At 45.2% G+C, this 72089-nt stretch overlaps 2 protein-coding genes across 6 annotated transcripts; one reads left to right on the top strand and one right to left on the bottom strand.

Annotated features, from left to right (window-relative positions):
* Positions 1-50220: 50220 nt before the first annotated feature.
* On the top strand, positions 50221-60875 carry LOC125530871 (uncharacterized). Of its 3 annotated transcripts, none has more exons than XR_015616663.1 (3): positions 50221-50769; positions 52252-53903; positions 60385-60875. XR_015616663.1 is itself a non-coding variant. In XM_087544036.1 (2 exons), exon 2 carries the CDS (start codon positions 52384-52386, stop codon positions 53566-53568), a length of 1185 nt encoding a protein of 394 aa, XP_087400162.1. In that variant the 5' UTR covers positions 50221-50769; positions 52252-52383; the 3' UTR covers positions 53569-54198. The 3 variants fall into 3 exon arrangements, 1 of the variants encoding a protein (XP_087400162.1); XR_015616662.1 differs by having other exon boundaries at positions 60378-60875; XM_087544036.1 differs by lacking the exon at positions 60385-60875 and having other exon boundaries at positions 52252-54198.
* A 572-nt stretch (positions 60876-61447) lies between these two features.
* LOC125530872 (uncharacterized) lies at positions 61448-63898 on the bottom strand. Of its 3 annotated transcripts, none has more exons than XM_048695291.2 (2): positions 63667-63898; positions 61448-62905 (listed from the first exon to the last, which is right to left on the bottom strand). In XM_048695291.2, exon 2 carries the CDS (start codon positions 62837-62839, stop codon positions 61697-61699), a length of 1143 nt encoding a protein of 380 aa, XP_048551248.2. In that variant the 5' UTR covers positions 62840-62905; positions 63667-63898; the 3' UTR covers positions 61448-61696. The 3 variants fall into 3 exon arrangements, with proteins under 3 accessions (XP_048551248.2, XP_048551247.2, XP_048551250.2); XM_048695290.2 differs by having other exon boundaries at positions 61448-62868; XM_048695293.2 differs by having other exon boundaries at positions 61448-62863.
* Positions 63899-72089: the final 8191 nt, after the last annotated feature.

Genomic DNA, 72089 nt, shown 5'->3' with positions numbered 1-72089 from the left:
CCCTGCGTCGGTAGCATCATCATCACCGTCACCACGCCGTCGTGCTGACGAAACTCTCCTGTGAAGCTTTGCTGGATCAGAGCTTGTGGGACATCATCGAGTTGAATGTGTGCAGAACTCGGAGGTGTCGTGCATTCGGTACTTGGATCGGTCGGATCGTGAAGACGTACGACTACATCAACCGCGTTGTGCTAACGCTTCCGCATTCGGTCTACGATGGTATGTAGACACACTCTCCCCTCTCATTGCTATGCATCACCATGATCATGTGTGTGCGTAGGAATTTTTTTGAAATTACTATGTTCCCCAACAATGGCATCCGGGCCAGGTTTATGCGTAGATGTTATATGCACGAGTAGAACACAAGTGAGTTGTGGGCGATACAAGTCACACTGCTTACCAGCATGTCATACTTTGCTTCGACAGTATTGTTGGATGAAGCAGCCCAGACCGACATTACGCGTACGCTTACGCGAGACTGGTTCTACCGACGTGCTTTGCACACAGGTGGCTGGCGGGTGTCAGTTTCTCCAACTTTAGTTGAATCGAGTGTGGCTACGCCTGGTCCTTGTGAAGGTTAAAACATCACATACTTGACGAAATATCGTTGTGGTTTTGATGTGTAGGTAAGAACGGTTCTTGCTCAGCCCGTAGCAGCCACGTAAATCTTGCAACAACAAAGTAGAGGACGTCTAACTTGTTTTTGCAGAGCTTGTTGTGATGTGATATGGTCAAAACGTGATATAAGTTGTTGTATGAGATGATCATGTTTTGTTGAAGTTATCAGCAACTGGCAGAAGCCTTATGGTTGTCTCTTTATTTCATAAGATGCAAGTGCCATGTAATTGCTTTACTTTATCGCTATGCGATAGCAATAGTTGCAAAAGCAATAGCTGGTGAGACGACCATGTGACGACACGTTGATAAAATATCAAGATGATGGAGATCATGGTGTCATGCCGGTAACAATGGAGATCATGACAGTACTTTGTAGATGGAGATCAGAAGCACGAGATGATGATGGCCATATCATGTCACATATTTGGATTGCATGTGATGTTTATCTTTTATACATCTTATTTTTGCTTAGTTCGGCGGTAGCATTATAAGATGATCTCTCACTAAATTTCAAGGTACAAGTGTTCTCCCTGAGTGTGCACCGTTGCCAAAGTTTGTCGTGCTGAGACACCACGTGATGATCGGGTGTGATAAGCTCAACGTTCATCTACAACGGGTGTAAGACAGTTTTGCACACACAGAATACTCGGGTTAAACTTGATGAGCCTAGCATATGCAAATATGGCCTCGAAACACTGAGACCGAAAGGTCGACCATGAATCATATAGTAGATATGATCAACATAGTGATGTTCACCATTGAAAACTACTCCATCTCACGTGATGATCGGACATGGTTTAGTTGATTTGGATCACGTGATCATTTAGATGACTAGAGGGATGTCTATCTAAGTAGGAGTTCTTAAGTAATATGATTAATTGAACTTTAATTTATCATGAACTCAGTCCTGATAGTATTTGCATAACTATGTTGTAGATCAATAGCTCGCAATGTAGCTCCCCGTTTATTTTGATATGTTCCTAGAGAAAAACTAAGTTGAAATATGTTAGTAGCAATGATGCGGATTGGATCCGTGATCTGAGGATTATCCTCATTGCTGCACAGAAGAATTATGTCCTTGATGCACCGCTAGGTGACAGGCCGATTGTAGGAGCAGATGCAGACGTTATGAACGTTTGGCGAGCTCGATATGATGACTACTTGATAGTTTAGTGCACCATACTTTACGGCTTAGAATCGGGGCTTCAAATACGTTTTGAACGCCACGGAGCATATCAGATGTTCCAAGAGTTGAAATTAGTATTTCAGACTCATGCCCATGTCGAAAGGTATGAGACCTTTGACAAGCACTTTGCCTACAAGATGGAGGAGAATAGCTCAGCTAGTGAGCATGTGCTCAGAATGTCTGAGTACTACAATCACTTGAATCAAGTGGGAGTTAATCTTCCAAATAAGATAGTGATTGACAGAATTCTCTAGTCACTATCACCAAGTTACTGGAACTTTGTTATGAACTATAATATGCAAGGGATAACGGAAACGATTCCCAAGCTCTTTGTGATGCTGAAATCGACGAAGGTAGAAATCAAGAAAAGCGTCAAGTGTTGATGGTTGACAAGACCACTAGTTTCAAGAAAAGGGCAAAGGGAAGAAGGGGAACTTCAAGAAGAACGGCAAGCAAGTTGGTGCTCAAGTGAAGAAGCCCAAGTCTAGACCTAAACCTGAGACTAAGTGCTTGTACTGCAAAGGGACTGGTCACTGGAAGCAGAACTACCCCAAGTATTTGGAGGATAAGAAGGATGGCAAAGTGAACAAAGGTATATTTGATATACATGTTATTGATGTGTACTTTACTAGTGTTTATAGCAACCCCTCAGTATTTGATACTAGTTCGGTTGCTGAGATTAGTAACTCGAAACGGGAGTTGCAAATGAACAGAGAATGGTTAAGGGTGAAGTGACGATGTGTGTTGGAAGTGGTTCCAAGATTGATATGATCATCATCGCACACTCCCTATACTTTCAAGATTAGTGTTGAACCTAAATAAATGTTATTTGGTGTTTGCATTAAGCATTAATATGATTTGATCATGTTTATTGCAATACGGTTATTCATTTAAAGTCAGAGAATAATTGTTGTTCTGTTTACATGAATAAAACCTTCAATGGTCATACACCCAAGGTGAATGGTTTATTGAATCTCGATCGTAGTGATACACATATTCATAATATTGAAGCCAAAAGATGCAATGTTAATAATGATAGTGCAACTTATTTGTGGCACTGCCGTTTAGGTCATATTGGTGTAAAGCGCATGAAGAAAATCCATGCTGATGGGCTTTTGGAATTACTTGATTATGAATCAGTTGATGCTTGCGAACCATGCCTCATGGGCAAGATGACTAAGACTCCGTTCTCCGGAACAATGGAGCGAGCAACAGACTTGTTGGAAATAATACATACTGATGTATGCAGTCCGATGAGTGTTGAGGCTCGCGGCAGGTATCGTTATTTTCTGACCTTCACAGATGATTTGAGTAAGATATGGGTATATCTTCTTGATGAAACATAAATCTGAAACATTTGAAAAGTTCAAAAAAATTCAGAGTGAAGTGGAAAATCATCGTAATAAGAAAATAAAGTTTCTACGATTTGATTGTGGAGGAGAATATTTGAGTTATGAGTTTGGTCTTCATTTGAAACAATGCGGAATAGTTTCGCAACTCACGCCACTTGGAACACCACAGCATAATGGTGTGTCCAAACGTCATAACCGTACTTTATTAGATATGGTGCAATCTATGATGTCTCTTACCGATTTACCACTATCGTTTTGGGGTTATGCATTAGAGACAGCCGCATTCACATTAAATAGGGCACCATCTAAATCCGTTGAGACGACGCCATATGAACTATGGTTTGGCAAGAAACCAAAGTTGTCGTTTCTTAAAGTTTGGGGTTGCGATGCTTATGTGAAAAGGTTTCATCCTGATAAGCTCAAACCCAAATCGGAGAAATGTGTCTTCATAGGATACCCAAAGGAGACAGTTGGGTACACCTTCTATCATAGATCCGAAGGCAAGACATTCGTTGCTAAGAATGGATCCTTTCTAGAGAAGGAGTTTCTATCGAAAGAAGTGAGTGGGAGGAAAGTAGAACTTGATGAGGTAAATGTACCTGCTCCCTTATTGAAAAGTAGTTCATCACAGAAATCTATTCCTGTGACTCCTACACCAATTAGTGAGGAAGCTAATGATGATGATCATGTAACTTCAGATGAAGTTACTACCGAACCTCGTAGGTCAACCAGAGTGAGATCCGCACCAGAGTGGTACAGTAATCCTGTTCTGTATGTCATGTTACTTGACCATGACGAACCTACGAACTATGAGGAAGCGATGATGAGCCCATATTCCGCGAAATGGCTTGAGGCCATGAAATCTGAGATGGGATCCATGTATGAGAACAAAGTATGGACTTTGATTGACTTGCCCGATGATCGGTGAGTCATTAAGAATAAATGGATCTTTAAGAGGAAGACGGATGCTGATAGTAGTGTTACTATCTAGAAAGGTCTAATTGTCGCAAAATATTTTCGACAAGTTCAAGGTGTTGACTATGATGAGATTTTCTCACTCGTATCGATGCTTAAAAGTCTGTCCGAATCATGTTAGCAGATGCCGCATTTTATGAAATCTGGCAAGTGGATGTCAAAACTGTATTCCTTCATGGATTTCTTAAAAGAAGAGTTGTATATGATGCAACCAGAAGGTTTTGTCGATCCTAAAGGTGCTAACAAAGTGAGCAAGCTCCAGCGATCCATCTATGGACTGGTGCAAGCATCTCGAAGTTGGAATATATGCTTTGATAAAGTGATCAAAGCATATGGTTTTATACAGACTTGCCGTGAAGCCTGTATTTACAAGAAAGTGAGTGGGAGCACTATAGCATTTCTGATAAGTATATGTGAATGACATATTGTTGATCAGAAATAATGTAGAATTTTCTGGAAAGCATAAAGAAGTGTTTGAAAAGAGTTTTTCAAAGAAAGACCTCGATGAAGCTGCTTACACATTGAGCATCAAGATCTATAGAGATAGATCAAGACGCTTGATAAGTTTTTTTCAATGAGTACATACCTTGACAAGATTTTGAAGTAGTTCAAAATGGAACAGTTAAAGAAGGAGTTCTTGCCTGTGTTGCAAGGTGTGAAGTTGAGTAAAGACTCAAAACCCGACCACAACAGAAAATAGAAAGAGAATGAAAAGTCATTCCCTATGCCTCAATCATAGGTTCTATAAAGTATGCTATGCTATTTACCAGTCCTATTGTATACCTTAGCATCTCTCTGGAAAGGGAGTACAATAGTGATCTAGGAGTAGATCACTGGACAGCGGTCAAAATTATCCTTAGAGGACTAAGGAAATATTTCTCGGTTATGGAGGTGATAAAAAGAGTTCATCCTAAAGAGTTGCGTCGATGCAAGATTTTTACATCGATCTAGATGACTCTAAGTCTAGATCTAGATACATATTGAAAGTGGGAGCAATTAGCTATATTAGCTCCGTGCAAAGCATTGTAGACATACAAATTTGTGAAATACATACGAATCTAAATGTTGCAGACCCATAGGCTAAACTTCTCTCAAAAGCAAAACATGATCACTCTTTGGGTGTTAATCACATAGCGATGTGAACTAGATTATTGACTCTAGTAAACCCTTTGGGTATTAGTCACATGGAGATGTGAACTAATCACATAAAGATGTGAACTAGATTATTGACTCTAGTTGAAAGTGCAACTATCCCTAGGTGGTTTTGGTAATTCATAACAACATATAGCTCATTGAGCTAATGCTATTCCAAGATGATTATTTCAGGAAAGCTCAATGATTGGCATGGCATGGATGGTGAAAGTGGAACCCTCAAAATGCTAAGGACAAAGGATTGGCTCAAGCTCAAAAGCTCAAGACTCTTCATTTTATATTTTAGTGATCCAAGATCACATTGAGTCTTTAGGAAAAGCCAATACTATCAAGGAGGGATGAGGTGTTGCTTAATGAGCCTCTTGCTTCATGTGCTTAGTGATATGCTCCAAAACCCTCAACTACTTTCCCATATCCACATATGACCTAAACCCTAAGCCAAACTTGGTCCTACCGATTCTTTCTATCCGGCGCCACCGAGTTTCACTTGTCATAAGCCACTGCCAAACCCTAGCAATTCGGTTCTACCGATAGGGATCTCGGTCTCACCGAGATGGGATTGCAAACTCTCTGTTTCCCTTTCGTAACTTTTCGGTCTCACCGAAAGAGCGAATCGGTCCCACCGAGATTGCAATGTAAATTCAGTGTTTCCTTTTTGTAACTTTTCGGTCTCACCGAAAGAGCAAATCGGTCCCACCGAGTTTGCCTGACCAACTCTCTGGTTAGCTAATTACCAAAAATCGGTCTCACCGAGTTTGTGTAATCGGTCTCACCGAGATTACGTTATGCCCAAACCCTAACCATATCAGTCCTACCGAGTTGCATGTCAGTCCCACCGAAAATCTCTAACGGTCACTAGGTTTACCTTTTCGGTCCGACCAAGTTTGTTGATTCGGTCCCACCGAGATTGGAAAACTGTGTGTAACGGTTGGATTTTATGTGGAGGCTATATATACCCCTCCACCTCCTCTTCATTCATGGAGAGAGCCATCAGAACACATAGACAATTCCAACCCATATGTTCTGAGAGAGAACCACCTACTCATGTGTTGAGACCAAGATATTCCATTCCTACCATATGAATCTTGATCTCTAGCCTTCCCCAAGTTGCTTTCCACTCAAATCTTCTTTACACAAAATCCAAATCCTATGAGAGAGAGTTGAGTGTTGGGGAGACTATCATTTGAAGCACAAGAGCAAGGAGTTCATTACCTACACACCATTTGTTACTTCTTGGAGAGTGGTGTCTCCTAGATTGGCTAGGTGTCACTTGGGAGCCTCCGACAAGATTGTGGAGTTAAACCAAGGAGTTTGTAAGGGCAACGAGATCGCCTACTTCGTGAAGATCTACCGCTAGTGAGGCAAGTCCTTCGTGGGCGATGGCCATGGTGGGATAGACAAGGTTGCTACTTCGTGGACCCTTTGTGGGTGATTGCTTCTTCATGGACCCTTCGTGGGTGGAGCCCTTCGTGGACTCGCGCAACCGTTACCCTTTGTGGGTGGAGCCCTCCGTGGACTCGCGCAACCGTTACCCTTCGTGGGTTGAAGTCTCCATCAACATGGATGTAGGATAGCACCACCTATCCGAACCACGGGAAAAACATCCGTATCTCCAATTGCGTTTGAATTCTCCAAACCCTTCCCTTTACATTCTTGCAAGTTGCATGCTTTACTTTCCGCTGCCAATATACTCTTTGCATGCTTGCTTGAATTGTGTGATGATTGCTTGACTTGTCCTACAATAGCTAAAATCTGCCAAGAACTAAAATTGGGAAAAGGTTAAGTTTTTATTTGGTCAAGTAGTCTAATCACCCCCCTCTAGACATACTTTCGATCCTACACTAGTGCAAGTGAGAGACTGAAGGAAATATGCCCTAGCGGCAATAATAAAGTTATTATTTATTTCCTTATATCATGATAAATTTTTCTTATTCATGCTAGAATTGTATTAACCGGAAAGTAAGTACATGTGTGAATACATAGACAAACATAGTGTCACTAGTATGCCTATACTTCACTAGCTCGTTGAATCAAAGATGGTTAAGTTTCCTAGCCATAGACATGAGTTGTCATTTGATTAACGGGATCACATCATTAGAGAATGATGTGATTGACTTGACCCATTCCATTAGCTTAGCACGATGATCGTTTAGTTTGTTGCTATTGCTTTATTCATGACTTATACATGTTCCTATGACTATGAAATTATGCAACTCCCGTTTACCGGAGGAACACTTTGAGTGCTACCAAACGTCACAACGTAACTGGGTGATTATAAAGGTGCTCTACAGGTGTCTCCGAAGGTACTTATTGAGTTGGCGTATTTCGAGATTAGGATTTGTCACTCCGATTGTCGGAGAGGTATCTCTGGGCCCACTCGGTAATGCACATCACTATAAGCCTTGCAAGCATTGTAACTAATGAGTTAGTTGCGGGATGATGTATCACGGAACAAGTAAATAGACTTGCCGGTAACGAGATTGAACTAGGTATTGAGATATCGATGATCGAATCTCGGGCAAGTAACATACCGATGACAAAGGGAACAACGTATGTTGTTATGCGGTTTGACCGATAAAGATCTTCGTAGAATATGTGGGTGCCAATATGAACATCCAGGTTCCGCTATTGGTTATTGACCGGAGACGTGTCTCAGTCATGTCTACATAGTTCTCGAACCCGTAGGGTCCGCGCGCTTAAAGTTCGTGTCACATCCCTAGCTTCTGGCATTGCACTAGGGTAACCTCATGTGTGCATCATGTTTAAACTTTGAAAGTAACTTGAAATGGGGATTGCCTAAACCCTAGCATTAAAGGAATTCACTAGGTTCAATCAAAATATTTCCAGTAAATCCAAATGGCTTTAAAAATGTTCATCATTCTTGGAAAAAGCTGGAAACAGTAACCAGAGGTGATGCACATTTTTGCATGACATATTTGGGCTCTGGATTAAATCATACTCTATTTGCATTTGGGCATTTAAATGCTATTAAATATTTTAAATGCTCAATTAATCATAAACTAAAATGTTTACTGTAGGATATATTCCCAACAGTGATCATGAGTAGTTTCATGATTTTTGGAAGTGTATAAGTATTTTTAATAAAGCCCTAAAGACTACAGAATAATAGAAAACGAAATTAAAAGAGAAAGAGGGAGAACTTACCTGGCGGGCCAACCGGCCCACCACTGTAGCAGTCCAGCCCACCTCCACCTCCACCTCCCTGTCGTCTTCCACCTCCTGCCAGTGGGCAGGAGGGCGTGTGCCCGCGGTGCGCACGCACGCGCCTCGCCACCTCCTGCCTCCCTGCTTGTCCTGGCCTTCTCTACACGCACCACGCCACCCCATGGAACTCTCTCACTCTCTCCCGACCTCTTCCCCCTCCTCTGCTCCCTCTCCCTCTCGAGCCCGAGCACAGCCGCAGCCGCGCCGTCGTAACACCGCAGCCACTGGTCCTACCGCGCCTCGCCGACGTGTCCATGACCTCCGCCTCGACGCCCTCGTCCTCCTCGTAGACTCGCTCGACGCTGGACGCCCCAAAATGCCACCCCTGACCTCGTCTTCATCGTTCGGCCGCTGAGATCGCCGGCGACCTCCCGTCTTCATCAGCTCCTGCCCGACCTCACCGACCCGCTCGTCGTGACTGTGGTGAGCTGCTGGTCGTCCCCCCCCCTCTCCGTTCTCTTCCTCGCATACCATAGCGACCGCACCAAGCTTGATCGCACCCGCCGCCGCTTGCGCCCACCACCGACATGGCCCCGGCAACCAAATGGCCCGGGCGTCGTGTCCAACATGCTCGCCGCCTCGCGTAGCTGCTGTAGGTGCCATGAACGTGCTACCACGGCCACTGCAGCCCCGTAGCCACAAACACCCGAACGCCGGCGCCGCCCCGAGCTCGTTTCCGGTGAGCTCCAGCCATCCCCGCTGTTGTCGTATGCCGCCCTGGATGCGGGCGAGCCCCAGCTCCCCGCGCGTGCCCTCCGCTGCTCGATTGGGCGTCGGAGGAGCAATCCCGAACCCTCCGCCGCATTCGGCCTCGCCGGCGGCTAAACGCCGGCGGGTTGACCGCTTTGACCGCCGGTGGTTTAGCCCCGGTTGACCAGGGGATTTGACCTCCCCTAGGTCTATGACATGTGGGCCCAGCCCAGCTAATTAATCTAGTTTAGGTTTAAACTTAATTAGTTTAACCTAGGTTAGTGCTAATTAAACTAGGTTAGTTTAGTTAGTCACTAACACACGGGACCCACTGGTCAGTTTGACCTGGGATGCCCCTGTTGACTTGCTGAGGTCACGCCGATGTCATGCTGATACAGTAAAGGATTTTCTGTATTAAAACTAATTTAGGAAATTCCATAAAATAGTTAAAACTTCTAAAAATAACAGAAAATAATCTATAGCTCGGATTGAAAAGAGTTATGTATGAAAAATGATCAGAAAAATCCAATCTATCCATCTATACTGGTTTCATGCATGTTAGAGCAACTTAACATTGCTGTTTAGATAAATCTAGATAATTCACTTATATGAGTTCATATTTTGAGTTTGCATTTGAATCTTTGATTCAAATGAACTCGAAACACCCTGTTTATAGCTGCATTAGCCAAAACACACTCATCTTGCCATGTCACATTATGCATCATATTGTTGCATTGCATTGATGGTGTTTCCTCTCTGTTGCCGATGTTGTTCCCCCTTGGTAGACGTTGTTCCGATGTTGTGATCGTTGACACTGATGAAGACTCAATGCTATCTACAGAAGTGCCAAGCAAGCAAAACTCCCTTGTTCATTCCGATACAATCCCACACTCTCGCTCCTACTCTCCTTTACTGCATTAGGACAACAACGATTCAGCTGTTACATGTTACGGTAGCTGAACCCCTTTTCCTCTGCATGACCTGTCATTGCCACGGTAAATAGATGAAACCCACTAGCATGAGTAGGAGTTGTTTGAGCCCTGATGTGCCTACTCATTCATGCTTGTTGTCATGCCTGCTACTGCTTAGAGTTGAGTCAGGTCTGATTCATCGGGAATGAATTGGAATGGTGATGAACATGTCCTACTGTGTGTGAGCTAAGTGTGTGAACACGATTTGGTAAAGGTAGCGGTGAGAGGCCATGTAGGAGTACATGGTGGGTTGTCTCATTGAAGCCATCCTCAGGAACTGAGTTCTGTGTTTGTGATCCATGAAACAGTTACTACCACGCATTGGGCCCGAAACCAATGGACCCTCTCGACATATTAACTGCCCTTGCCCTCTGTCCAAGAGTTGCAACTAGTTTCTGGTGTTTGTAGGATATGTGTTGGCGGCCGTGTGTAGCGCTGACCCTAGGGGTGGGCTATGATGCGGTAGATACACCGTGGCACGGTGTACCGGGCGCCCGTTTGGTGTCTCGGGAACCCTGCACACATCGTTTGGGGCTGTGAGCGGAACTCCGGCCGGATCTCCTCGCGGATGGAACCCGAATAGGCGATAAACCTGGACTAGAGACTTGTGTGGTTATTCAAGTCGTGGCCGACTCCCTCGCCAGGCTTCCGCTTGAAGGTTGCCGAGATACACGACGTGTACATGGTGGTAAGTGGCGAGAACGTGTGTGAAGAAGTACACCCCTGCAGGGTTAACATCATCTATTCGAATAGCCGTGTCCGCGATAAAGGACTTCTGGGTTGCCTATAACAGTTCATAGACAAGTGGAAGTGGATACTTTAAAATGCGCAAGATAAGCGTGAGTGCTATGGATGGCGTTCTCGTAGGAAGACGGGAGCGGATCCATAGTGGTTTATTGATTGGTGAATATGTGGACTCGTGTGCGCCACCTCAAAAGAGTTGCTTCCAGTCGTAGTTCAGGTTAGCCACTGAGTCAAAGCTGGCTTGCTGCAGTTAAACTCCACTACCCCTTTGTTGATACCGATGCATATGTAGTTAGTTCTGATGTAAGTCTTGCTGGGTACATTTGTACTCACGTTTGCTTAATTTATGTTTTGCAGAGAGACTTCAGTCTCGCTAGTAGTTCCACGTGGACTTCGATGTTTAGCTTGTTACCTCAGCTACGATCTTGTGCCCTCAGCAGGATCTGGTAGATAGTCAGGCTTCTCAGCCTTTTTCATTTGTAGATGTCTGTACTCAGACATGTTAAGCTTCCGGATGTGCTTGTTGCTTGTATGCTCTGTATGTTGGGTCATGAGACCCATGTTTGTAATACTTGGCTCCTCGGAGCCTAATGAATAAATACTTGAGTCGTAGAGTTATGTTGTGATGCCATGTTGTATTTACACATATCGAGCATATTGTGTGTATGATTGAAATGCTTGGCATGTGTGGGATCCGACAATCTAGTTGTTTATCCTTGGCAGCCTCTCTTATGAGGAAATGTAGCCTAGTGCTTCCATGAGCCATAGTAGTCCGCTACAGCCCGGTTCACCGGAGTCCTGTTAGCCCAGCACTACTGCTCAGGACACCTGACTGGCCGGCATGTGTTTCACTTCGTTCCTGTGTCTGTCCCTTCGGGGAAATGTCACGCGGTGACATCCGGAGTCCTTCCTAGCCTGCTACAGCCTGGGTTCCCGGAGTCCTGTTAGTCGACTGCTACAGCCCGGATTCACACGTTGCTAACCGACATGCTCGATGTGATTCATGTATGCATGTCCCCATAGGTTAGTGCCGCTTTGGGTTCACGACTAGCCATGTCGGTCCGGGTTCTCTGTCATATGGATGCTAGCGACACTATCATATACGTGAGCCAAAAGGCGCAAACGGTCCCGGGCCATGGTAAGGCGACACCCATGGGAATACCGTGCGTGAGGCCGCAAAGTGATATGAGGTGTTACCGGCTAGATCGATGTGACTTGGAATCGGGGTACCTGACAGCGTTGGTATCAGAGCCCGACTGCCTGTAGGATTACCAAGCCAAACTGGTCGAAGTTGTGTCTAGAAATGCTTTAGTTATGTAAGGGAATTGATTGTGGAAGGGAACGTAAGGCTCTTTTTACTCCTTTACCTTATGCCCTTCTGATCTGAGTCATCCTCTTCTTTTCTACGGGGATTAAGAACTAGGCTTCTCTTCTATCTCTCAGGATGACGTGTTACTAAACCGTAGTTGCCTAGGATTGTTGAGTTCAAGCCTCAGTTCAGTTCCTACTACTTCCATATGTTCATAGCTGGCCTCAGAACCTTGATATTGTGATGTTGAGTGGTTATGCCACCATTTTGCAGGATGTCTCAAATCATTTTGAGCATTTACGGTTGTTATGCTCTCCGAGTCATTCCAGGTCTCTAAATAGTCTGATGCATTTGCAAATCCCTTCTTTCCGTTCCCGATGTCCCTTTGGGCCAGTTCAACCACACTAATCGGTGAGTTGAGGTACTCTGTTGCCTCAACATATATGTTGGAGCTATTATTATGACCTTAGGTGTTTTAGGGAGTCACCTAGTAATCTAGCCATGTTTGGTATTATCAGTGTGATGATTATGGCCATCATTCTCGAAAGCATCCCGTGATGTTATTTCGTATGTAGGTATTCTATTTATGGGTTCTTGAACCCAAGAATCACTCTACTCACTTCCCATTGTTAGTGTTTGCTCGTTCCTTTAGGTTATTAGTAACCTTTGCGATAGTCCTCAAGGTCCGTGGTAAATCCTTCTTTCAATACCATGCACTACTTATGGCAGAAGTTCCTTGTTGAACCAAACATCACAATAAGAGTGCTCTTGATGAGTTCTCCATTCTACCTTGTGAATCTACCAGTTCTACCTTTTTGCATGGGTTCTCCGGAAGAAATGTTGAGCTTTGCTCGACACACTAATCTATGCATCCACAACTCAGAAAATCAGATGTTCTTTTGAGTTGTCCCTCTTTAGTTGTCTTCTGACCTTCGTCTAACAATTGATAGTCAGGAGTAGTTGTGCATTCATGTTCATCGATGCCTTTTACTCTTGTGGTCCGTCAAGCCATTCTATTCCAGAATGACTAGGAGAAACAAACTCCAGTACCTCATCCATATCCAGGATTGGGTCAAAATAGTTGTGTATCGCAGATCAAAATGCCAATCCAGCTTTTGATTCTGTTCTACCCCGAAGTATTACCGTCTTATGTCAAGAATTTCATGGGAATTGCACACCATCTTATGAATTCTTGATACAGTGATACCTCTCGCCATCGTTGTTCATTCCTTGGTTCCCGTGTTGCTGCAACCGGAATACTGACAAGTGAATCATGATGTGTGAAATCAATACTCCTAGCAATTGCGTTGCTTGGTAGTTAAAGGACAATATTCTCATCCTTAGCGTGTTGGTTATTGAATCACCATCCTAGGACTGACCGTGCTACCTAGTCCATTTTTGTTGGTGCACTCTTCGATCGATGAGTTAGGATTTTGTCAAACCCTTACTCTTTTGATCACATCGTCTTGCCTTGAAAAGCAAGAATGTTCTCGAGCTTAGTAACATATCGGTGGTTCGTGATTTTCCAAATATCTTCTCGGAAGTGTTACCAGGTTGTCACCTGACCGCTATGTTGAGTTCGTGATCAAGTTGGTTTTCTTGTAAACCACTCCTTCTCCAAGAATCCGTGTTGGATACCCCGGAACTAGTTGGTTGAGCTAAACAACAACTTGGAGAGTTGGAATATAAAATCTTGTCATCTTAGTTCATTTCAAGGGATATATTTGCGTGTGTTGAAGATAGATGATATCTTCATCGATTGGTCCCTGTGATCAGTTGTTGGATCTATTGTCGTATCAAAACTTTGATCTGAGTATGGGCTATCATCAAATCAAATCAGAACCAACAATGTTCATAATGTTGTCTTACTCGTGGTTGATCCCTCGAGCATACACCATTATATCTTTTGGGTCTGACCAATGCTATCACTTGATCACATAATTATGGAATTCCATCACCATGGAAACCTGGATGAATTGTTGTTGAGCCCATCAGCAACACTGCTACCTTCTCCATGATTCGTGTTGAACATCCAGCTGGTATTGGAAACTTATAAGCATTATCTTCGTGTTCCGTTCATGAAGCATATGTTCGGATGAAAGAAGTGACTTCCTCTAATTCATGTGCATTTGATGCAAGTTGCCGCCGTGAATTCGAGAAAGTCAATGTTGCTTTCTCTGGAATCATCCCAAATCAGTCATGCATATGTGCGAAGTATTGTATGGTTTGGAGACTTGCAACCTTCATTCTATATGTATCCCTAGCACACCAAGCCACTGATTGATTTGTTCAAGGATAATAAGTTCTAAGTGCTAGTCCTGAAGGTACCAAACGGATTTGTATAGGATTCCATTATCCTCAATGATGGTTCCCAATCGAAACTCGGTAGTGCTGCGTTGTAAGACTACTATGTGGTCATGCTTGTCTAGGACAGCGTGTTCACATGCGTGTAGCAGAACCAGCTCATGTTTTGGAGCTTACTATCGTAGTTCATTCCCCGAGAATCTTGCAACACCATCTCGTCGATTTGTGTTGCAAACTTTCATTTTTCTTTCTAGACTTGATGAGTCTGGAATATCCTGTTACCAACCAGATCTGAATCTTAGGCAGATATGATGGTTGGAACTTTTCCAAGATCTATGATGTAGGTCCCGACAAGGTTGATTTTCTGGCCGACACACCTAGCCAAAAGATCTATCACTGTAGTATCTTGATTGAGCTATTTGACCATCTTCTCCATGAGGATTTCGTACAACTTATTCTAGAAGTTGTTCCTTAGGGGTCCTTGTACTCTCGGTTTCCTCGGTTATGCTATAACCATTCAAACAGGGGAATCACTCTCGTCTGTTGAGATTTTCCCCAGTCACTATAATCATTCCCAGTATTTGCATTTTGTTCCCAGCTTGCACCCGTCATTGTGTCAGTCTACCATGGGTCCCATCCATTTTCGATGATAAGCAAAAGCATCCATCGTGTTGTCTTCAACAAGGTAGTCCAGATCATCCATTCGAATCCGGATATGCCATCCTTTCATACCCCGCCAAATGATTGTTGGTGAATTGCCTCAGGTTGGTATAGAAAATTTCAATGTTCTGTAAATCAAAAGTAATTCTTTTTGCCACTTAAGGGATGATTCTACAGGTCACCCTCCTCCAAGATGTCTCGTTTCGGTGTCTTGGAAACTCAACTCCTTGCTACATTGGCAACCGTTCACCACCCTCTTAGATGTGGAATTGTTGCCTACCTAGTGATCCTTTGTCATGTGTTTCACTCCATCCCTCTGGACGTATGCTCTGTGTCTCATCTCGAGAGATGTTTCAGCGTCTCGCTCCATGAGTTGATCCTAAGTTGTTCGATCTTCGATAAGATCGATCCTTCTAGAGATTTCCCTTTCCTCTCATTTGTCTTGTTAGTTGGAGTTCTCGGAGCAGGACATCGAGACAATGATGGTGATCGAATCAACGTTCTTATCAAGTGCAACTTGGATCGTGAAGATTGTGTTAGTTGCCTTCCCCTTTATCTTACCCTACGCTTGAATCTCGGGACGAGATTCTTGTTTAGTGGGGGTGAGTTGTCACATCCCTAGCTTCTGGCATTGCACTAGGGTAACCTCATGTGTGCATCATGTTTAAACTTTGAAAGAAACTTGAAATGGGGATTGCCTAAACCCTAACATTAAAGGAATTCACTAGGTTCAATCAAAATATTTCCAGTAAATCCAAATGGCTTTAAAAAATGTTCATCATTCTTGGAAAAAGCTGGAAACAGTAACCAAAGGTGATGCACATTTTTGCATGACATATTTGGGCTCTGGATTAAATCATACTCTATTTGCATTTGGGCATTTAAATGCTATTAAATATTTTAAATGCTCAAATAATCATAAACTAAAATGTTTACTGTAGGATATATTCCCAACAGTGATCATGAGTAGTTTCATGATTTTTTGGAAGTGTATAAGTATTTTTAATAAAGCCCTAAAGACTACAGAATAATAGAAAACAAAATTAAAAGAGAAAGAGGGAGAACTTACCTGGCGGGCCAACCGGCCCACCACTAGTGTAGCAGCCCAGCCGGGCAAAGCCAGCCCAGCCCACCTCCACCTCCCTGTCATCTTCCACCTCCTGCCAGTGGGCAGGAGGGCGTGAGACCGTGGCACGCACGCACGTGCCTCGCCACCTCCTGCCTCCCTGCTTGTCCTGGCCTTCTCTACACGCGCCACGCCACCCCCTGGAACTCTCTCACTCTCTCCCGACCTCTTCCCCATCCTCTGTTCCCTCTCCCTCTCGAGCCCGAGCATAGCGCAGCCGCGTCGTTGTAACGCCGCAGCCACCGGCCCTACCGCGCCTCGCCGACGTGTCCATGACCTCCGCTTCGACGCCCTCGTCCTCCTCGTAGACTCGCTCAACGCCGGACGCCCCAAAACGCCGCCCCCGACCTCATCTTCATCGTTCGGCCGCCGAGATCGCCGGTGACCTCCCGTCTTCATCAGCTCCTGCCCGACCTCGCCGACCCGCTCGTCGTGACCGTGGTGAGCTGTTGGCCGCTTGCGCCCGCCGCCGATGTGGCCCCGGCAACCAAATGGCCCGGGCGTCGTGTCCAACATGCTCGCCGCCTCGCGTAGCTGCTGTAGGTGCCATGAACGTGCTACCACGGCCACTGCAGCCCCATAGCCACAAACACCCGAACGCCGGCGCCGCCCCGAGCTCGTTTCCGGCGAGCTCCGGCCGTCCCCGCTGCTGTCGCATGCCGCCCTGGATGCGGGCGAGCCCCAGCTCCCCACGCGTGCCCTCCGCTGCTCGATTGGGCGCTGGAGGAGCAATCCCGAACCCTCCGCCACGTTCGGCCTCGCCGGCGGCTAAACGCCGGCGGGTTGACCGCTTTGACCGCCGGTGGTTTAGCCCCGGTTGACCAGGGGATTTGACCTCCCCTGGGTCTATGACATGCGGGCCCAGCCCAGCTAATTAATCTAGTTTAGGTTTAAGCTTAATTAGTTTAACCTAGGTTAGTGCTAATTAAACTAGGTTAGTTTAGTTAGTCACTGACACACGGGACCCACTGGTCAGTTTGACCTGGGCCGCCCCTGTTGACTTGCTGAGGTCACGTCGATGTCATGCTGACGCAGTAAAGGATTTTCTGTATTAAAACTAATTTAGGAAATTCCATAAAATAGTTAAAACTTCTAAAAATCACAGAAAATAATCTATAGCTCGGATTGAAAAGAGTTATATATGAAAAATGATCAGAAAAATCTAATCTATCCATTTGTACTGGTTTCATGCATGTTAGAGCAAACATTGCTGTTTAGGTAAATCTAGATAATTCACTTATATGAGTTCATATTTTGAGTTTGCATTTGAATCTTTGATTCAAATGAACTCAAAACACCCTGTTTATAGCTGCATTAGCCAAAACACACTCATCTTGCCATGTCACATTATGCATCATATTGTTGCATTGCATTGATGGTGTTTCCTCTCTGTTGCCGATGTTGTTCCCCCTCGGTAGACGTTGTTCCGATGTTGTGATCGTTGACACTGATGAAGACTCAATGCTATCTTCAGAAGTGCCAAGCAAGCAAAACTCCCTTGTTCATTCCGATACAATCCAACTCTCTTGCTCCTGCTCTCTTTTACTGCATTAGGACAACAACGATTCAACTATTACATGCTGCGGTAGCTGAACCCCTTTTCCTCTGCATGACCTGTCATTGCGACGGTAAATAGATGAAACCCACTAGCATGAGTAGGAGTTGTTTGAGCCCTGATGTGCCTACTCATTCATGCTTGTTTTCATGCCTGCTACTGCTTAGAGTTGAGTCGGGTCTGATTCATCAGGAATGAATTGGAATAGTGATGAACATGTCCTACTGTGTGTGAGCTAAGTGTGTGAACACGATTTGGTAAAGGTAGCGGTGAGAGGCCATGTAGGAGTACATGGTGGGTTGTATCATTGAAGTCGTCCTCAGGAACTGAGTTCTGTGTTTGTGATCCATGAAACAGTTACTACCATGCATTGGGCCCAAAACCAATGGACCCTCTCGACTTATTAACTGCCCTTGCCCTCTGTCCAGGAGATGCAACTAGTTTCTGGTGTTTGTAGGATATGTGTTGGCAGCCGTGCGTAGCGCTGACCCTAGGGGTGGGCTATGATGCGGTAGATACACCGTGGCACGGTGTACCGGGCGCTCGTTTGGTGTCTCGGGAACCATGCACACATCGTTTGGGGTTGTGAGCGAAACTTCGGCAGGATCTCCTCGTGGATGGAACCCGAATAGGTGACTTGGACTAGTGACTTGTGTGGTTAGTCAGGTCGTGGCCGACTCCCTCGCCAGGCTTCCGCTTGAAGGTTGCCGAGATACACGACGTGTACATGGTGGTAAGTGGCGAGAACGTGTGTGAAGAAGTACACCCCTGCAGGGTTAACATCATCTATTCGAATAGCCGTGTCCGCGGTAAAGGACTTTTGGGTTGCCTATAACAGTTCATAGACAAGTGGAAGTGGATACTTTAAAATGTGCAAGATAAGCGTGAGTGCTATGGATGGCGTTCTCGTAGGAAGACGGGAGCAGATCCATAGTGGTTTATTGATTGGTGAATATGTGGACTCGTGTGCGCCACCTCAAAAGAGTTGCTTCCAGTCGTAGTTCAGGTTAGCCACTGAGTCAAAGCTGGCTTGCTGCAGTTAAACTCCACTACCCCTTTGTTGATACCGATGCATATGTAGTTAGTTCTGATGTAAGTCTTGTTGGGTACATTTGTACTCACGTTTGCTTAATTTATGTTTTGCAGAGAGACTTCAGTCTCGCTAGTAGTTCCACATTGACTTCGACGTTTAGCTTGTTACCTTAGCTACGATCTTGTGCCCTCAGCAGGATCTGGTAGATAGTCAGGCTTCTCAGCCTTTTTCATTTGTAGATGTCTGTACTCGGACATGTTAAGCTTCCGCATGTGCTTGTTGCTTGTATGCTCTGTATGTTGGGTCATGAGACCCATGTTTGTAATACTTGGCTCCTCGGAGCCTAATGAATAAATACTTGAGTCGTAGAGTTATGTTGTGATGCCATGTTGTATTTACACATATCGAGCATATTGTGTGTATGATTGAAATGCTTGGTATGTGTGGGATCCGACAATCTAGTTGTTTATCCTTGGCAGCCTCTCTTATGGGGAAATGTAGCCTAGTGCTTCCATGAGCCATAGTAGTCTGCTACAGCCCGGTTCACCGGAGTCCTGTTAGCCCAGCACTACTGCTCAAGACACCTGACTGGCCGGCATGTGTTTCACTTCGTTCCTGTGTCTGTCCCTTCGGGGAAATGTCACGCGGTGATATCCGGAGTCCTGCCTAGCCTGCTACAGCCCGGGTTCCCAGAGTCCTGTTAGCCGAGTGCTACAGCTCGGATTCACACGTTGCTGACCGACATGCTCGATGTGATTCATGTATGCATGCCCCCATAGGTTAGTGCCGCTTTGGGTTCACGACTAGCCATGTCGGCCCGGGTTCTCTGTCATATGGATGCTAGCGACACTATCATATACGTGAGCCAAAAGGTGCAAACGGTCCCGGGCCATGGTAAGGCGACACCCATGGGAATACCGTGCGTGAGGCCGCAAAGTGATATGAGGTGTTACCGGCTAGATCGATGTGACTTGGAATCGGGGTACCTGACAGTTCGGTGACGATCGGTATTATGAGTTTTTGTGTTTTGATGTACCGAAGGTAGTTTGGAGTCCCGGATATGATCACGGACATGACGAGGAGTCTCGAAATGGTCAAGACGTAAAGATCGATATATTGGACAACTATGTTCGGACACCGGAAAGGTTTCGGACATATACCGGAGTACTGGGGGTTACCGGACCCCCCCTTGAAGGGGGCTTAATGGGCCTACATGGGCCTTAGTGGAAATAGAGGGCAGCAAGGGGAGTGTGGGGCGCTCCCCCCAAGGCCCAAACCGAATTGGTTTAGGGCAAGGGGGGGCGGGCCCCTCTTTCCTTCTCCTCCTCTCCCTTTCCTTCCCTCTCCTACTCCTACTAGGAAAAGGAGGAGTCCTACTCCTAGTGGGAATAGGACTTCCCCCTTGGCGCGCCTCTCCCTAGCCGGCCGCCTCCTCCCCCTTGCTCCTTTATATACGGGGGCAGGGGCACCCCATATACACAACAATTGATCATTGATCTCTTAGCCGTGTGCGGTGCCCCCCTCCACCATAATCCACCTCGATCATATCGTAGCGGTGCTTGGGCGAAGCCCTGCGTTGGTAGCATCATCATCACCGTCACCACACTGTCGTGCTGACGAAACTCTCCTGTGAAGCTTTGCTGGATCGGAGCTCGCGGGACGTCATCAAGTTGAACGTGTGCAGAACTCGGAGGTGTCGTGCGTTCGGTACTTGGATCGATCGGATCATGAAGACGTATGACTACATCAACCGCGTTGTGCTAACGCTTCCGCATTCGGTCTACGAGGGTACGTAGACACACTCTCCCCTCTCATTGCTATGCATCACGATGATCCTGTGTGTGCGTAGGAATTTTTTTGAAATTACTACGTTCCCCAACAACAGGTTATAGAATGGTAATTGATTTTCGTAAATTAAATAAAGCTACTAGAAAAGATCATTACCCTCTACCTTTTATTGGTCAAATGCTAGAAATATTATGCAAACATATTCATTTTTTGCTTTCTAGATGGTTATTCTGGTTTCTCTCAAATACCTGTGTCAAATGATGATCAAGAGAAAACCACTTTTACTTGCCCTTTCAGTACCTTTGCTTATAGACATATGCCTTTTGGTTTATGCAATGCACCTGCTACCTTTCAAAGATGTATGAATGCTATATTCTCTGATTTTTGTGAAAAGATTGTTGAGGATTTCATGGATGATTTCTCCATTTATGGAACTTATTTTGATGATTGCTTAAGCAACCTTGATCGAGTTTTGCAGAGATGTGAAGAAACTAATCTTGTCTTGAATTAGGAAAAGTGTCACTTTATGGTTAATGAAGGTATTGTCTTGGGGCATAAAGTTTCCTAAAGAGGTATTGAAGTTGATAAAGCTAAAGTAGATGCTATTGAAAAGATGTCGTGTCCTAAAGATATCAAAGGTATAAGAAGTTTACTTGGTCATGATGGTTTCTATAGGAGTTTTATTAAAGACTTCTCTAACATTTCTAGGCCTCTCACTAATATCTTACAAAAATATGTTCCTTTTGTTTTTGATGATGATTGTGTACAAGCATTTGAAATACTTAAGAAAGCCTTGATTTCTGCACCTATTGTTCAGCCACCTGATTGGAATTTACCCTTTGAAATAATGTGTGATGCTAGTGATTATGATGTTGGTGCTATTCTAGGACAAAGAATTGATAAGAAATTAAATGTTATTCAGTATGCTAGTAAAACTCTAGACAGTGCCCAGAGAAATTATGCTACCACTGAAAAAGAATTTTTAGTAGTTGTATTTGCATGTGATAAGTTTAGAACTTATATTATTGATTCCAAAGTAATTGTTCACACTGATCATGCTGCTATTAAATATCTTATGGAAAAGAAAGATGCTAAACCTAGACTTATTATTAGATGGGTTCTCTTGCTACAAGAATTTGATTTGCATATTGTTGATAGAAAGGGAGCTGAGAACCCCGTTGCAGACAACTTGTCTAGGTTAGAAAATGTTCTTGATGACACTACCTATTGATGATAGCTTTCCTAATGAGCAATTAAATGTCATAAATGCCTCTCATAATACTCCATGGTATGCTGATTATGCTAATTATATCATTGCTAAATTTATACCACCTAGTTTCACATACCAGCAAAAGAAAAAGGTTTTCTACAATTTAAGACATTACTTTTGGGATGACGCACACCTTTATAAAGAAGGAGTAGATGGTGTTATTAGACGTTGTGTACCTGAGCATGAATAGGAACAGATCCTACAAAAGTGCCACTCCAAGTCTTATGGAGGACACCATGCTGGAGATAGAACTGCACATAAGGTATTGCAATCCGGTTTCTATTGGCCCACTCTCTTTAAAGATGCCCGTAAGTTTGTCTTGTCTTGCGATCAATGTCAAAGAATTGGTAATATTAGTAGACGTGGGAAATGCCTATGAACTATTCACTTGTTATTGAACCATTTGATGTTTGGGGCTTTGATTACATGGGACCTTTTCCTTCCTCCAATGGGTATACACATATTTTAGTTGTTGTTGATTACGTTACTAAGTGGGTAGAAGCTATTCCAACTAGTAGTGCGGATCATAACACTTCTATTAAGATGCTTAAAGAAGTTATTTTTTCAAGGTTTTGAGTCCCTAGATATTTAATGACTGATGGTGGTTCACATTTTATTCATGGTGCTTTCCGTAAAATGCTTGCTAAATATGATGTTAACCATAGAATTGCATCTCCTTATCATCCTCAGTCTAGTGGTCAAGTAGAATTGAGCAATAGAGAGATTAAATTAATTTTGCAAAGCCCTTTGGATGAGACTTCTTGGTGAAGTTGTTCTTGCTAGGGAAAGACTTGTTTTTGTCTTTGCAAATGAGTTTGCCACCATTGTCTTCCCTCTTCTCGTAAGGGAAATCCTCCACCAAGTGACTCACATTGCCGAAATTGTAGCAAGCCCTTACTCGTTGCTTGTTCTTTAACCCACCTGAGTTGTTCTTGGTGAAGTTGGGCGTTGAGTTCCTTTTGTTGCTCCAAAATTACCTTGACGCAAGAGCCATGTGCTCATGGTAAGCATATTTGGCGTCCTCGGGGCCACACTCCTCTTCTTCTTCCGGAATGGCCTTGGCCTTCAAAGCAAGGGTGGGAGTGCTTTTCTTTGACTGAACACGAGCAAGAGCATTGTCGGTGGTCTTGTTCATGATGTTCATGGCAATAAACTCATCCAACACTTCACTTAAGGTTAAGGTGTGAAAGTCCGGCCTTTGACGAATCATGGAAGACATGGACTTGTTGAATGGCATGATGGCCTTGAGAAACTTGCGCTTGATCTAAGTGTCATTTGTATCCTTGCTCCCATGGTCTTGGAGAGCAACCGCAAGAGTAGTCACCCTCTGATAGAGATCACGCGGATCCTCATCTTCTAGCATCACGAATTTATCGGCCTCATCAAGGACCACTTCAAAGTTGGACCATTGGATGCTTGAGCTCCCCTTATACATAGAAACAATGTGCTCCCAACAATCCTTTGCATGGGTGCAAGGATGTAAGTGAGATAGATCTTCGGGTGGGACCGCATCTTGAAGGATGAACAAAGTGGAGTGATTGTATTTATTGTCCACTTCTTATCTTGGGGTGAAGTTGTTTGGATCATGCGGGTAGAAGCCATGCTCAATGATTCTCCAAAGGTTAGTTGAGCAGTGATTTAAATTAGACTTAATGCGAAAGACCTAATTAGCAAAATCACCCTTAACAAGCTTGGGAGGAGGACCATGATTATTAATGCGAGGTGCAGGGACCGGTCCTTCATAGACCGGGGGAGGGGAACCGAGGCAAAGGTTCCCATCACATTCTTGTCATGAGGGGGAGGAACATCAGTACCTTTAGCTGCTTCCTTGGCGGAATTGGCCTCCGACTCCGATGTCATGGGATTAACCACAAGCAAGGGATCGGGAGTGGATTTCATCCCCTCAAGCAATTCTTTAAGCATGGACTTGACTTCGGTCATCATGGATGTCTTAAGTGAATCCATAGCTTCATTTAAGTCATCACGTGTGATCGAAGTCAACTCCACGTCCTCGGGCACTTCCTCCTCTGTGTCACCCACACTCTTCGGGTGGTGAAACCCTTAATAAAGAGACGAGGCTCTGATACCAATTGAAAGGATCGATATGGTTGACTAGAGGGGGGTGAATAGGCAACTACCAATTTTTAGGTCTTCTTCACAAGTTAGGTTTAGCAACAAATAGGTTGTCTAGATGTGCAACTAGGTGAGCAACCTATATGATGTAAATAACAACAACAACAATAACAACAACAACAACAACAACAACAACAACAACAACAAGTGCAAGCAAGGGTACAACACAACAATAGCTTGCACAAGGTAAAGGTAAGAGATAACCACAAGTGGAGTCGGTGAAGACGAGGATGTGTTACCAAAGTTCCTTCCCTTTGAGGGGAAGTACGTCTCTGTTGAGCGGTGTGGAAGCACAATGCTCCCCAAGAAGCCACTAGGGCCACCGTATTCTCCTCACGCCCTCACACAATGCGAGATGACGTGATTCCACTAGTGGTGCCCTAGAAGGCGGCAACCGGACCTTTACAAACGAGGTTGCGGCTCTCTCCACAACCAAATTGGAGGCTCCCAACGAAACCACGGAGCTTCACCACAATGGAATGTGGCTCCGAGGTGACCTCAACTGTCTAGAGTGCTCAAACACCCAAGAGTAAAAAAATCCACACAAGAAAGTATGGGGGAATCAAATTTCCTTTGGTGGAAGTGTAGATCTTGGTCTCCCCCTTCGACCCCTAGCAAATCAGCGAGTTTGAGTGGCTAGAGAGAGAGATCGGGCAAGAAAGCTTAAAGGTCATTAATGGAGGAGAGAGGGGCAAGAGGTAAGGAGGTAGGTGGAAGAAACCCCCTTTATATAGGCATCCCAAAATTCCAACAGTTACAGTAGTTTTTACACTGGAGCGGTGCAACCGCTCCTGACCTCGGTACAACCGGGATTCACGGGTATGCTGCAGAAACCCTAACAAGCGATACAACTGGTTGCTTGAGCGGTACTACCGGTTAACAAGAATAATCTGACTAACCGCTCGCTCATTGCTCAACAACCGCCTTGAAACAAAAGGGAGTCACCCCTATGGGCAGTGGTCGAGCGGTAGTTGCACCGGAACTACCGCCTGGCCCTAGAACCAGAGGTGGCTAAGTACAGAGTGGTAGAGCCACTCCGGACACCAGTAGTACTGGTTCGTAGAGCATAACCGGGACAATCAGGCCACCACCTCCCAAGTACCACCCCATCATAGAAACAAATCCGGTGGTTGGGCGGTACCTGGCCGGTACAACCGCCCATGAAGCCACTCTTGGGTTTTCCCAGCGTAGAGGGGATACCACCGGCCGGGGGCAACGGTACAACCGCTAAGCATGTACCTGGGAGGTGCAACCCCAGGGTATCACCCCTGTGGGGTGGTGCTTGAGCCGGTATAATAGTGCCAGTGATACAACCGCCCTTGAGGGCGGTACAACCCTTATGAGGAGAAAACACTGTTTCAGAATGGAACAAAGGGACCTCTCTCTCTACTTAGAATGGAAGGGAATGGTGGGTGAAGAGAAGTGTGTACGTGCATTGATTCACCCAATACCTTCTGATGTGGATTCCCTCTTAACAGTATGGGTTTCCTACGACCAAAGAAATAAACACGCAGAACATGCCATCTTCGATCTTTTCCTTTCAAAGGGAATGTCTAACCAACTAAACACGCAGTACCTAAAGAACTTGGCACACAATTAGACCACAAGGAGAGTTGTCATCATCACCCAAAACACAAAGATGGGAAATACCCTAACACCAACGCCTCGGGAGTAGTACTGGTATGGGAGTGTTTAGGAGTTGGTCATTCCTACGACGGAGCTCGTCCTACTGCTCCCGCGTGAGAGATTGGGGTACGTACGTCTCATGGCCATCAGTGCCGTCATTGGTGTTGTGTGATGCACCCATGTGGCGGTCCATGTATCCCGAGGGCATGCGATTCTCAGCGTTGTCCGCCATAAGAACCCCCAGCGGTCGACTCAGTGCTTTCGCACTCAGACCCCTTGCTACTTCTTGAGCTTGTGTTGGTTTTTCCCTTGAAGAGGAAGGGCTGATGCAGCAAAGTAGAGATAAGTATTTCCCTCAATTAGAGAAGCAAGGTATCAATCCAGTAGGAGGTACAAGCAAGTCTCCAATCTATGCACTTGCACAAACAATCAAACACTTGCACCCAACACGATAAAGGGGTTGTCAGTCCCTTCACGGTCAATTGCAAAGGTGAGATCTAATAGAGATAGGTATAAACGATTGCAAAAACGGAAAACAAAATAAAAGTAAATAAATTGCAGCAAGATATTTTTGGTTTATAGATCTGAAAATATATAATGGAAAATAGACCCAGGGCCATAGGTTTCACTAGAGGCTTCTCTCTTGAAGGCAAATAATACGGTGGATGAACAAATTACTGTCGAGCAGTTGATAGAAAAGCGCAAAGTTATGATGATCCCTCTGAGAGGTCGAGGGCGGGCTCGTCGAACTCGAGGGCTGCCACATGTTCTACCGCAGTCTGGATGGCCATGGCATCCTTGATCCAGCGTTGCAGCCGCGAGTGCCCGGAAAGCTTACGATGACGCGCAATGATGGGGTGGACAACCACTCGGTACGAAACCGAGGGCTGTCAGAGGAGGACTTCGTATGATGATGCGCGGAAATGCATCACGCCGTGGACAGGCAATGCCTGCATGTCCAGCAGCGCCTCGACAAGCTACACTGAGTCGCCGGTGATGAAGAGAGTGCCCCGAAACGGATTTCGCCGCCGACTGACATGATGATGAAGAAATCCACCTACGCCATGAAATTTTGCTAGACGCCTAGCCCCATGGTGGGCACCAACTATCAGGGTTACGATCCTAATAATGAGTGTTAGGGTACGAATAAGGGGCAGAACCTAGCTACGCCGCTGGTGTAACACTCGGTGTTTAGTGAGTTCGGACCCCTCTAGACGGAGGTAAAAGCCCCACATCTCGTGCCCGAAGGCTTGCTTTGATTTGATGGGTATGGTTACAAAGATTGCTCGTGCCTGGCTATGGAGAGGGGTGTGGCTTATATAGAGTGCGTCGCAGCCCCATGTCTCCCACACCGCCGAGGCAGTTAATGACATTGAATGAGCTAGTTACTAGTGTAATGAGTCTCTACTACAACAGTTACAGGTAACGGTAGCTATAACTCTATTTAGTGGATGACTTAGGATTCCTCGACCGTTGCAGCTCCCACGACATCCTCTTGCCCTCTTATGTCTGAATGGTGATCCATTAGCCGAGTGACATGTGATCGTCTGAGTGCCGTTGAGCTGTCAGAGTGAACTTCCTGATGTGTGCATCCGAATGTTAGCATGATCCAGGGACCTACCTATGATGGTGATGGGCCCCATGTGGGTCCCAAATGATGGGTTCTTGACCCTACCTGGAATAGGTGACCACATCAGTCTTCTCCTCAATACGGCTCAATCAAAGAAAATAATTTCAGAGAAACACACTGAAATATTTTTGTAGTTTTGAGTTTTTCTTGAAGAAGGCAAATTAAAGAAAGAAAAATGAAAATGAGAAAAACTATTTACACAGGAAAGCTCCCAACAAGCAAAAGAAGAAACGGGAAATATTTTTGGGTTTTCTTTTAATACTACAACTAAATCAAACTAGAAAGAGAAACCGAAAAGAAGCAAGAAATATTTTTGGATTTTCTCAAAAAAATTCAAACGCACAAGAAGAAAGCGAGATAATAAATCTAGCATGGATAATACAATGAAAAAGTATGAACACCGACAAATGGAGTGAAATGTGTGAACATGCATATAATGTTGGTGGAAATACGTACTCCCCCAAGCTTAGGCTTTTGGCCTAGCTTGGTAATCACCATCCATAGTAGGTGTCCGGACCCATGTAAAAGTGCTGCAGCGGCGGCACCTGAGCGTCCCACTCCTAGGGCTCCTCCTCTGCCGCTGCCTAGTTGTTCCGGTAAGCAATAATATCTGCTAGTAGGATAGTGTATCCATTCCTGGCAATAGAATCAAACAAAGCATGTGCAGGCAACGGGAAATATCATGGGCTTTCTCACTGAAAACCAAGTTGTAGCGAATGTTGTTAAAATAATCGGCACCATCGGTAAACTGGAGATCTACCATCGCCTGGTGATCTAGGTAAACTCGGGGCAAACGATAGTCGTGGTGGCATGTCTGAACATTAAAGTGACTGATACGTCTCCAATGTATCTATAATTTTTTATTGTTCCATGCTATTATATTATCTGTTTTGGATGTTTAATGGGCTTTAATATGCTCTTTTATATTATTTTTGGGACTAACCTATTAACCGGAGGCCCAGTGCCAGTTTCTGTTTTTTTGCCTATTTCAGTGTTCCGCAGAAAAGTAATACCAAACGGAATCCAAACAGAATGAAACCTTCACGATGATCTTTCTTGGACCGAAAGCAAACCAGGAGACTTGGACTGGAAGTCTGGAACACCATGAGGCGGCCATGAGGCAGGAGGGCGTGCCCAGGGGGGTAGGCGTGCCCCCCACCCTCGTGGGCCCCATGGAGCTCCACCGACGTACTTCTTTCGCCTATATATACTCTTGTACCCTAGAAACATTAGGGGAGCCACGAAACCACTTTTCCACCAATACAACCTTCTGTACCCGTGAGATCCCATCTTGGGGCCTTTTTCGGCGATCTGCCAGAGGGGGAATCGATCACGGAGGGCTTCTACATCAACACCATAGCCTCTCCGATGAAGCATGAGTAGTTTACCACAGGCCTTCGGGTCCATAGTTATTAGCTAGATGGCTTCTTCTCTCTCTTTGATCTTCAATACAAAGTTCTCCTCGACGTTCTTGGAGATCTATTCGATGTAATACTCTTTTACGGTGTGTTTGCCGAGATCCGATGAATTGTGGGTTTATGGACTTGATTATCTATGAATATTATTTGGTTCTTCTCTGAATTCTTATATGCATGATTTGATATCTTTGCAAGTCTCTTCAAATTATCGGTTTAGTTTGGCCTACTAGATTGATCTTTCTTGCAATGGGAGAAGTGCTTAGCTTTGGGTTCAATCTTGCGGTGTCCTTTCCCAGTGACAGTAGGGGTAGCAAGGCACGTATTGTATTGTTGCCATCGAGGATAAAAAGATGGGGTTTATATCATATTGCTTGAGTTTATCCCTCTACATCATGTCATCTTGCTTAAAGTGTTACTCTGTTCTTATGAATTTAATACTCTAGATGCATGCTGGATAGCGGTCGATGTGTGGAGTAATAGTAGTAGATGTAGAATCGTTTCGATCTACTTGACACGGACGTGATGCCTATATTCATGATCATTGCCTTAGATATCTTCATAACTATGCACTTTTCTATCAATTGCTCGGCAGTAATTTGTTCACCCACCGTAATACATGCTATCATGAGAGAAACCACTAGTGAAACCTATGGCCCCAAGTCTCTTTCTTATTATATTGCATCTCTTTTCTTTTACATCGCATCTCATTTATTATTTTGTAATCTTTACTTTCCAATCTATACAAAAAATACCAAAAATATTTATCTTATTGTCTCTATCAGATCTCACTTTCGCAAGTGATCATCAAGGGATTGAAAACCCCTTTATCGTGTTGGTTGCGAAGTTCTTGATTGTTTGTGCAGGTACTAGGTGACTTGTGTGTTGTATCCTACTGGATTGATACCTTGGTTCTCAAAAACCGAGGGAAATACTTATGCTACTTTGCTGCATCACCCTTTCCTCTTCAAGGGAAAATCAATGCATGCTCAAGAGGTAGCAGTGACTCGCTAAGCGAGTGGCATAAATACCACCATGGATTTTGCCCTTAGTTCTGTTAAGGTGCAGATGACGTGCAACAATAGCCCCTAGGCTAAAGGTGTGATCATTGTGTAGTGCACGGTGTAAAATGGCGAGGTTGGGAGCACTAAGTATACCACCCTTCTCCCTAGCAGTCAAACACTTAGCGTTGAATAAAGCAAAGTAATGCATAGAAGGTGTAACACCCCGGATATGATTTACCCAATATGTAATCCAACTCTTGCCGTTTCCGGTGTTAAGTTATTTTATTTTCTCGGGTTTGGGTTTTTGTCTCCGTGTGTTGTTATCGTTGTCATGCATCTCATATCATGTCATCATGTGCATTGCATTTGCATACGTGTTCATCTCATGCATTCGAGCATTTTCCCCGTTGTCCGTTTTGCATTCCGGTGCTTCGTTCTCCTCCGGTGGTCATTTCTACCTTTCTTTTGTGTGTGGGGATTAAACATTTCCGGATTGGACCGAGATTTGTCATGCGGCCTTGGTTTACTACCGGTAGACCGCCTGTCAAGTTTCGTACCATTTGGACTCCGTTTGATGCTCCAACGGTTAACCGAGGGACCGAAAAGGCCTCGTGTGTGTTGCAGCCCAACACCCCTCCATTTTGGCCCAAAACCCACCAAAACTCTCTCCATCATCTAGAGCGTTCGATCACGATCGCGTGGCCAAAAACCGCACCTCATTTGGGCTCTCCTAGCTCCTCCTATGCCTATATAAAGAACCCCCCATTTCAATTCTCGGATCTTCTTCCCCTAACCTAGCTCCTCTTCCACCGCGCCGCGCCGGACACGTCCGCTGCCGGCCGGACATTTCGCCGCCGCCGCCCTCGCCCAGTAGGAGGCCGCCACCTGTCCCACGCCGCTCTCCCACCGCCACGGCCCGCCGAGCCCGCTCGGGGCCCCCGCGGCCCAGGGAGCCGCCGCCCGCGCCTACCTCCATCGCGCGCCGCCCGAGGCCCGTGCCTCGCCCCGCGCCACCGCGGGCAGCGCCGGCCGCCTCCGCCTCCGCCGCCCGGTAGTCGCCACCCCGTCGCAGCCCGGCGCCTCCTCGTCGGCCCGCCAAGCGCCGCCGCACGACGTCGCCATCGCCGGCGAGCTCACCCACCGGAGCTCCGCCGCCGCCCGGGTCCTCCTCGTCGCCGGCGTACCCCGGCCGCCCCTCTCCCTCGACTCCGACGCCCCCCCGACGAACTCCGACCGATGAACCTCGAAGTCCGCACCGCTGCTACAGTACACTCGGATCTGGATCTGGATCTGGATCGGTTGACTTTTTTGCCCGAAACCATAATTATTTTGCCCATATTCATCATGTCGTAACTTTGCATCTGTAGCTCCGTTTTAGGCATATAGCATATCAAAATGTTCGTCTCAGAGAGCACATCATTTCATCTCATTGCATCATTTTCATTTGAGTTCATCTTGATTCCCGAAATGCTGTTAGAAGAGTGCTATTTGAGATAATTGTCATATCTGCTGCTCCAATTAGATATTTGTCATTTTTGCCATGATTAATGTGTGCATGATATGCCCATGAGCTCTGCACGAGTTTTGTTAAATGTTTTTTCATCTATCCAGAGGTGCAACCCATGTATTTTTGTGATGTGTGTGGTGACTAGCACAAGCTTGCAAAGTGGAGCATTCGTTAATGCTGATTTCAGAGACTTAGCATTTCCACTAAGTCCTTTACCTGTTTATCTCATATTGCCATATGTGCATGTTGTTTCCTAGTGATCCGTGCCTCTTTTGAGGATGATCAGTAAGGATGTTTTGTTAATCTTGTAGTGCTCTATCCATCCATGTCTTTGTTTGCAATTATGGAGCACTTTAGCTTGAGTCAATCGAGCTCTACTTTTGTCATTTCGTGAATCTGGGCAAATTGTCTACTTGTTAGCGATTTTGCCGAGGATGTTGTAGTTGATCCGTGCATGCTATGTTATTGTTCTTGCCATGTCTAGCTTGCATTTTGTGTATTCTTGATGGGTGTGTGCTTAGATTGTCATGACAACTTTGAGGATCCGTTGAGTTTGCTTTCGAGGATCCAGTCAACTCTGACAACTTTGCAGGCAAGATGATCATACCCTCGAAATCACTACTATCTTTGCTATGCTAGATGCTCACTCTTTTGCTATGCCTATGCTACGATGCCTACCACTTGCTTTCATGCCTCCCAAATTGCCATGTCAAACCTCTAACCCACCATGTCCTAGCAAACCGTTGATTAGCTATGTTACCGCTTTGCTCAGCCCCTCTTATAGCGTTGCTAGTTGCAGGTGAAGATTGGAGGCCGTTCCTTGTTGGAACATTATTTTACTTGTTGGGATATCATTATATTGCCTTGTTATCTTAATGCACCTATATACTTGGTAAAGGGTGGAAGGCTCGGCCTCTCGCCTTGTGTTTTGTTCCACTCTTGCCGCCCTAGTTTCCGTCATATCGGTGTTATGTTCCCGGATTTTGCGTTCCTTACGCGGTTGGGTTATAATGGGAACCCCTTGATAGTTCGCCTTGATTAAAGCTTTTCCAGCAATGCCCAACCTTGGTTTTACCATTTGCCACCTAGCCTCTTTTTCCCTTGGGTTTCCGGAGCCCGAGGGTCATCTTATTTTAAACCCCCCCCCCCTCGGGCCAGTGCTCCTCTGAGTGTTGGTCCGAACTAGAGTCCTGTGCAGCGCCCCCTCGGGGAAACTCGAGGTTTGGTTTTAGTTGTATGGAGAGCTTATCTGAGTGTGCCCTGAGAACGAGATATGTGCAGCTCCTATCGGGATTTGTTGGCACATTCGGGCGGTGTTGCTGGATTTGTTTTAACTTGTTGAAGTGTCTTGAAGAACCGAGATACTGAGTCTGATCGGACCGTCTCGGGAGGAGGTCTATTCCTTCGTTGACCGTGAGAGCTTGTCATGGGCTAAGTTGGGACTCCCCTGCAGGGATTTGAACTTTTGAAAGCCGTGCCCGCGGTTATGGGCAGATGGGAATTTGTTAATGTCCGGTTGTAGATAACTTGAACCTTAACTTAATTAAAATGAATCAACTGTGTGAGTTACCGTGATGGTCTCTTCTCGGCGGAGTCCGGGAAGTGAACACGGTGTTGGAGTAATGCTTGCCGCAGGATGCCCTCTAGTTACTCGATCGCGCTTTGCCTCCTCTTCTCGCTCTCTTTTGCGAACAGGATAGCCACCATATATGCTAGTCGCTTGCTGCAGCTCCACATAATTGCCTTGCCCTTTCCTATTAAGCTTAAATAGTCTTGATCGCGAGGGTGCGAGATTGCTGAGTCCCTGTGGCTCACAGATTACTATTAAACCATATGCAGGGCCTGATGATTCCGCTCCAGATGACACGCTTGAGCTCAAGTGGGAGTTTGACGAGGACTCACGCCGATACTACGTGTCTTTCCCTGATGATCAGTAGTGGTGCCCAGTTGGGGTGATCGGGACCGTGTCGCTTGTTGGGTTTATCTTTATTTTGGCGCCGTAGTCGGGCCATGAGTGTTTGAATGTTGTAATGCTATTTATGTACTTTGATTGACGTGGCGAGTGTAAGCCAACTATGTATCTCCCCTTTTATTATCTATATTACATGGGATGTTGTGAAGAATTCCTAACTTGCGACATTGCTTTCAATGCGGTTATGCCTCTAAGTCGTGCCTCGACACGTGGGAGCTATAGCCGCATCGAGGGCGTTACAGAAGGAAACTGCAAACTAGTGGCGGTGGCTTTCGGCACGCCTCTTTCCTCACCCACTGTTAAAGTGAGGAGGAAGTTCTCAAACTCTGTCGGCTTAGGCTCTCTTAATTCCCCGTCAGAGGGAATTAAACATATCTCACGAAATTCAGTGAGCGGTATCTGACAGGTTTCAGCATATAAGTTAAACCACACCGTAGGAGGTTCATGCATATTCAGAAAGTAAAAGTTTTGCACAAAGGAGTTCGTGAGGATGTGGTATTGATCACACTCATCTGCGAGGAAGTTGGTTAGCTCGACATTGGAAATGAATTGGATAAACTCTTGATGGAACCCGGCCTCGTCCATGAAGGCATTATGTGGCCATTCACATGGCCGCACCTCCGTCGTTCTTGGAGTGTTGAGGTCGTTGTCCGATGATTCCCCAGTGACTCCCTTGGCATTCTTTTTGGAGGAATACTTCCAGAAGATACTCATCTTTTTCTATGAACAAAATTTTGAAAATTTTGGGCCACGAAATCTCGTCAACAAAACTTCACAAGATTGATAGCAACTACTCATATGGATGTCTAGAGGCTATATTAAGCATTCAAACTACTTAGAACTCTAAGAATTCAACATGCAAGCTCATCTACAGCAACACTAAGAGTAGCTAAATACTCAAAATTTAAACCACTAGAACAAAAACTAATTGGAGCAATGGAGGAGTCACATACCAAGTAGCAATCCCCCAAAACAGTTTCGAAAATAGAGCTTCGAGCAAAGAGATCGAAATCTGCGGGTTTGGGAGCAAGAACATGAGAGAGAGCTGGAATAATTTTTTTTGGAGGTAGGTGGTGACATGGGCTAAAGGGATAAGTGAGGGGGGTCCACGTGGGGCCCACTACCCACCAGGGCGCGCCTGGGGTAGTTGTCGCCCCCTGGTACCTTGTGGGCACCAGGGGAACCCCCTATGCTGTTATTTGTACCAAAAATACTTCAATATTAAGAAAAAATCTTGTTGGAATTTTAGTTTATTCTAAGCACTTTTATTTATGACCACTTTTTTATTGCACGGAAAATTCATAAAACATGCTAAAATGGTATTTTATTTTATTTAGCTAATAAAAACATAAAAAAAGTGGGGACAAAAGGTTGTGCTTACTAAATCCATCGACCACATGCCTCTCGAAAATAATCCATTAATAAGGTTGATCAAGTCTTATTAACAATCACTTTCAATTAACATGAACCCGAAGAAATTTCGTAAAACACTAAGTTACCTCAATGGGGATATGCATATCCCCAACAATAAGTATTTCATATTTCTTTTTGGCAGTAGGCAAAGGGAGTTGAAAACTTCCAATAGTGATTGTCGAAGATTTTTCAATAACATTAATACCATTCACTTGAAATTGTTTCTTCGGAAAGTGCACCGTATGCTCATTACCATTGATATGAAAAGTGACTCTGCTTTTATTGCAATCAATAACAACCCCTGCATTATTCAAAAGGGTCTACCAAGGAAAATCGACATGTTGTCGTCCTCGGGCATCTCGAGTATAACAAAGTCTGTTAAGATAGTAACATTTGCAACAACAACGGGCACATCCTCACAAATACCGATAGGTATGGCAGTTGATTTGTCAGCCATTTGCAATGATATCTCAGCACATGCGAGTTTACCCAAATCAATTCTTTTATATAAAGAGAAAGGCATAACACTAACACCAACTCCTAAAATCACATAAAGCAATTTTGACATAATTTCTTTTGATGGAGCATGGTATACTTGGTATTCCTGGATCTCCAAGTTTTTTAGGCACTCCATCCTTAAAATAATAATTAGCAAGCATGGTGGATATTTCAGCTTTAGGTATTTTCCTTTTATTAGTGACAATCTCTTTCACCTATTTAGCATAAGGGGGCATCTTTAAAATGTCAGTCAAACGAGTACACAAAAAGATTGGCCTGGGCATTTTAGCAAAGCATTCAAATTCTTCATCACCTTCTTTCTTAGATGGTTTAGGTGGAATGGGCATGGGTTTCTGAACCCATGGCTCTCTTTCTTTACCATGCTTTCTAGCAACAAAGTCTCTCTTATCATAACATTTATTTTTAGGTTGTGGGTTATTAAGATCAACAACACATTCTATCTCAACATCATTATCTGGTTCTTTTCCATTGTCTGGTTGAGAATCTACATGAACATCGTCATTTTCATTTTCATTATCACTAGGTGAATGTTCGTTACCAGATTGAGTTTCAGCATGTGAGATAGAGACATCATTATTATCTTTAGAAGGTTTTTCTATTTCAGGTTCACTAGAGGTATGCAAAGTCCTATCATTTTTCTTTTTCTCCTTCTTGACATAATTTCTTGTTCAATTATTTTAGGGTGTCCCTCAGGATAAAGTGGCCCCTGAGTCATTTTTCCTCCTCTAGTTGCTACTCTAACATCATAATCATTCATATTATCGTTCATTTCACTAAGCAATTCTCTTTGAGATTTAGCAACTTGTTCTAACTGAGTTTGAACCATAGATGCATGTTTTCCTACACCTCTAACATCATTAGTGATTCTAAATAACAAGTCACTCAAGCGAGCAATCATATCAGAATTCTGTTTCAATTGTTACATAACATAGGCATTGAAGCGATCTTGCTTCATAATGTAGTTGTCAAATTCATATAAGCATTGACTAGGATGCTTATTATAAGGGATGTCACCTTCATCAAACTTTAAAAGAGAATTTACCTCCACCATATGTGGTGGTGTGTCAAGACCATGTATTTCTTCGATAGGTGGTAAATTCTTAACATCTTCAACTTTAATACCTTTTTCCTTCATACATTTCTTTGCCTCTTGCATATCTTCAGGACTGAGAAATAAAATACCCCTGTTCTTCGGAGTGGGTTTAGGCGGTGGTTCGGGAAGTGTCCAATCATCATAATTCTTCAATATATTATTCAATAATTCCTTAGCTTGTTCAACAGTTCGTTCCCTAAAAATACAACCAGCACAACTATCTATGAAATCCCTAGAAGCATTGGTTACTCCATTATAGAAGATATCAAGTATTTCATTTTTTTTTTGAGAGGATGAACAGGCAAAGCATTAAGTAATTGGAGAAGCCTCCCCAAGCTTGTGGGAGACTCTCTTCTTCAATTTGCACAAAGTTAAATATTTCCTATAAGGCATCTTGTTTCTTATGAGCGGGAAAATATTTTTCAGAGAAGTTATAAATCATATCATGGGGACTACGCACACAACTAGGAGTAAGATTATTGTACCATATCTTAGCATCACCCTTTAATGAGAATGGAAATAACTTAAGGATATAGTAATAGCGAATTTTCTCATCATAAGCAAATAGGGTGGCTATATCATCTAATTTACTAAGATGTGCAACAACAGTTTCAGTTTCATAGCCATGGAAAGGATCAGATTCAACCAAAGTAATTAACTCTGGGTCGACATAGAACTCATGATCCTTATCAGTAATAAAGATAGGTGAAGTAGCAAACTTAGGATCATATTTCATTCTAGCATTAAGAGATTTTTCTTTCAACTTGCATAATAATTTCTTGAGATCATCTCTATCCTTACAAGCAAGAAAGTCTCACCTCTCCATCCATAACATAACCCTCAGGTATCTTAGGCAATTCAAATCTAGGAGAGCTATGTCTAATAGGTGTTTCACATTTTTCAGTTTCAAAGACTTCACTAGTTTCAATAATTTCATCAGTTTCAGCATTCTCAATATCTTTAGCTCTAGCAAGTTGTTCATCAAGAAATTCACCTAGTTGCATAGTCTTATCAAGAAAAGTACTAGCATCATTCATAGAAGAAGAAGAAGCATCAATAATGTGCGACATAACATGATTAATAGCATGTGGTGATGTTGCGAGCTTACTTAAAACAGAAGGTGAATCAAGTGCAGAGTGTGATGGCAGTTCCTTACCTCCCCTCGTCTTAGAGGGAACGATCTTGGTTTTGGTATCTTTCAGATTCTTCATAGTGATCAATAAATATAAATCTCAACTGACTCAACAAATATAGCTATGCTCCCCGGCAACGGTGCCAGAAAAAGTTCTTGATAACCCACGAGTATAGGGTATTGCAACAGTTTTTGAGGGTAGAGTATTCAACCCAAATTTATAGATTCGACACAAGGGGAGCCAAAGAATATTTGTAAGTATTAGCAGTTGAGTTGTCAATTCAACCACACCTGGAGATTAAGTATCTATAGCAAAGTGATTAGTAGCACAATAGTATGATAGTTTGATAGCAATAGTGGTGATAGCAACAGTAATGGTAAAACTAACGGTAGTAATGGTAATTTTGTAGCAAAAGTAACGGTGGCAACAACAGTAGTAACTTAGCAAGACCAATATGTGAAAAGCTCGTAGGCATTGGATCGGTGATTTCATTGGATGATATTCATCATATAACAGTCATAAACTAGGGCGATACAAAACTAGCTCCAGTTCATAAATATAATGTAGGCATGTATTCCGTAAATAGTCATACGTGCTTATGGAAAAGAACTTGCATGACATCTTTTGTGCTACCCTCCTATGGTAGCGGGGTCCATAAGGAAACTAAGGGATATTAAGGCCTCCTTTTAATAGAGAACCGGAACAAAGCATTAACACATAGTGGATACATGAACTTCTCAAACTACGATCATCACTGAAATTATCCCAATTGTTGTCACCTTGGGGTTTACGGATCATGACACATCATAGGTGCATATGACTTGCAAGATCGGATCATGAACATAGATATAATGGTGAAAACATAAATAGTTCAGATCTGAAATCATGGCACTCGGGCCCTAGTGACAAGCATTAAGCATAGCAAAGTCATAGCAACATTGATCTCAAAACAGAGTGGATACTAGGGATGAAACCCTAACAAAACTAACTCGATTACATGATGAATCTCATCCAACCCACCGCCATCCAGCAAGGCTACGAAGGAATTACTCACTCCCGACGGTGAGCATCATGAAATTGGTGATGGAGGATGGTTGGTGATGACGAAGGCCGAAGATCCCCCTCTCCGGAGCCCCGAACGGGCTCCAGACTGGCCTCCCGATGAAGAACATGAGGTGGCGGCGGCTCTGTGTCGTAAAATGCAATGAAACTTCCTCTCTGATTTTTTTCTGGAAAATAGGATTTTATAGCGCCGGAATTAGGGTCAGCGGAACCTCATGGGCCCCACTACCCACCAGGGCGCTAGAGGGGAGTGGCGCGCCCTGGTGCCTTGTGAGCAGTTGGGCCTCCCCTCTAGTGGGTCTTGGTTCCAATATTTTTTATTTTTTCCAAAATAATTCTCCAAAAAGTTTTGTCCAAATCTGAGAACTTTTATTTCTGCACAAAAATAACACCATGTAGTTCTACTGAAAACAGTGTCAGTCCGGGTTAGTTTCATTCAAATCATGTAAATTAGAGTCCAAAACAAGAGCAAAAGCGTTAGGAAAAGTAGATACGATGGAGACGTATCATGCGTTGAGGCCGCTGCCGCGGAAGAAGGTCGGGAGGGGTGGGGCGGCTGTGCTCCCAGGCCGCCGCCATGGGAAAAAGCGGGAAACGGAGGGTCACATCTCTCTCGGCCGCTCCCGTTGAAGAAGGCGAGAAAGGGAGGGGCGGTGACACTACCTGGCTACTGCTGTGGTAGAAGGCAGAGAGGGGAGGGGGAGGCGGCGGTCGGGTGGATTGTTAGCAAAATAAGGTTTTTCTTAGTAGAATAAGCACTTAAGGGGTGTTAGTAGAATAGACCCACCTCTCTCCCCCTTTCTCTCCTTATATATACATATATATACACATGTGTTTGTCATTTATGTTGATGTGTTTCAACAATGACTAATTTTCAACCCTTTTTTAATCCCTGTGAATGGATCAGTGGCTGATACGTCTCCAACGTATCTATAATTTTTTATTGTTCCATGATATTATAGTATCTGTTTTGGATGTTTTATATGCATTAATATGCTATTTTATATTATTTTTGGGACTAACCTGTTAACCTAGAGCCCAGTGCCAGTTTCTGTTTTTTTTCTTGTTTTTGAGTTTCGCAGAAAAGGAATACCAAACGGAATGAAACCTTTGCGATGATTTTTCTTGGACCAGAAGACAACCAAGAGACTTGGAGATGAAGTCAGAGGAGCCACGAGGCGGCCACAAGGACGGAGGGCGCGCCCCCACCCTTGTGGGCCCCCCGTGACCCTCCTGACCCAATTCTTTCGCCTATATATTCCCAAATATCCCCAAACCACCAGAGGCATCCACGAGAACACTTTTCCACCGCCGCAACCTTCTGTACCCGTGAGATCCCATCTAGGGACCTTTTCCGGCACCCTGCCGGAGGGGGATTCGATCACGGAGGGCTTCTACATCAACTCTATTGCCCTTCCGATGAAGCGTGAGTAGTTTAACTCAGACCTATGGGTCCACAACTAGTAGCTAGAAGGCTTCTTCTCTCTCTCTCTCTCTTTGATTCTCAATACAATGTTCTCCTCGATGTTCTTGGAGATCTATCCGATGTAATATTTTTTTGCAGTGTGTTTGCTGAGATCCGATGAATTATGGATTTATGATCAGCTTATCTACGAATATTATTTGAATCTTCTCTAAATTCTTTTATGCATGATTTGATATCTTTTTAATTCTCTTCGAACTATCGGTTTGGTTTGGCCAACTAGATTGGTTTTTCTTGCAATGGGAGAAGTGCTTAGCTTTGGGTTCAATCTTGTGGTGTCCTTTCCTAGTGACAGTAGGGGCAACAAGGCACATATTGTATTGTTGCCATCGAGGATAAAAAGATGGGGTTTTTATCATATTGCTTGAGTTAATTCCTCTACATCATGACATCTTACTTAATGTGTTACTCCGTTCTTCATGAACTTAATACTCTAGATGTAGGCAGGAGTCGGTCGATGTGTGGAGTAATAGTAGTAGATGCAGAATCGTTTCGGTCTACTTGACACGGACATGATGCCTATATTCATAATCATTGCCTTCGATATCGTCATAACTTTGCGCTTTTCTATCAATTGCTCGGCAGTAATTTGTTCACCCACCGTATTATTTGCTATCTTGAGAGAAGCCTCTAGTGAAACCTATGGCCCTCGGGCCTATTTTCCTTCATATAAGTTTCCGATCTACAATATTAGTTTCCAATCTACTATTTTGCAATCTTTTACTTTCCGATCTATAAACCAAAAATACCAAAAATATTTACTTTACTGTTTTATCTATCTCTATTAGATCTCACTTTTGCAAGTAACCGTGAAGGAATTGACAACCCCTTTATCGCGTTGGGTGCAAGTTGTTTGATTGTTTGTGCAGGTATTAGGTGATTTGTGCATTGTCTCCTACTGGATTGATACCTTGGTTCTCAAACTGAGGGAAATACTTATCTCTACTTTGCTGCATCACCCTTTCCTCTTCAAGGGAAAAACCAACGCGAGCTCAAGAAGTAGCAGGAATAATTTCTGGCACCGTTTCCGCGGAGATCTACGCCAAGTCAAGACATACCAAGTACCCATCATAAACTCTCATCTATTGCATTACATAATTCGCCATTCGCCTCTTGTTTTCCTCTCCCCTACTTCTAAAATGATTTTCAAAAAGATTTGCCTTTTCTTCGCCCCTCTTCCGTTCATCTTCTTCGTTTGCTTTTTGTGTGCTCGTGTGTTGGATTGCTTGCTTTGTCACGATGGCTCAACCAAAGAACAGTGATCGTCACCTTAGGAGGATGGAAGAAATTGAAAATAATGTTAGGAGCTTCGTGTCTTTACAATTTGAGCATAATGGTTTCTTTAGAAACGAGCTTAAGGAACGGAAAAGTGTTATGGAGTGCATGAATAATGAGCTCGATGATATGTCTAAGGAATTTTATGGTTTGAAATCTTAGTTTGCTCATCTTGAAAACTTAGTAGGCCAAATTTCTGATAAACAAGCTACCTTAGTAAATAAGATGGCTGCTAAACCGGATTCTTAAATAATAATGAAGATCTAAAAGTAATTGATGTGACTCCTATTGAATCTTTGTTTTCCAATATAAATCTTGATAAAGATGGGACTGGAGATGAGTCAACTTTAGTTAAAAGGCGTCCCAATGATTTGGAGTTTTTAGATCTTGATGCAAAAATTGATAAAAGTGGGATTGGAGAGGTCAAAACTTTAAGTAGCAATGAACCCACTCTTTTGAATTTCAAAGAATTTAATTATGATAATTGTTCTTTAATAGATTGTATTTCCTTGTTGCAATCCATGTTGAACTCTCCTCATGCTTATAATCAGAACAAAGCTTTTACTAAACATATCGTTGATGCTATGATGCAATCTTTTGAAGAAAAGCTTGAATTGGAGGTTTCTATCCCTAGAAAACTTTATGATGAGTGGGAACCTACTATTAAGATTAAGATTAAAGATTATGAGTGCCATGCTTTGTGTGATTTGGGCGCTAGTGTTTCCATGATTCCAAAAACTTTATGTCATGTGTTAGGTTTCCTTGAATTTGATGATTGTTCTTTAAATTTGCATCTTGCGGATTCCACTATTAAGAAACCTATGGGAAGTATTAATTATGTTCTTATTGTTGCAAATAGGAATTATGTGCCCGTAGATTTCATTGTTCTTGATATAGATTGCAATCCTACATGCCCTATTATTCTTGGTAGACCTTTCCTTAGAACAATTGATGCAATTATTGATATGAAAGAAGGAAACATTAGATTTCAATTTTCGTTAAGAAAGGGCATGGAATACTTTCCTAGAAATTAAATTAAATTGCCTTATTAATATATTATGAGAGCTACTTATGTATTGCATACCAAAGATGACAATACCTAGATCTATTCGTGTTTTTATGCCTAGCTAAGGGCGTTAAATAATAACGCTTGTTGGGAGGCAGCCGTATTTTATTTTTGTTTTTGCTTTTAGGTTCTGTTTTTCAATAAATAATTCATCTAGCCTCTGGTTAGATGTGGTTTTTGTGTTTTAATTAGTGTTTGTGCCAAGTAAGATCTTTAGGATGGCTTGCGGTGATAGTTGATTTGATCTTGCTGAAAAACAGAAACTTTTGCGCTTAGGAAAGCAATTCTATTTTTTAACATAAGCGTGATAAAATACTGATATTTTTGCAGAAGATTGATAAACAAATTTCTTAAGTTTTCCTAATTTTTCAGAATTTTTGGAGTTACAGAAGTATTCGAGAGTTACAGATTGCTACAGACTGTTCTGTTTTTGACAGATTCTGTTTTCTTTGTGTTGTTTGCTTATTTTGATGAATTTATGGCTAGTATCGGGGATATGAACCATGGAAAAGTTGGAATATAGTAGATATTACACCAATATAAATAAATAATGAGTTCACAACAGTACCAAAAGTGGTGATTTATTTTCTTATACTAACGAAGCTTATGAGATTTTCTGTTGAGTTTTGTGTTGTGAAGTTTTCAAGTTTTGGGTAAGGATTTGATGGACTATGGAATAAGGAGTGGCAAGAGCCTAATTGGGGATTCCCAATGCACCCCAAGGTAATATTCGAGGACAACCAAGAGCCTAAGCTTGGGGATGCCCCGGAAGGCATCCCCTCTTTCGTCTTCATCTATCGGTAACTTCACTTGAGGTTATATTTTTATTCACCACATGATATGTGTTTTGATTAGAGCGTCTTGTATGATTTGATTCTTTGCTTTTTAGTTTGCCACAATCATCCTTGCTGTACACATTTGTTGAGAGGGACACGCATGAATCGCGATTTATTAGAATACTCTATGTGCTTCACTTATATCTTTTGAGCTAGGCAATTTTGCTCTAGTGCTTCACTTATATCTTTTGAGCTAGGCAATTTTGCTCTAATGCTTCACTTATATCTTTTTAGAGCATGGCGGTGGTTTTATTTTATAGAAATTATTGAACTCTCATGCTTCACTTATATTATTTTGAGAGTCTTTAAACAGCATGGTAATTTGCTTTGGTTATAAATTTAGTCCTAATATGATAGGCATCCAAGAGGGATATAATAAAACCTTTCATATAAAGTGCATTCAATACTATGAGAAGTTTGATTCCTTATCATTGTTTTGAGATATATAGATGGTGATATTAGAGTCATGCTAGTGAGTAATTGTGATTTGAGAAATACTTGTGTTAAGGTTTGTGAGTCCCATGGCATGCACGTACGGTGAACCGTTATGTAACGAAATTGGAGCATGAGATATTTTTTGATTGTCTTCCTTATGAGTGGCAGTCTGGGATGAGCGATGGTCTTTTCCTACCAATCTATCCCCTAGGAGCATGCGCGTAGTACTTTGTTTCGATGACTAATAGATTTTTGCAATAAGTATGTGAGTTCTTTATGACTAATGTTCAGTCCATGGATTATACACACTCTCGCCCTTCCACCATTGCTAGCCTCTCTAGTGCCGCGCAACTTACGCCGGTACCTTAAAACCACCATATACCTTCCTCAAAACAGCCACCATACCTACCTATTATGGCATTTCTATAGTCATTCCGATATATATTGCCATGCAACTTTCTACCGTTCCGTTTATTACGACACATTCCATCATTGTCATATTGCCTTGCATGATCATGTAGTTGACATCGTATTTGTGGCAAAGCCACCTTTCATCATTTTTTATACATGTCACTCTTGAGTCATTGCACATCCCGGTACACCGCCGGAGGCATTCATATAGAGTCATATTTTGTTCTAGTATCGAGTTGTAATTCTTGAGCTGTAAGTAAATAGAAGTGTGATGTCATTATTAGAACATTGTCCCATGTGAGGAAATAAAAAGAGAGAGGCCAAAAGAGTCTCCAAAAAAAGAGAAAAGAGTCTCCAAAAAAAGAGAAAAGATTCTCCAAAAAAAGAGAAAGGAGAATAAAAAAATGAGAGAAAAAGAGAGAAGGGGCAATGTTACTATCCCTTTTCTACACTTGTGCTTCAAAGTATCACCATGATCTTCATGATATAGAGTCTCCTATATTGTCACTTTCATATGCTAGTGGAAAATTTTCATTATAGAAGTTGGCTTGTATATTCCAACGATGGGCTTCCTCAAATTGCCCTAGGTCTTCATGAGCAAGCAAGTTGGATGCACACCCACTTAGTTTTCTTTTTGAGCTTTCATAAACTTATAGCTCTAGTGCATCCATTGCATGAAAATCCCTACCCACTCACATTGATATCTATTGATGTGCATCTCCATAGCTCGTTGATACGCCTAGTTGATGTGAGACTATCTCCCTCCTTTTGTCTTCTCCACAACCACCATATTCTATTCCACCTATAGTGCTATGTCCATGGCTCATGCTCATGTATTGCGTGAAAAGTTGAAAAAGTTTGAGAATGTCAAAAGTATGAAACAATTGCTTGGCTTGTCATCGGGGTTGTGCATGATTTGAATATTTTGTGTGATGAAGGTGGAGCATAGCCAGACTATATGATTTTATAGGGATGAGATTTTTTTGGCCATGTTATTTTGAGAAGACATAATAGCCTTGTTAGTATGCTTGAAGTATTATTGTTTTTATGTCAATATTAAACTTTTGTTTTGAATCTCATGGATCTGAACATCCATGCCACAATAAAGAGAATTACATGGATAAATATATTAGGTAGCATTCTACATCAAAAATTCTGTTTTTTATCATTTACCTACTCGAGTACGAGCAAGAATTAAGCTTGAGGATGCTTGATACGTCTCCAACGTATCTATAATTTTTTATTGTTCCATGCTATTATATTATCTGTTTTGGATGTTTTATATGCATTAATATGCTATTTTATATTATTTTTGGGACTAACCTATTACCCTAGAGCCTAGTGCCACTTTCTGTTTTTTCCTTGTTTTTGAGTTTCGTAGAAAAGGAATACCAAAAGGAGTCCAAACGGAATGAAACCTTCGCGATGATTTTTATTAGACCAGGAGACAACCAGGAGACTTGGAGATGAAGTCGAAGGAGCCACGAGGTGGCCACAAGGACGGAGGGCGCGCCCAGGGGGTAGGGCGCGCCCCCACCCTTGTCGGCCCCTCGTGACCCTCTTGACCTAATTCTTTTGCCTATATATTCCCAAATATCCCCAAACCACCAGAGGCATCTACGAAAACACTTTTCCACCGTCACAACCTTATGTACCCATGAGATCCCATCTAGGGACATTTTCCGGCACCCTGCCGGAGGGGGATTCGATAACGGAGGGCTTCTACATCAACTCTATTGCCCTTCCGATGAAGCGTGAGTAGTTTACCTCAGACCTACGGGTCCATAGCTAGTAGCTAGATGGCTTCTTCTCTCTCTTTGATTCTCAGTACCATGTTCTCCTCAATGTTCTTGGAGATCTATCCGATGTAATACTTTTTTGCGGCGTGTTTGCCGAGATCCGATGAATTCTGGATTTATGATCAGCTTATCTATGAATATTATTTGAATCTTCTCTGAATTCTTTTATGCATGATTTGATATCTTTGTAATTCTCTTTGAACTATTGGTTTGGTTTGGCCAACTAGATTAGTTTTGGGTTCAATCTTGCGGTGTCCTTTCCTAGTGACAGTAGGGGCAGCAAGGCACGTATTGTATTGTTGCCATCGAGGATAAAAAGATGGGGTTTTCATCATATTGCTTGAGTTAATTCCTCTACATCATGACATCTTACTTAATGTGTTACCCTGTTCTTCATGAACTTAATACTCTAGATGCAGGCATGAGTCGGTTGACGTGTGGAGTAATAGTAGTAGATGCAGAATCGTTTTCGGTCTACTTGACACGAACGTGATGCCTATATTCATGATCATTGCCTTAGATATCATCATAACTTTGTGCTTTTCTATCAATTGCTCGGCAGTAATTTGTTCACCCATCGTATTATTTGCTATCTTGAGAGAAGCCTCTAGTGAAACTTATGGCCCCCTGGTCTATTTTCCATCATATTAGTTTCCAATCTACTATTTTGCAATCTTTTACTTTCTGATCTATAAACCAAAAATACCAAAAATATTTACTTTACCATTTTATCTATCTCTATTAGATCTCACTTTTGCAAGTAACCGTCAAGGGATTGACAACCCCTTTATCGCGTTGGGTGCAAGTTGTTTGATTGTTTGTGCAGGTATTAGGTGATTTGTGCATTGTCTCCTACTGGATTGATACCTTGGTTCTCAAACTGAGGGAAATACTTATCTCTACTTTGCTGCATCACCCTTTCCTCTTCAAGGAAAAAACCAACGCAAGCTCAAGAAGTAGCAGTGGCGGGCACTATCAAAGGCCCGCCACTGCAACTTGTACTACAAGCGGCGGGCGCGTGCCCACCACTGATGAGGTGATAGAAGTGGCGGGAGGTCAGTGGCGGGCGCCCCTAGGAGCCTGGCCCACCACTGCTGGGCTTTTTGTGCCCGCCGCTGCTAGGCATTCGTGCAGTAGTGAGGTAGCAAGATCTCCACAATACGAAGTACATACGTAAATTGAGAACGAGGAAATAGAACCCAAAGTTTGGTGAAGATAATGATTTGTTCATCCAGTTCAAGTTGCTGGCACAACCCTACGTCTGGTTGTAGAGGTTGTGATTTAACTCAAAAGACAAAGTCTTCACCTTACTCTCCTTGAGCCACAACCAACTCTGACTGTGCACCCATGGCATATCTTCAAGGCATATCCCCAAGGCCTTCAGAGACTTATTTTCCAGGAAAGCCACAATTACTCTTGAATGCTCAAAACAAACGCCTAGCCATCTAGGGGATGCACAATCCACAAGAGTAATAGGATAAGATTAGCTCGAGCAAACTCTTTAGTGATGCTCAATAACTTTAGCATTTTGGGCTCTAGGATTTTCCTTGCTGGGATTCTCCAGAATCTTGTGGGAGGGAAAATGAGTTTGTCAGACAATCTCTGTCTTAGTTTGCACGGAGTAGACAACCGACTAAGGTTGAAGTGGATGGCTATTATAGTAGGTGGAGCAAGCCTGGGGGCTGAAATGACCATTGGAGGCGCACTCACGATGACAACACGACACATGGCAAACAGTCAGATTTCAAAGCAACGCTCTCACTTAGTCTGTCTTGCCGCAGAAGACAAATGACTGTGCTTGAGGCAAATGTGCTAGAGAGGACTGGAGAATAACATCTCGTACTCAGAAGCCAAAAGTCTTCACTGTACCACTCTCAAGGTCTTCGGTCCAAGATTTTAGGTTTGGATTGATCACACACTAGAAGACTTCAATCTAACATCACTTTGACACCCCACTGATAGTACGGTTTGCCCTATTGACTCAAATAGATGCAAAAGAAACTAGTAAACAAAAGTCTATGCTTCGGCTTCTCTCTCCATGAGTAAATTCATTTGCTTCAATAGGCATCAGATATTCTTCAATGTTATCATAATAATTTTAGGGGTCATAACTCTTTGTTAAACAAAATCCTCAAGGGCTACATCTGTGTATATTAACAAACACATTAGTCCTTCAACTGTTCTGTCCATATAATCATCCAAAACTCTCATGGGGCATAAGGTGCACTTACAATCTCCCCCTTTCGAAGCATTCAATGACACTACAATTAAAGCTTCATAAGGTAAAATAATGAGTAACAGTAGCGAGGATTTTTGCTTCACGGCATAGAAGGCACATCCCCAAGTTAAAGGTTTATCCCCAAGCCATATATCCTCTCAAAAGTGTGTAGTTCAACCATCTCCAATTATGAATTACCCTATTAAAGATAGCGACCTTAGTCCTCATTAAACCCTTCCAAAAGGATGAGTCATTCGGCTGGGCCATAGCTTGGGACAAGGTCTTAGAATGTCAATACTCGTTACACAATAACTATATACACACCCCATCCTCCTCGGAGGAGGAAAGCTGGTAAAGCCGTTTACCAAGAAATACATTTATTCTTGATCTTAAGGTCCAGATAGACCCCCTTGGTCATTAGCCCAACACAAGCTATCCCACCTCACAAGACGATACCTGGCCTTATTCTCACCACTCTGCCAAAAGAATCAAGAGCGATAAAAATCCAGTCTTTTCCGCACCCCAATTGACAAACAGTAAAACGGGGCGAGCTACGACGTTCTCACAGCGATTTGACGTTTTCAACCGTTGGATCGCAATACTGGACGTTCCAGATCCATCTACTGCGCGTCGACTAGCTTCTACCCGTTTTTCATGTCCTTACTCGCGCGGCCCGCCCGGCTCAGGGCCGCTGCTCCACAGGCTGACCTGGGTGTCCTCTCATTAATCGGGCCAAACCAACCGTGTTAGCTGAAATACAGGCCCATATGGTGTCTGGCCCGTACTTTGCATCCCCTGCCTCTCTTTCATGAAGTTGCGTCTGCCGTGCCTTCCTCACCGCCGCCGCCGCCATAGCCTCCTCAAGCGCCAGTTGTCGTTCCTTCCTCAAGCGCCCTAGCCTCTCTATCTCTCCTACTTGCCGCTTCCTATGTCGTTTAGGAGCAGGGAGAGCGCCTTGGATTGATACAAAGAGAAGCAAAGCGGTTAGCTCACGTCGTTATGTCCACTTGACTTTCCTCCCATCTTTTTTCTTCCCTGCTGCTTGCTACTCATTGAGCCTTTTCCTGTGTTATCCCAGTCTCCTCTTCGATCTTCAAATGTGCATTTCAGCAGGTTTCAGGAGACACTCATAATATAATTTTCTCTGCAAAGATGGTATTTTGTTTACATCGTCTATTTTCTATTTTTCTTTAACAGATTCTTACTTACAGGATGGGATAATGAAGCAAGGAAGGGAATCAAAAGTTTGTCTTCCTGTTTCTTGAATGAGTTAGAAATAAACATAGGCAAACTTGTAAGCACTGAATTCACGAGATCTAGCCTACCACCATATGACATCAGTTTGCTTTTTTCCAATAGTAAGTTTCTTTTCAAGCATGCCCTTAATACATTTCCACTGTTTAGTCATTAAGTTACGGTGATGAATTGGTACCCCGAGATAGCTAAACGGGGGTTGACCAATCTCAGTTGCTTATAGTTATTCTCTTCTTCTTTAGTGCATCCAAAGCAGAAAAAGAACATTGCTATGGAAAATAATTTTAAGCCATGACAATTGCTCAAAAAGCCACAACACTGATTTCATATTTATCGCCTTATCCATATCATGCTCCATGAAAATGATAATGCCATCAACATATTATAAAATGGAGACCCCCCGTCCACTAGATGTGGGATCAACCCTCCTACCTGAGTGTTCTCCTTGGCTCTACAAATGAGGACCGCCAACATATCTGTGACAATATTGAAAAGCATTGGAGACAAAGAATCTCCCTACCGCAACCCGGTCCGAGTCTTAAAATAGTGCCCTATATCATCATTGACCATAACTCCCACGCTATCTTCATGAACAAAAATCATATAGAAAGCTCGAATTAAACAACATTAAATAACCAGATTGTTCTATTAAATTGAAGAATCATAATATAAACATCGATGAGGACGGTGGTAAATAAGTAAGAACACCGGTATAACACGACATCACTAGGCGCATTGTGTGTGTTTGTGTCACGCGTTCCATGGGATGTCATCTTTTGTGCTGTTATCACGATACGATGGGTATCGCGCCACATAACATGTGGCGTAGAGCCGGTTGCGCGGTAAGATCGTGCTCCACATGCACGCACGATATTTTACATGGCAAGCAAATTTCTCTGTCAATATGAACAATATTTATCTCAACCAAATAACACAATGGGATCTCGAAACATGAGCAAAATTTTTCGCCACCCTCAACCAAACAACACAGCAGGCCATGAGAGATCGGTAGGCCACCAGTAGAAATTCTCTGCTCCATTCTCTACTGCTCTCAATCCGATCAAATCAAGCTCATCAGACCGACAACAAAACTCAAAAGGGCACAACAAATAGAGGAGGAAAATGAAACGAGAGGAAGTGAGAGTGAGTGAGTGATAGAGGCAGGAGGGGGCAGAGTCAAGAGGAACAACTACAACAACATCGAGACCGAGAGACGGAACGGAGAACGGCACCACCAACACAGACACAGCCCGACCAAACACAGCAGCCAGCAAGCCTCAAACCTCGCATCACCACCTCCATCCCCGTGGCAGCAGCAGCAAGCCACCAGCCGCCGCCGCCGCCGCAGCAGCAGCAGCACCAGCAGCAGCGTGCCTCTCTAACCTTCCTGCCGCCGCGAGAGGAGCTCGTCCCAGCGGCAGCACGTCTCAGCAGCGGCGCCGGGAGACCAGCTGGAGATCGGTTTCTGCAGCACCTGCCTCCTCTCCTCCTCCGCGCCAGGGGGAGCGCGCGCGTGCGCCAGCCAAGGTGAGAGCTCGCTGTCCCCGGCTCAATCCCCCCAGTCTCGATCCGCGCCCACGCGCGCCCGCGACCGGCAATGGCGGAGCGCGTCGCCTGCCGCCCAATGGCGCCTCCTGCCTCGCTGGAGAGGCTCCTGGTTGGTGATTTGGGCGTATGGAAGTTCGAATTCGGGGGCAAAAACCCTAGTTTCAGGTCGGAATTCTGGTGGTCCGTGTTGGATCAAAGGCCAAGCTGGGGATTTAGTTTGAGTGGCGCACTGTCGCGGCGGTGCACGTTTGGTCGCCCGGTGGACTTTCGGCGTGGCTTCTCTGCTTGCTGGATATTTCCTTGCTTTGTGCGTGGAGATGAGCTTGGAAGTTTGAATTTAGTGCGAAACCCTAGCTTTCTTTACCAATTGGATTGAGGTCGCGGATTGGATGGGAGGAGCTCGATTCCATCCGAGCTGCAGAAATAGCTTGAATCGTGTTTGGTCACTCAGTCGATGCCCTGTGATGTGGCTTCTGACTTGTTGGAGTTTGAATTGATTATACTTAAGGTCTTCAGCGCAAACCCCCCATTTTACTCATTTCTAGGAATTAGGAGAAACTGTGTTGGAATCGAAGGAGCTTGTGATATCTCTGGTTTGAAGATATTCCTTTTCGGTTTTGTAGGCATAAGCTCAATGTTGCTCAGGCGATAGGCGATCCTGGTTTGAATTCCAGGATTATTATTTAAATTTCTGGGTCGGAATTTGAGTGTAAGGTTAACTCTACAAGCGCAGTGTGCAGAAATGCAGCGTGATTAGATCAGGGGAACTTGTGTTTGTGTTATTCTATTTTAGGTCTTGTTTGGAATAATTTATCCTTTTTTTTGCTGACCTGCATACCATTTCAGTATAACCAGTAACACAATTCTGTTTCTCTATATATGTTATTTAACAGTCTTGAGCTCATGATGCATAAACAAATGTCTCTTGTCCTGTATTTGCATAAATCGTAGTTTTTTTTGTTCAAAGTTCATCACTACTCCCTTCGTTCCAAATTACTTGTCGTGGTTTTAGTTCAAAATTTTGAACTAAAACCACGACGAGTAATTTGGAACGGAGGGAGTACATACTTTGTCTGTTTCAAGAAGTTTTCTTGGTGATGTTTTACCTGAATCCAGAATGTAACAAGTTCATTTTGCTGCTATATTAGATCACTTTTGTGATTTTAAGTGCATTCACAAATTTATATCACAAGGAGTTTATCGCTAGTGTGTGTGTGTGTGTGTGCGCGAGAGAGAGAGAGAGAGAGAGAGAGAGAGAGAGAGAGAGAGAGAGAGAGAGAGAGAGAGAGAGAGAGCGGGGGTGGTGGGGTGGGGAGGGGAAGGGGCTGCTAGTTAAAGTTCTACACTGATTCACTATTCTTGGAGAATCCCATGGTCCATTGACATTTTTATTTCGTGCTCTTCTTGTTACTTTACACTCATACTTGTTATACTCCTAACTCAGATACTTGTTCTTTGCAGTAATTTTTGGTGAGTGGGCTGCACACGCAGATAAGCAGGACCGGAGGAAGAGTACAATATTCTCTGGATATCCAGTTGTAGATAAATACCTTCTGGTTCAATTGTATTTACATGGAATCTCTTTCCTGAGAGATGCCAACATCTAAGCCACCATCGGTGCCACCGGCACCAAGCCTGCAACCATTACCATCATCTGCAGTACGACAGAACAGTCGTATTGACCTTCGTGAGATCAAGTCCAAGATTGTTAAGACGATTGGGCCAGAACGAGCAAAGAAGTACTTTCAACATCTGGAGAGATTCTTATCATCAAAATTGAGCAAGAATGAGTTTGATAAGCTGTGTCTTGTGGCACTTGGCCGGGAGAACCTCCCATTGCACAACCACCTCATCCGTTCTATTCTTTTCAATGCCTCTGCAGCGAGTGGCCCACCAGCAATTAATGCATCTAAGATGGCTGAAGATGTCACCAATTCAGAACATACAATGGTTCCGCATGTCTGGAATGGTGACACTTTGAGCAAGCATGTCAACGACAAACACTCATTGAGCAGAAGTGTGAACACATTAACACAGCATTCATCACTGACTCATGGTGAGACTATCAATAGGGAGAATGGTGCTCCAAATTTGATTGGTTTGAAGAGATATACACAGCTTCGGCAAAGTGAGCATGTGGAGCCATTTACCAAGCGATCATGTATGGGGAAGGCACCATTGAATTTTCATGGCTCTCTACATAGCAATGGACCTTCTGCTATAAATGCTAGAGAATCCTTGGGAGAAGAAATTACACAACATGCTCAAGTTCCGGTGCAAGCTCCAATTGGGATTCAGTTTGGCTCTGCTAATTTTTGCCAGGCTAAAAAACCTTCAGCCATTGCTTCTGTCAGTTCAGACAATAGCTCTATTTGTTGTTATGACCTTGGTGAACTATGTGATACTTTGTCACTTAGAAAGAAAATGGAAAAAACAGCACAAATGGAAGGCTTGGAAGGGGTCTCAGTAGAGTGTGCTGATCTGTTGAATAATGGAGTTGATGTTTTCTTGAAGCAATTGATTGGATCTTGTGTTGAGCTTGTTGGAGCAAGGTCTCAACATGGTAAACTAAGCCATGCGGCACTGAAGCAGCAGTTGGGCCGTAAGATAGTAAATGGTGTATCACTGCAAAATCATACCCATGTGCAGGGTGGCATTATACCTCCAGGGTCTAAGTCAATCTCAATGCAAGACTTAAAGGCAGTGTCAGAGCTAAACCCTCGTCTGCTTGGGGTCAACGCATCAGGGCTACTTGAAAAGATCAATTCACATGACTAATTGGATGGAGCAAGTTGGGTTTTTCACATTGCAAGATTGTACCAACTTGATGGTGTCTCTTGCTTCATGGCCTTTGTATTCAGGTCATAACTTACCGAGGGTGGTGAAACCTGGAGAAGGCAGGCAGACTTTCTAGTTTGTACAGTATGCTGATAATGCTGTATCTAATATCCTGCGCAAATTTTGAAATAAGCAAAGTTCTGATTATCTTCTAGAAGGCTAGAGGCTGTATAATAGACCCATCCGTTGTCTGCATCCAAGCACCAGTAAAGAGGCATAAGAGCTTAACAGAACTATGGTGCAGGGCTTCAAATGAATTGATGAGCCATGACTCTGTAAGTGTTCTGCACCAGCATGTGCTTTTCACTTGTTACATTTTTAGCATGGATAGAACAGTATCTGATCATTTATTTGCAGCCAGTTTTGTTTCAGTATTGTTAGGAATAGAAACTATCTATCAAGAATATCCAGAAAACAGTTATAATGTTCTTGTCTGATGAAATTCCTTCTACATCAGAACTTTTTTTTTTTACATCAGAACTGGAGGGAACCATGTTAAGGAACAAATTGGCAGATGTTTATTAATGCACAGACGTTGTAAGATAAAACAGCGGGAACACCATTTTGTTAGCTACCCTTATGTCTTGGTTGTCAGCCCTGCTTTTGTTAGATCTTTATTCATTTTCTGTTCGATAGAGTTTATTTAGTTTCGAGGGCTTAATACTGCAGTTATGCTGGTGTGGTTCTGCAATTGGTACTTGGCTGTTTTCCTTGGATGAAGTTGTAACCTGTGCTTAACTGGCCATTTGTCAAGAACAGGAGGTATTCACTTTTAAAGTGGATAGGTGTATAAGATATCAATAAGTAGTCATTAAAACACAATTAAAAAAACTACGTAAAACTTTGTATGAGCTCTCTTTTAGCAACCAAATTAAATTGAAAACTAATCAAACCATTGTAGTAGCGGGAAGGTAGAACTTACCAAATTGGTAATTAATTAATGTTAAAAGCTGGCATGTATGTATGCATATGAACTTTACTAAATGTGTACCAAATGCTTGTGTATGCATCAGGTGTTCCCTGTTGGCTAAAGATTTAAAGTCAAAATTGTGAATCTTAATATATTATTTAGCTTCTTACTTCATTAATATTCAGCCAATAGACGATCTACAAAGTTACAGTATCTGCACCATCTTCTGATGGAAGTTGCAGTCACTGCAAGGTTTCATTGATGCTTAGGCCCTGCCTGGGAGTCGCTATTCAGGCTAGGAATTCGGAATTGGTATTTGATCTCGTCCAATGCAGCTGTTTGCATGATCGTGGAATTGCGAACTGGAAAGCATCCCAAATACTGCTTGGTATTTGCAACACTTCCGCACCCAACCCCGCGTTTCCGAGGTCGTAAGCACCGTATTCACTGAAAATCACCCGTCCTTGCTTTCCCCTCCACCTTTCCGTCTCGTTATTCTCGCCACCAGGACCTCCGCCTTGCTTGTCCTCCCTGTTGCCTTGCTCTCAGGACACCACCCGCCACTGCTGGAGTTCCCTGTCGACAATCGCCGCTGGTTCCCTGCCCCCTGCTTCCACCTGTTTCTTGCCGACTGCCGTTACTGGTTCCATGCCCCCGTCTCCACCGGTTTCCCCATATCTTCCCCTCGAACGGTGCGACCTCTATGGCGGGATCGATCTTGCACGGCAATTCCCAGCGTGGGAGCCAGTGGCTGGTGTCGGAGCAAGGCACTACATGCCTCGATGTGTAGGAGCTTGTGTGGCAGCTCAAGCTGCACCTGGACATCACGTACTGAACCTCTGTCGCCACCTTGTGGCGTGTTTCCCTGTCGGGCCGCTCTTCAGCACACCCAGCCCTCTATGCTCTAACACTTCGGTCATCTTCTCCTCCTACATTGACAACCACCTGTGGGTGTGGTTTCTTCTCTCAAATTCTAGGATTCCAAAAAAGGCTAGCATTGAAACCCCAAACCAACACCAATTCAGTCAGTATTGGAATTTGAGGCCCAATTCAATTCGTCCTGCCCAATATCACATCAAGACGGACCCTTAGGTTTCTTACTGCTGCCTGATGAAGTTCTAAATATGTTATGGACATTTTTTTTGTTTATCTGTTCAACCATTTCTATGGTTCGTTCCTGTTCTCATGGGATGCGTTTAATAAACGGAAATGTTTATTCTCCAAATCTTGTTGTCCATGCATGAAAACCCTTGCCCTCCAGTATTGTTGTGATATGCATTTATTTTGGTATAAAATTGTTCTTCTCATAATTGGTTGGACTCTAATAAAAGGCAACAAAAGCAAACATTTACCCAAATGATAACGCCCACACGTGTGGCATGTTTGCACATCGCCCACACGCCTTGATCCATGTTGATTCTGTTTTGCATGAATCCTAAAGAAATCTGTTAGAATCTGAGTGCCACGTGGGCATCATCGTGTGTGTGGGCGTTGGAGAGTTCGCCCACACGCCCCGCAGCACGCGGTTTGCCAGCTGCGCTGTGTGGGCGAACTAGTTTCTGCCCACACAGCCACCACCTAGTCCACGCGCGTGTGGGCGAACTGCTTTTCGCCCACACGACACTCGTACGTTGTTGGATGGCAACTGCAGTTGCGCGTACGTGGCAACTAGGTAAACACACATGGCAACTATGATTCGTTGCTAGACGGCAACTGCAGTTGCGCGTACGTGGCAACCAGATAAACACATATGACAACCGTGATTAACCATACATTGGCAACTATGGGTAGACCACACGTGGCAACTATTGTTTGACCATATGTGGCAAGTAGTTAATCACACACGGCAACTATGGTTTGACCATATGTGGCAAGGACCCTTAGCTCTGATCAAGCTGTTCCTTACCCAGGTTGTGTAACGGCCTCTATGCGGCCTCACGACGGGTGCGGGAGAAGAGATAGATGAGAGACTTCGATATTTTCCGGGGAAGGGGAGCCTTGGTGCAGCGGTAAAGCTGTTGCCTTGGATTCAAGTCCTGGAAACAGCCTCTTGCAGAAATGTAGGGAAAGGCTGCATACTATAGACCCAAAGTGGTCGGACCCTTCCCTGGACCCTGCGCAAGCGGGAGCTACGTGCACGGGGCTGCCCTTTGACAGTTATAACAATGCTTCCTCTTATACAGAGGTGCTAGAGCGAAAAATGCGCAAAGTGCTTAAAAGGAAGTATGAACAATAACACCTAAACAAATTGAATTGTCTTTTATGAAACTAATTACCATAAGATCTAAATTTCTGCATCTGCCATATACTCTGTGCTGCTGTCATATTTTGTTTTAAGCACTTTGCACCTTACATAGGTAATTGGGCAGCTTATTCTGTAATCTCGGTTTGAAAGGAAAACCGGGTGAAAGCCGAGATTACAACACACCCTCATGGCCATCATAGAACATGGAAGCCTATTGCAGGGCACCCTAGGTCGACCTGACCACTAGCAAGGTCTCGACACAAACAACTACACAACTCAACTGTCGGCACCGACCAACATTGTCATTGGCATCACCCATCACTCCCAATCTGATGACTTCAAGTTCACCTCAGATAAGCACCAACTTACTGAACATAGCAGGTCACACCAGAGCAACAATGGCCCCAGCAAACAGTCGACCGATGCGTTGAGGACAAAGGCAGTTCTTATTTTGTCCATGAGCTCGCAAGAAACAGTTGCAAGTGCACTGACCTAATCCAGCACATCAACCAGAGTGCCGCCCTTGAAACCACCCTTCGGGAGTCATTGTTGCCGCCATGCCTCTCGGCACGCAGCTCTGACTTGTGGTGGCTAACAAGAAGAGACATCCAATTGGCACACTGGACCGTTGACATCGAGAGGACAAGTCGTGAACCAACTCTGTTCCCAACCATCGCCATTGCCACACAAATCACAATGCAGCCAAGTAGCAAGCCACCATCCATGGGCCTCTCCATCTCGCGTCAAGTCCAAAGGGCCAAGGAGGGAAACAACGTAGTGTGTCACCATCATCCGATTCCTGTGAGCAAACAGCTTGAGTAAATCATCATGATAACGCCTTCATGAAGATAGTCGCTGTTGCCAACTCCAGCCATGGGCCGGAGGCAAAGGTTTCGCCTGGCATTGGCCCGGAACTAGTGAGCACCAAATCCTTCACCAGCCACAGCCACCCCCACGCATTACAAGATGCCAGCCTGCATGAGGCCTGCTCGGATCCAATGGCACAGAACCCACACTGGACGTTTGGATGCCTCTGGAGCAGGTCATAGCAGATCACCACCCTCACGCTGTCAAGCGTAAACCGCCGCCTGTGAGCTGCTAGGGGATGGCCTGCTTGCCTCCTTTTTTTTTCCGACAATGGGTGGATTTTATTGACTTGAAAGGGAGCATGAAGGGGATATAAACACAACAAGCGCACACCCGGCATCTGCATGACTAGGATGCACACATCCAACACCAATTCGCCCACACAAAGAATAACATTGGCAAAGAGCAAAGTCATACAAGAGTGAAGCTATGCCTAAGCGGAGGAAGAAGAAGAACCCCAAAGTGATCAAAACAACGCTCGACGAACTACAACAATGGGCATCTACACCAACCGTCTCTTGACATCTGAACGACAATGATAAATATTCTCCTGCAGCAATGCCTCTAGGAAGGGAACGGCGCTCAAGCGCCGCCATCGCCGGATCCAACCATCGAAGGTCAGATCCTGAGTTTTCACCCTGAAGATCAAGTCTGAGCAAATCCGAGCAAATGCCTCCAACAAGGTAACGATGCAAAAACACTGCCATTGCCAGGTATAACCAACTAGGGCCAGACCTAGGGTTTTCACCCTGGAGCTTGAGATCGGGTGAGGCACACCAAATCAAAGTCATCATGTCTGTAGCCACCACTTTTCGTGATCCCAGCAGATACATGCGTAACACTGCCTTGACATGAGATGTCACGCAAGTGAAGACTTAGACCATGACTGCACAAGTTGACAATCGAGCTGTAACAAGAGCCATTCGCCACCAAAGGCACCAAACGACGAAGGTCACCGTCGCACATGTGACAAAGTGATGATGGAGGAAGGTCACCGACACTGCCAAAATTCCAATTCTCGTGACACTCCAGCAGTCCCACTCTGTCTCCATGCTCCGCCGTGCATTATGGGTTGGCAAAACACATTTGTCATTGCTGCCGGATCTGAAGGTCCAAGACCCTCCAGGCCGTTGTGACGACTGCCTAGCAGTGCAGGACCATGGCGCCATCCGTGCGCCCGAGTAGTGTACCACATTGTTGGGACGCAAAAAGCAGGCGCTGCCGCCCACGTACCTGCAAATGTGTGTGATTGCAGCCACCAATGCCTCGCCACCAGAGACCGCCAAGCTGGCCGGAAACACCGACGCCACCGCTGCACAGCCATACCCTCTGCTTCAAGTCGTCGCCCATAGATCACATCTCGCCGCCAAAGGCTACCAGAGCGGAGACCTCCCTGTTGGCGCCTTCATCGACTAGTGTCGTAGCTTAGCCCGGCCACCGGTCTATAGCAGTGACGAGGAGAAGGGAGGACGGGAAGGGCGGAGGCAAGTGGCTATTAGGATTCGACCAGCTGAAGCGACATTCAAGGACGAGGAGGTTGGGAAAAAGAGGGCTGGCTTTGCTAGGCGCGCCTGTGCTGAAGCGACGTGGGGAGGTCTTTACTCTTTTTTCCAGCTAGGCAGCTTATAGTTAGCAACTGAAATTATGGCAGGTTTCTCTTCCCACAGTGAAACATCAAGTCTTTGTTCCTTGCCACCATGATCTTCATCATTCTCTTATATTCCTAGTTCAATGAGGATGGCTTCATAGCTTAGGCTTTGGCAAAAGGATAATCAGCATTGGAAGCCACGGTAAGCGACTCTGATGCTAAATGTAATGCGCCCCAGTACGTTTCAGGGCAAACATCGCCGAGAGAACTGTGGGGCGAGGATGGCTGTTTTAGTGTAGGGATGATACTATAAATGAAGATAAATATTTACATTGTTTCTTTCTGGAAATCACAGCAATTGCTTCTTTACATAGAAATGTTTGAACATAAAATGATTGGAACTGCATAAAAGCAAATATGGAAGATAGTAACTAATCAAAATGGAGTTTCTGAAAATAATTGTCCTAAAATCTGAGTTAATGCTGCTGCCAAATGCTCTGATTTACTGCTGTCGTGCCTGGGCACCCAGCTATTCAGAATTTTTATCTTTACCTACTCCTGTCCCTACTATCAGGTTTAGGTTTTGCATTTTATTGTTTTTTGTTCGCCGAGGTTAAATACTTTCTTAATAGTTAGTGAATTTTATTATAAGTAGTGTGCTGTTTCTGTTCGAAGTATCCTGAGGCTGGCGTGTGCATTTACAATATTTATTCTAGAGTTGCAGTCCAGTCCTTTTTCCTTTTTATTAGTTTTGCAGGATGATTCCCATGATTCCTATCTAGTTTAGTGGTTTGGGGCTACTTGAAAGCAATGGCTGCTAATTTCTCATCTTATATTGAATGTTGAAGTTGCAAAAGTCAGGATAACATTACCGTTTTGTGCACTTGGTCCTGCATTGTGATGGAAACGAGTGCTAGTGTTAGTATTTGCAACTTTATAAGCAGTGTAATTGTGACTAATTATTTCTTGAGATTGATGTAATTAACTGGGTAAGCTACCGTTGAAAGATGGATTCTTTGAATGAATACCTTTTCCCTGTTCCATGTGATGTATAAGGGTATATTTCGGAGTCTTTTGTGTCTGAATTGGTAAAGAAGTCTGCTTGTGAAGCCTAATATGTTTGCTAACATTTTTTGAAGCCTCCAGGAACCCATGCTGATGGCACCAAATCTGTAAATGGGCCAACATCCAGGATCTGCCAAAGTCGTGTTTTATTGTCTGCGGCGAATGTATCTGGCAGAGGATGCAAAGACGGCACAGAGCAGAATTCGGTCGCTATTTCCATGGAGCTTGCTGCCTATTGGAAAGAAGTGGAAGGGCCTCTTATCCCCATGGTACAGATGATGGGTTTTTGGTCTCTATTTACCTCCTGACCTGACAGTTGCTAGAAAATTGCAATCCCAGTTGTACGTCCCATGGAGCTTTCACATACAGAAGAGATGCAGTAAGAAGCCCCCCGCCCAACGATCAATACTGATACTGACTGCTGTGCAGGCGTCCTCAGAGCTGTACAATCATTGTAATATGTGTAGCATTACTCTAGCGAAATCATCGGTGCAAAAATGTGTGCCATCAGTCATGACCATGTGCAACACAAGTGTGAAAATTTCACAAATCTAACATGTGTGGCATCAGCAGTGACCATGGCTCTCAAACGGCTCTCAGTACTCTGCGTGTGGTAGGAAATGTGATCGGACGTAGTGTTTCACGATCACGAGGAGGTTGGGCGGAAGATCAAGTTTCCCCAGGTTATGTTTGGTTCCGTAGCCCTGAACCTATATGCTTGGGCCTCACCCCTGCAATCAACTTTTGCTTGGATGGATAGATGTCGTAGAGTGTCAATTATTGAGACTCCAGCTGGATAATGTTGGACTGCCCCACCAGTTAGGATGCTGATGCATCTAGATGGAATGGCTGAAAATGACTCTTGTCGTTCTCTCGCTATCATACAGAACCGCGGACGGCCATTGCCTACAGCCAAATTGACCTGCTCTCTGGTCCTTTCTTTTGAATGAGGCCAAAATACCCCCTCCCCTTCTTTTGAATGCCGTTTGTGCATTCAAACATTTTTGTTATAGCATCATGTATTCGACATTTGGTGACGCATTGGGAAAAATGAGCTCGTTTGCACACTAGAGAAGAGAAGAGAAGGCGTGATTCATCATGTACATATGCAATACCTTTCAGAGTATGAGCACCAATGCTAGGATTTCCCAGCCAACCAACAAGCACCAAGGTTTCATTCAAATCTCCGCACCAACAACAGCAACAAGCAGCGCATCAACAATGAACGCGGCCATGATCAGTCCGAAACAAAAAAAATCAACACATGGAATACAAACGGACCAAGGAAACCATTGTATAAACACTGACACTCGAGGAACCATGATCACATCATATTCAATGCAGGATGCACCCAGGATTGGTCGATCAGCAGAACTGGGCCGAGGATGAGCAACTACTCCTTGAAGGACATGGCCGTCTCGAAGGCCCCTACCAAGGCCTTCACCCTGCTCTGCCTCTCCTCCAGGAGCTTGCTTTTCGTCTCCTCGATCACGTCGTTGCTTTTGGGATCATCCTTCCTCCATGACTGAGCAGCTTCAGTCCTGCTGCTTGCCTTCGTCATAGCCTCTTCTGTCTCTGCCGCTCGATCCAATTCATCAGCAACCTTTGCAATGTCGTTTCCGCCGGCATCAGCATCCTCTTTCTCTGGCTGCTCCTTGATTTCCTCCTCATTCTTGCCCTGTTGCTGAGTGTGCGGCCCCTGCTGATCGCGTCGAGGTGAAGCAGAAGCGGAAGCAGCCATGTCGATGGGTTTCAGGTCCACAGGGTCAGGAAGCTGCTCCTGCAACTGATCTTCGATGGACGGAGTGGTCAGGCTCTCGGATTCCTCAAACCGCATCGATGGCTCGTTATCTTTCTCCTTCCTGGTTGTAGTGCATGGCTCCGCTGCCCTCTGAGGAGCACCCCTTGGCCTTGAGCTTGCGTTAGCACCACCATTTGCCGCTGCTTCTCTTTTCTTTGCCGCCGTGCCTGGCGCGCGCGCCGAGGACGCGGGCAGAGGCTTCCCACCTCTCAAAGGCCCCGGCGATGGTGCCCTCTGGATGCTCGGCTTTGGGGGCGCCACCCCTTTGCCAGGGGCGGGCCTTGGCGAAAGCTTATTCTTCAGCAAGGTAGAAGGCGAGTTGGAGGCTGGCACTGTGTTGGCCATGTCCTTGAAGGAACTGCTCAGCGGTCCAGCGAGCGCATGAGGCCGCTGTGAGTTGGCGGTGACTTTGTCGGATTTCGCTCTAGCCAGAGCCGGCTTTGAGGCTGGCTTGCTGCCATGAATGGATGAGCCTGAGCCGGACATTGTTCGTGAAGAGATGGACCGGCCAGCGTGTGACAATGAGGGACGGCACATGTCCGGGGAGGCGGAAGGAGCCGCCGCAGCGGCAGCCGAAGGACCGAGCTTGCGATCTGGGGAGCTCGGCACTGACCTCGCCCGGCGCGCGCCGTAGCCGGAGGAGGAGGTCTCGCTGCTGGAGGGCTTGAGGTTGGGGGCCATCCTGGTGGCCCTGTCCCTGCTGGGATAGAGAGGCCCCTTCTTGGATGTCGCCATTGGTATATCCCTAGATCAGCTCAGCTGCGCTGCACAAGAGGCGGCACCGGTGAGTTGGGCTTGCAGCTGCCAATTGCATAAATAAACTAAGTAAAAAACTTGCCCCATTATTGTACGAACACGATGAAGCTGAGAAAATAAGAAAATGCGTCAAGAATCCAATCGTGTTGTTCTTGGTGTGACATCTAATCGCCGGCTCCAGCAAAAAGAGCAAGGGGATAAAAGAGACGACAAAAATAAGCTTATCGCCACGAATTCTCGGGTTAAAGTATTTGATTGATGGCGCGGGCTCCAACAACCCGTGATTCTTTCCTTTCCTGGTTTCTTTTCTAGGCTCCATACCAACATTTCAATCAGCCCTAAAAATACATGAAAAACATTGCCATTTACTAGTACTAATCTAGAACCCCCGTCCGTACGGTACCAGCTACCGATGGAACCGAGAAATGGCTGCCGTTAATGCCAATAATTATCATGAGCATAACGTCGCCAGCAAATGCAAGGAAGCTATCAAACAAGAAATTTGTATGATAAGATACATACATACACAAAATAAAAGTCTGCAGGATTTAACAATTTCTTCCTCTTTTCACATCATGTGTCAGTACGGTTACAATTATTCCCTGCGGCATGCAAAGGAAGAACCGAAGAATGCCTGTCTGTCTAGAAACCCGCTCACCCACCCATCTTCATCAGAGTCACGGACAGCAACGACCAACGGAAGAACAAACAAGGAACCGGCCGCCATTACTGACAGGAAGTAGGAAGCAACCACTAGCAGCATGTAGGAGAAGGAGAAGGATAAGCGAGGGTGGCCTCATACATACCTGGAGGAGGTGGAGGTGACCGTCCGGAGGAGGCGGTGGGTCGATCTGGGGATCCTCCGGCTGGGCGATGGGGGAGCTATTGTGGCCCAGATGCGGGGGCGAGGGCGAGGAGGAAGGAGGGGAGGGGAGGAAAGTTAACACCATGGCCGGCCCACATTTTATGCCGCGATTTGGACGGTAGCTGTGCGGGTGGGAGAGAAAGCAGCACGGAAGGAAGGACCCCCCCCCCCCCCCCCCCCCCCCCCCCACGCACAGCCGCGTAGGCACCCGAGGAACACAACGGAACGGCTCATCTTGGGCTTTGCCCTGGACCTGGAGGGCGCCTCACAGTGGAAACCCTCTTGCATTAACCGATTTTCCTTCTTTCTTTTTTATAACAATGACGATCTGGTCTTCTTTTTTAGAAAGATCGTCATACAATAAATTGCACTGGATTAGGAAGCTGAGGCCATGGCCAACGCGCTCAGGCCAACTCTACCACGCGATCCCAAACGGACATCCGTTTTGCCCGGATTCTTTTTGTTTGGGTAAGGTAATGGGGTCGTGTTCGGGCCGTTTCTAGGATGTGATGGTCGTGCGTCCAACGCGCGGGCGCATCCCGGTGACATCCTGTCTATGTATTTTTTTTCTTTGCACGCCCTTAATTTTTTTTTTATCATTCATTTTTGATACATAGGAATACATCATCAAATTTTGACTAGAAAAACAAGACCAAAGAAAACAAGAACCACAAGAATACATTTTAGAAGATATCCAACTTCCATAACTGCTCCTATAAGTTGGATTAGTGTCTTCTCGATGCATTCATTGTTGATCTGCGGAGGAGCCTCGATCTTGCGTGCTTCTTTCTTCTTCGAGTCTAAAGAAGTAGAGGTTGTTTCCTCGCATCTAGTCTCATGTCTAGCCTCTAATCTAGCAACAAGTGCACTTGTCTCATCTACAGCCTCTATGCTAGCTAAAAGTGCACGAACATCTACTAAATTGCGCTCTATCAATATATCGATGTACTCTTCTTCTCAATACCAAAAGTTGCATCCATTCTACACAATAAAATTTGAAGTTAGCACAACTAGTCAAATCTAGAGCACAAACCGAAGCTAAAAAGAGCACATACCCCATCGTTTAAGCACTTGATGAACACCCATCCGGGATGTTCCGGCGTTGTAGACAAGCGGCGCATGACCTTCTTTGGGCAGTGGTCGCACTTAATGAGTGGTAACGGTGCGCCGAGGAGCTTTTGGGCTAGCACCGAGCCCGGCCGACCGCCATTCGTGTATCTGCCGGCGGATCACCGATGGTGTAGATCCAAGCGGCTAGAGGAGGAGCCACTACCTGCATGTGGCCTTGTGGCTATCGGTGTCGAAACCGGCGGATCTTGGATAGGGGTCCTGAACTGTGCGTCTAAGGCTGATGGTAACAGGAGGTGGGGGACACAATGTTACCCAGGTTCGGGCCCTCTCGATGGAGGTAATACCCTACTTACTGCTTGATTAATCTTGATGATATGAGTATTACAAGAGTTGATCTACCACGAGATCGTAGAGGCTAAACCCTAGAAGCTAGCCTATGATTCTGATTGCTGTTGTCCTACGGACTAAACCCTCTGGTTTATATAGACACCGGAGGGGGCTAGGGTTACACAGAGTCGGTTACAGAGAAGGAGATCTACATATCTGAATCGCCAAGCTTGCCTTCCAGGCAAAGGAGAGTCCCAGCCGGACACGGGACGAAGCCTTCAATCTTGTACCTTCATAGTCCAACAGTCCGGCCAAAGTATATAGTCCGGCTGTCCAAGGACCCCTTAATCCAGGACTCCCTCAGTAGCCCCTGAACCAGGCTTCAATGACGATGAGTCCGGCGCGCAGATTGTCTTCGGCATTGCAAGGCGGGTTCCTTCTCCGAATACTCCATAGAAGATTTTGAACACAAGGATCGTGTCCGGCTCTGCAAACAAATCCCGCATACCACCGTAGAGAGTACAATATTCCACAAATCTAATCCGCCGACAACTTTTCCTAACGCGACCCCACGCCACAATCCGGTCTTTATTCGAACCATTCTCCCTAACCAGCTACTGCGCATGTCGCGAGGCGGTTTTATGGGCATGTCTTATCGAAGCAGAGATCGTGTCCCCCTATCTCAGGATTCTCATAAATACGGGTATGGGTAATCCAACCGCGTCTTTAGCGCGACGCTTGGGGAATAAGCGAGTTTACCGGGCAAGTGGGGAGGCGCTGGATCCCTGCCGCCTTTATAAGGAGATAAGGAACCCCCTTTTCACCCACGCCTTCTTCTTCTGCTTTATCCATTCCCCTCCGCTAGAGCCCCAACGCCCAAGCGTTCATCCTCTCCGGCCACAAAGGCCTTCCGAAAATGTCTGGATCCGGAGCAAGAGGCAAATGGATAGCCTCTACCGTCCGGTAGAAGGATATCAAAAAGCTTCGGGAGGCCGGGTACCTGGCCCAGAAAATCAGCCACCGTCTCCCGACGGCAGGACAGATCGTCCCTACTCCGGAACCCCACGAGAGGGTTGTTTTCCTCCCTCATTTTGTCCGCGGGCTGGGGTTTCCCCTCCACCCATTCGTTCGCGGCATCATGTATTACTATGGGATCGATTTTCATGATCTATCCCCCAATTCCTTCCTCAACATCTCGACGTTCATCGCCGTGTGCGAGGCCTTTCTCCGCATCTCGCCACACTCCGGCTTATGGCTGAAGATCTTTAATGTGAAGCCCAAGGTAGTGGGCGGTGAGCACGCCGAGTGCGGAGGCGCCATGGTGAGCAAGATGCCCAACGTCACATGGCCAACAGGTACTTTCAATGATTCCGTTAAAGGGTGGCAGCAGCAGTGGTTTTACATCATTGAGCCGCGTGGCACGAAATGGGCCGCTGCTCCTGAATTCCGATCCGAAGCCCCCTTGCGGCTTACGTCCTGGCCCAAGAAGGGCCTGGATTGGTCTTCGTCCGACGAGCTTTCGACACTCCAGACGCGCGTCAAGAATATGGAACACAAGAATATCAAACTTGTCAATGTAGTCCAGGTGATGTTAGTTCGCCGGATCCTTCCTTGTCAACACCGGGCTTGCAATTTATGGGAATTCGACCCGGCCAAGCATCAGACCCTGTGAGAGCTCTTTGGCTCCTCACACAAAGATATCTGGAAGGTGCTTTTTAAGTCCGGCAAATCATGGCCGGACTCAGCCGAGGACCGCGGGTACCACCTGTCCCGCCCCGCAAGTTCGGTAAGCCATTATAAGTTTTATTCGCATAACCCAAGGGAAATGCTTAATGTGTTTTCCACAACTCTCCTAGGGCTGGACGAAGAAGGCGGGGCGGATCTACTGTCCGGCCCCGCTACCTGAAGAACCGGCCGGCCCGCTTCTAACGAAGATGCTGGTCCCGGCGCCCTACAAGGCGCCGAAGAAGAAGGCCGAGAGAGGGGCCAAGAAGACCAGGGGCGGCCTCCGTCATCGTGGCGCCTCGGACACGATATCCGAAGACTCCAATGCCCGTTCTTCCTCCGAAGAGGACGAGGAGGAGGAGGAAGACGAATCCCCGGCGGGGGGAAGAAAGAAAAGGACAACCTCCACATCGTTGGAGGCCGAGTTGCCTAAGAAGGGAAAAACTCCTCTTCCAGAGGAGTCCACCACCGCTGATAGCAGCCCGGAGTGGGATCCCAGGGCTCAGCCCCTGGTGAACTCGTGAGTATATAAAATCCGAACACGTTCATGCGTCCAGACTCATCATGGCACAATATTTTAATCTGGGCCATACTTTTTGCAGTCCGGCGAGGTCCCGCGCGGAGCAATCCTCGTCGGAGGATTTGCTAGACTCGGATACTATGGAGAGCGGGACACCCCCGAAGGCCCTTTCCTCCAAACATGTGAATGACACCGAGGCTTTGTCCCAGGAGGACCCATGCCAAGGAGGGGGGGGATTGCCAAGGTGGCGCCAGGAGGTTAAACTTCAGGGGCCGGACACATGGGAGAGAAGGCTCCCATGGCGTCGTCGATGGGAGCCATCTTGAATTCGGCCCCCAGCCGGACGCAATTCCAGAGACCAATATGGTTCCACAGTCAGGCAGGCGGCCTCCCTCGGCTAGAGGGGGTGTACCTGTTCCACCGGCAACCTCTATCCAACCAAAGGTGCTGGATACTTTATTGGCGGCGCTTCCATCGTTGATGAACACCGTGCCCTTATGGGTGCGGTGATTGAGAAGATTCAGTCTGCGGAGAGTGGACTGAATGAAGCCTGTATTAGCCTTATAAGAGGCTTTGAGGTATGTTTTATGAGGTTTCGAAGAGTGTCACAGTATAGATGGTAGCCCCTGATACACTGTTCGGTGAGAGAAAGAACCGGTCAGAGGATCAAATCTATGTTCGCAGGAGACTCACTTGATGACATTTACCTCTCTTCTTTTATAAACAGGCGTCTGTAGCGACTGCCGCCTCTCATACTACGGAGGTCTCTGGACTAAATCAAAGTCTGGAGTGGGCCACAAAAGAATTGGGCCAGTTGAAAAGGCAGTTGGAGGATAAACAAGGTATGCACAAACCATGCTCACGTTCAGTGCGAACGAATTTAAAATATGTTTTATGATCTGCGCCAGGGGCGATGACCGAAGTCGAGGCTCTTAAGAAGGCTGCTGCCGAGGCCGAGAGAAAGGCAGCCGCAGAGCGGGTTCTTCATGAGAAGCACGAGGCCAGGGTTATTGAAGCTGAGCAAGAGCTTCAAGAGGTCGTGAGAAGATGCGAGGCCTTGGAGCAGAGTCTAACGGAGAAAGAATCCGAACTTACCAAGGCTCATCAGGCCGCATGCGATGCCCAGGGGGAAACCCAAGGTGCCTTGTAGGAGATCCAAGAGGCGAGGGAGATCGCGGCGGGTAAGGCTTGTTCCATGTATGGCAAGTGTTTGGGGAGAAAATCATGTTTCTAATCTTGAGTTCGGATTTCTCCAGGGGTATTTGCGGAGCTGCCACACAACATATCTGATGTCGCACAATTCTATCGAGCCGAAGAAAGGAACACTGCGGATAAGCTCTTCTGGTCACAGTATCTGGCAGCGAATTGCCTAGTGCCTTTTGCCAATCAACTGAAACAGCTGATCGAACTGCATAAGGCGGCGGAGCTAGCCATGAAGGATTTGATTATCCGGCTATGGCCCGCTGAGCCGATTCCAAGCAGCTACTTCGGGCTCGTGAAGCGGCTTGCGAGTGCCTGCCCTCGACTTGACGTCGTCAAGCAGTCAGTCTGTATAGAGGGTGCGCGAATGGCCTTCGCCCGCGCAAAGGTGCACTGGGGGAAGATGGATGCTGAAGAGATGGTGACCGAGGGACCGACGGAGGGAAAGGAGCACCGCAAGCCTGAGTTATATTATGAAAGTGTCCTAAAAGGATCCTGCCTTGCGGCAAAGCAATGCACCAAGGACATTATATTTCCATGAATACAATCATGTTGTCCTTTGTAATGTTGAACAAGGTCATTTCTATTATTTATTGCCTGTTATATGAAAGTTTATCCTCCTGTGCGGCCGTTTTATATATTAATCCTGAGAGTTGGCCAGTCGTCGGCTTCTGCCCCCATGTAGGAAGTACGGGGGTGTTCGGGATAAACCTGATCACTCTTTATCCCAGTTTTGGGTCCTTCGAAGGAGGTGTTCAGCACAACGAACCAGGCAATCGGACTATAGGGCTTTATCACTCTCACTTAGCCATAGGAGCTTTAGAAAAGGAAGGTAGGCGCAGCCCCTGGTGTTCGGAAGACCGCACGAGGGGCTCTATAAGCACCTGATCGGAAGAAAAGCCGATCCATCGCATGCTGCATTGGTTATGGCATTATGCGGGAGGAATCCTTAAAGATTTTACAACCTCTTGAACAGCTGACCAGCTCTCGCCGTATCATGACAGTCAGTTTTCGGCTTTCTCTACTGAGGTGCTCGTCCGGAAGAACCGGGACACAATCGCAGTAGTTCTCCCTGTGCCGCCTTAGCCGATATAGTGGAACATAAGGCAGCAAAACATGGGAGCCGGGCAAACCCAACATTTGACCCAAGACATGATTCGGAGCTGATGCATATAATGCTATAAGTTCGGGGTGCCGAACTACCATGAAGGTGTTCGGACTTTATTGCCGTATTATGGGTAAAACGAAGCCCCCTGTCATATTTAAAGCATATCGCGGTGTACAGATGCCATTTGACAAAAGAATTTCAATAAGAGATAACGGCAGATAAGCGTCATATAAATCCACATGTTGTATTTGAATAATACATCGGCATGTATGAGTACATGTAAAGTAATAAAAAGAGAAAGTGACTGCGGAACATACTGAGACCACGCGGGAAGAAGCTGTGTGCGGATCCGGAGTGCAGTCGGATGGTCATCGAGGGGAATATCTAAGGGTTCCCTTGCGCGTTCGAGCTGTTTCCATATCGCCGGTCCTTGCCTGGGCAAAAATGAATCTATAAAGAAAATGCAAGATGTGTTTGTGTGCCGCAGAGCGGTTGAGCCGCAGTATGTGGCCTGTCCTGGCTTTCGCCGGAGTGTTTAATTGAGCTCTGGACGAGCCGGGCTAACCTGCCGCGAAGTAGTTCAGAGTCCTTTGGCGGTGTCCGGGAGCTTGGCCATCGGCTCGAGGTCCGATTGAAGGGTGCCACTCATTGCTTCTGCTGTTAAAGCAACGGTATACTTTTTGGTACCGAGGGGGAGTTCGGCCTTGCCATTAACCGTGATGACGCCGTGCGGACCGGGCATCTTGAGCTTACGGTAGGCATAATGTGGCACCGCATTGAATCAAACGAACGCGGTTCGTCCGAGCAGTGCCTGATAATCACTGCGAAAGGGGACGATGTCGAAGATTAACTCTTCGGCACGGTAATTGCCTGGTGATCCGAAGACTACCTCAAGGGCGATGGAGCCTGTACAGCTGGCCTCCACACCTGGTATAATACCTTTAAAGGTGGCTTTAGTGGGCTTGATCATTGAATGATCGATGCCCATCTTGCGCACTGTGTCCTGGTAAAGCAGGTTTAGACTGCTGCCTCCGTCCATAAAGACTCATGTGAGGTGGAACCCGTCAATTATTGGGTCGAGGACTAGTGCGGCTGAATTGCCCTGATTGGTATTAACCGGACGATCCGTGCGGTTGAAGGTGATCGGCCCTAGTTTATATTGTGGGGCGACTAGTTCCGTTAAGTCAACATCCCTAAGGCTGCGCATCCGGTCCGGGTTGGGAGTGTGGGTGGCATTTACCATGTTCACCGTTTGGATTCGCGGGGGAAATTTCTTTTGCCCTCCTGTATTCGATGATCTGGGCTCCTCGTCGCCATCATCGCTTTGAGACCCCTTCTCCTTGTTTTCGGCACCTGGCCTGTCGGCTTGTTTGAAGACCTAGCATTCTCTGTTGGTATGATTGGCTGATGTTCCTGGGGTGCCATGAATTTGGCATGGACGGTCGAGTATGCGGTCCAGACTGGATGGGCTCGAATTGTCATTTTTGAATGGCCTTTTCCGCTGACCGGACTTAGAGCCACTAAATCCGGCATTGACTGCCGTATCTTCAGCGTTACCACCGTTTTTGCGACGCTTGTGTTTGTTGCGTCGGGGTTTGCCGTTTCTATCTCTGGCCTCTGATGTGCCAGGATTGCTTGCTGTGTTGTTGCTACGGGGCAACCAGCTATCCCCCCCCCCCCCCGCGCAAAAGCGGGTCATGAGTGTCGTGAGGGCTGCCATAGATTTTGGCTTCTCTTGGCCAAGATGTCAGGCAAGCCACTTGTCACAGATGTTATGTTTAAAGGCCGCTAGGGCTTCGGCATCCGGACAATTGACAATTTGGTTCTTTTTAGTTAGGAACCAAGTCCAGAATTTCCTGGCTGACTCTCCGGGCTGTTGGGCTATGTGACTTAAATCATTAGCATCCGGTGGTCGCACATAAGTGCCCTGGAAGTTGTCCAGGAATGCGTCTGCCAGGTTCTCCCAACTTCCGATGGAGTTTGCCGGCAAGCTATTCAGCCAATGCTGAGCCGACCCTTTGAGTTTTAGTGGGAGATACTTGATGGCGTGTAGATCATCCCCGCGGGCCATGTGAATGTGGAGGAAGAAATCCTCTATCCATACCGCGGGGTCTGTAGTACCATCATATGATTCAATGTTCACGTGTTTAAACCCTTATGGGAATTCATGGTCCATTACTTCATCAGTGAAGCATAGGGGGTGTGCGGCGCCTCTATGCCGGGCTACATCGCGACGTAGTTCAAATAAGTCTTGTCTGCTGTATTCGGCCCGGCCGGATTTGCTTTTAGTATATCCGGCGTGACGGTCGCCGTCACGTGTTCGGGCGCGCCCCCGTGATCCGTAGATCGATCTTGTATGTCCTGCTTTGTTTTCCAATAGGTCTCGCAGGTCCTGCGTGTAGCCCCGGTCCTT

Source organism: Triticum urartu, chromosome 2A, assembly GCF_056163025.1.
Source record: "Triticum urartu cultivar PI428250 chromosome 2A, HENAU_Tu73, whole genome shotgun sequence".
Classification (NCBI taxonomy): domain Eukaryota; kingdom Viridiplantae; phylum Streptophyta; class Magnoliopsida; order Poales; family Poaceae; genus Triticum; species Triticum urartu.
Note: the sequence above shows the minus strand (reverse complement) of the source record. Positions and strands in the feature narration are given on the sequence as shown.

Excerpts from the sequence above, each read along its gene's own strand:
- LOC125530871 (XM_087544036.1), top strand. The coding sequence starts at position 52,384 with ATGCCAACATCTAAGCCACCATCGGTGCCACCGGCACCAAGCCTGCAA.
- LOC125530872 (XM_048695291.2), bottom strand. The coding sequence starts at position 62,839 with ATGGCGACATCCAAGAAGGGGCCTCTCTATCCCAGCAGGGACAGGGCC.